This window comes from Motacilla alba, chromosome 4A, assembly GCF_015832195.1.
Source record: "Motacilla alba alba isolate MOTALB_02 chromosome 4A, Motacilla_alba_V1.0_pri, whole genome shotgun sequence".
Classification (NCBI taxonomy): domain Eukaryota; kingdom Metazoa; phylum Chordata; class Aves; order Passeriformes; family Motacillidae; genus Motacilla; species Motacilla alba.
In genome coordinates, this window is record NC_052045.1 from 15,151,040 (window position 1) to 15,211,987 (window position 60,948).

The 60,948-nt window shown below is 46.9% G+C and overlaps 2 protein-coding genes across 4 annotated transcripts in view; one reads left to right on the forward strand and one right to left on the reverse strand.

The window, feature by feature from the left end:
* The window catches only part of C4AH8orf48 (chromosome 4A C8orf48 homolog), a 14,343-nt gene extending 13,703 nt beyond the window's left edge, over positions 1-640 (reverse strand). For 2 of the 3 annotated variants that reach the window (XR_005255073.1, XM_038123131.1), the window contains exon 1: positions 380-640. The gene's annotated coding sequence lies outside the window, so the exon portion shown is untranslated. The remainder of the gene's footprint in view (positions 1-379) is intronic. The other variant, XM_038123132.1, reaches the window with a different exon arrangement.
* Positions 641-37,116: 36,476 nt separating this feature from the next.
* MTMR8 (myotubularin related protein 8) lies at positions 37,117-60,369 on the forward strand. The gene is made up of 14 exons (XM_038122751.1): positions 37,117-37,221; positions 38,725-38,847; positions 39,739-39,901; positions 42,012-42,169; positions 43,665-43,793; positions 44,944-45,078; positions 46,782-46,914; positions 48,329-48,438; positions 49,332-49,457; positions 51,050-51,099; positions 51,661-51,861; positions 52,231-52,359; positions 53,545-53,671; positions 56,355-60,369. The coding sequence occupies exons 1-14, from the start codon at positions 37,198-37,200 to the stop codon at positions 56,580-56,582; spliced, it is 1,836 nt and encodes a 611-aa protein (XP_037978679.1). The 5' UTR covers positions 37,117-37,197; the 3' UTR covers positions 56,583-60,369.
* Positions 60,370-60,948: the final 579 nt, after the last annotated feature.

The following is a 60,948-nucleotide window of genomic DNA, read 5'->3' on the forward strand; positions in this document are numbered from 1 at the left end:
GTGGATTAGAGTAATGCTTGGATAAAATTCTTCATTAAAAAAATTAAATGCAAATTTTCCCCTTTCTAGCATTTAAAAGGAACTTAGAAGGAAAAAAAGGTAAGACTATTTACAACAGCAAGCAGTGATGAAAAATGGGGGAATGAGCTGAAATAGAAAGTGAGTATGGTTAGATGAGATAGTGGGAAAAAAACCTTCCACCATCCCAGGCTGCTCCAGCCTGGCCTGGGACACTGCCAGGGATCCAGGGGCAGCCCCAGCTGCTCTGGGCACCCTGTGCCAGGCCTGCCCACCCTCATAGGGAACAATTCCTAATTCCCAATATCCCATCCAGCCCTGCCCTCTGGCAGTGGGAGCCACTCCCTGTGTCCCTCCATGCCTTGGTCCCCAGTCCCTCTCCAGCTCTCCTGGAGCCTCTTCAGGCCCTGGCAGGGCTCTGAGCTCTCCCTGGAGCCTTCTCCTCTCCAGGTGAGCACCCCCAGCGCTCCCAGCCCGGCTCCAGCGCTGCAGCAGCTCCGTGCCCGGGAGCTCCCCAGCCAGGGCCGCGCCCGCCCCTCACGGGCTCCGGGAGCTGCTCTGCCCTTCCCTCGCTGCTCTCGGCCCTCACGGACGGGCTCTCAGAGCGGCTTTACCCGCTCCGGGCCCGCTCCCCCGGGCGGGAAGGGGCGGCCCCGGGCGCTGAGGGCGGAGCGGGGCGGGGAGCGGAGCCCGGGCCGGCCGCGGCCGAGGCGGAAAACGCGGCCCCGAAACCCTGCCGGGAGTGTGGGGCTGGTGGTGCCGGGAGTGTGGGGCTGGTGGTGCCGGGAGTGTGGGGCTGGTGGTGCCGGGAGTGTGGGGTTGGTGGTGCCGGGAGTGTGGGGTTGTGTTGTGCTGCACTTCCCGTCCCGGCTGCGCCCCACAGCGAGTCCCCCCGGGTTTGGAGAGGACTCTGAGGAGCTGGAGCGTGTCCAGCGGTTTGCGAAGGGCGAGGAGCGCGGCTGGGGGAGCTGAGGGTGTTAAATCCCCACGAGGATGCACACATTGCACACACAGCGATGAAAGGCTGCCCGGAGCTGGTGTGTTTAATCCCCACGAGGATGCACACATTGCACACACAGCGATAAAGGGCTGCATGGAGCTGGGTGTGTTTAATCCCCACGAGGATGCACACATTGCACACACACCGAGAATGGGCTGCCCGGAGCTGGGTGTGTTAAATCCCCTCGAGGATGCACACATTGCACACACAGCGATAAAGGGCTGCATGGAGCTGGGTGTGTTTAATCCCCACGAGGATGCACACATTGCACACACAGCGATGAAAGGCTGCCCGGAGCTCTGACACCGGTTTGTGTCACAAACACCGCACGGTCAGCTGCAGCTCTGCTTTGCCACACGGACACAAAAGCCAAGAGAAACACTAGGGGATTTTTATATGAGGGGTTTTTTTTACCTTTAAGACAGTGTATTACACCTAAGAAGATGAATGCAGATGGCCTTGGATGTGACACTTCATGGAAATCAGATGCAAAGAGTATCCTAGGGCATGAAATCTTGTGTATTTTCAGGTACAATTTCCATAGGTTATATCATGATCTTCTCTCTTCTGGGATCTTGCTTTAAAATTGCTATTTCAGGTTAGTTAATACCACTTTCTGTTTTGTTTTGGGGTGGGTTTTTTTTTGTTTGGTTTTTTTGGGGTTTTTTTGTTTGTTGGTTTTTTGGGGTTTTGGGTTTTTTGATTTTTTGGTTTTGTTTTTTTTTTTTTTTTTTGGTGGTTGTTGTTTGCTTTTTGTTTGTTTTTTTTGTGTTTGTTCTGGTTGTTGTTCTGTTTTGTTTTTATTTTTTCATTGAACTCTTTTTTGGCAAGAAAAGCTGATTCTCCATCCTGGGATGCAGAGTGCGTTGTCTGTCACTGGGGTTTTATCCTCATGCTGAGTTTGGACTGCCTGGCCAAAGGACAAGAGATTTTGTCTTCTCTCACATTTGAGGAAGTGCAGCAAAAGTGATCTTGTGTCTCTTGGAACAGAGAACTCTGTGCTGATCTCTACATTTCATATCAAGAAGGATTGGGCAGCATGAGATGGATGCAGGAGAGTAATAAATGCATTGTTGCAGTGGGGTGTAAAGCAGAGTGGAATAAACAGCTCTGCCTCCACATTGTTCAAGTTTTCACTTGTTTGCTGACTGGGCTGCTCGGGGCTGGCCCTTTCCTTGTCGTTTGCTGCAAGAAGTGAAATAATTTATGTGGGATAAACATTTCTTGTACCCTTTCTGCCCATCCAAACGAGAGCAGTGCTCAGAGGGCTGTGGGAGTGGAAGGGCACTGCAGGAGCCAGCTCAACGCCAGGAGCTCGTGGAGGCAGGAATCTGGAATTCTGGAATTCTGTACAGTTTGGATCAGCCAGACCTGCCTTGTGTCCTAAACCTCTCCAACCCAAAGTTCACCTTGCACTGGCTGCTCTGAGGTGTTTCCTTCTCAAGAAGATAACGTGGCAGCCAGGCTGAGGGAGGTCAGGATCTGGAAGGATCTAGAAAATGAAGTGAGAGATTTCATGCTCTGGGTTAAAAACCACGGGGAAACAGGGCTGGGAGAAACATTTCCTTTTCTTTAAAAATCTAATCAACATGCACAGAGAATAACACAGAATAACTGAGAATAACCCACATCCCCACAGCTCCCACTAAATGCTTTGATTATTTATCATTGCCCATTTTTTATGGAAACAGTTGACTTTAGATTATTAGTGACCTGGGTGGTATTTGATTTTTTCCCCCCTGGAGGTTAAAGACTTTGTAGTTTCCTGTTCTAGGTCCTTTTTAAAATTCATTTTAGAGCATGAAAAATATATTGTTCCGTCAAGTTTATTTCTCTGACATTTATTCAGTGCAGAGTGTGATCCTAATATTAAAGGTTTTTGATTTGAAGCCCAGGATACAGACAAGGCTTTTCAGTGGTCTTCCCTAAAACAGGACATTTCATCACTGCCTGGGAAGTTATTATGTTGGAACAGCATAATTATTTGAAGGAGTATTTGTTTTTCAAGGATTTGTGGGTGATATTAGATGGCTCAGCCCAGTTGTGTCACAAGGTATTAAGGTTTCTGCCTCTGAAGCCATGGAGCTGGGCCTATATAGAGCCATAAATAATATTGTGGGAGAGCCAGTGACAGACTTTGACTCCAGCTCAACTCTTTATTACTTGTTATATTAAATTTAAACACAATTGTTGAATTCCTTGCTGTGGGCAAACGCTTTTTGATGTCTCCTTCTATTAAAGCTGTAATATCCCTTTTAGCCTGTGAAACTCACTCTTGCCAGGTGTTTCTCCAATAATCAGCCTCTCATTAATGATGCCAGCAGAATTAATTGGGCTGTCACCACGAGGTTGGGTATCCAGTTGGGAATTATGGGGTGAGGCCAGTGGAATTAAGCACGTTTTGACTGTGGGGAAAGTTCATGGGGCTCAATAATGAGATGCTCATGAGCATTACTCTGTAGGAAAGGGCAGATTCAGGCTGGAACATTTTAACTCTGGAAATGTGAAGGACAAATGCAAGAACTCTTAGGAAATTTGAAAGCATTTGTTGACGATTTAAGATACAGTCAAGGTTCTCCTCTTTATCAGCACAGAAAGTACTGCCATGGTGCCCCCAGACACCATAAATCATCCAGGAGAGTGCAGAGGCTGAGAAGATTACAAAGGAAAGACTTTGGGGCAGGCAGCACCCTGAGAAGTCATTGTTTAGGGCCTGCTGTATTTAAAGTGGGCATTTCAGCTGCCATTAACTCCCATCCCTAATTAGAAAATGGATTGATCTCTGCTGAAAGTTGCTGGAGACTGGCAGGTGTCCCTGGCAGATCAGAGCTCTGCATACAAATGAGATGGTGAACGTGTCCACTGAGTTTCAGGCAGGGGAAAAAAAAAATCCATATTTGTAGGCAGCTGTTGTTAATTATGCTTTGGGATTGGTATTGGAAACAACACTCCAGTCAGCAAGGCCATGCTCTGCCTTCCTGATTTTCCTTGTGCTTTCAGCTGGAGAAATATCCTTCCTCACCCTGTCCTAAGGAGGTGGGAAAGGGCAAATTCTTATCTTCCTCCTTTGTGCCTGCAAACTGCAGATTTCCTCGTGAGTGCTCTCTTCTTACAGGAGCAAGAATTTCAATAACCCAGTGGGAAAACATCTGAAAATGCAATAAAGTTCCATGAGGCAGCATTATCAAATCTGCATTCACAGGGATGGATATCCACGTGTATGGAAACATGCAGGTCCTCACTGGACACTGAATTTCTAAATCCCATCCTCCCCAACAGCCTTGAATCTTTTGTGTCTGAATAAATCAGTGCAGCTTCACACCAGCAGCCTGGGAAAACCCCAGCTCCTGCTGCTGCCAGGGACACCCAGAGGGGTTGGTTTCTAGCTCAGTTTGGTTTCTTGTCTGCAGGTTTGCATCAGTTCTTTTTACAGAATTATTGTACAGAGTTATTGCAGGTACTTTAAATAGCTGGATGTTGGACAGCAGTGGCTTTTCCTTGTTTTTGCAAAGAATATTACAGCCTGAACACGACATTAATTCGTAGGAAAGAGGAGAATCAGAAACCTGTCTAGTGAAGGCTTGAGATTCCTTCATTTTCTTCTCTCCTTTTATTATTTTTGCCTAATGATTTCCCTGTGGCCCATCCTGCTGAATTCCCAGTGCATTGCAGTGGGAAGGGTTCCAAGGGGATCAGCAAAGGCATCCCATGCTCTTGGCAGATCAATACTGGACTTATTAATCAGTTTGCTTTGGTATTAGGGTGACTCTTTGGGGAATCTTTCGGGATTGGCCTCAAACCAATGAGTTATTTTGCCAGCTCAGCAAATGCTTTAATTTAGAAATTGCAGCTTTTCATACTGACTCGGTGTTTAGCCTAAAAACACAGAATTTATTTGTTCCCTAGCCCATTTCTTGAAGTACTGAAGTGCCCTACATCTGCTGTGGGTCATATCAGCAAGGGATTTTCTGTTTTCCTTTCCAGTCCTTTGCTGGTGGAATATTATTTCTACTGGAGAACCTGGACTGATTTTGTAGTTCAGAGCACTTTTATAATCTCTCCTGAGCTTAAGCTCATTTCTGAGCAACTCATGGTCCTGGAGGCAGGAACATCAACATTGCTCTGAGCATTTCCGTTCTGGGAAGGAGGAGACTTGTTTTGACTGATTGTATTTCTTGGGGAAGAACTTCTCCCTTCATTTTCTGTGACTGTTTGATACCTCAGAAAATAAACATTCATTTGAAGTTGGGCAACCAGTTTGTGCCACTTTTGTGTGTAGATATTTGAAGACTTCAGTGTCTTAATCTGAGGCAGATCCCCTCAATAAATGTAGCCCCTATAATCTTAAATAGTGATTTTATTTGTGGACTAGGCAAATTCCTTGCTGCTTTCTGGAACATTCCTCAGGTCTCTGTGCTGAGTGATGCTGCAGCTACTGAGTAAACCTGTCCTTCCCTCTGGCTGTAAACAAAGCAACTGCAAAATTTGTAACTCTCAACTCCCATTAATAGAATGGCCCTCAGGTGTAAAATTTTGGTCCCAAATTATTTCAGGCTTTTCAGAGTTCCTATTAGACTTGGGAGCATGCAGATGCCTAAAATGGCCTTAAAACCCAATCAAGGGTACAAATGGGAAGACAATTTGTACTGACTCATGTAATTTTGAAGAACATTTAAAACACTGATTACTTTCCAAAGACAGGGAAAATAAGGGTGAGTGCTGGGAAATCAAAGGCATAAAGAGGAAATGGCTCCTGTAAGGATGGAGTGGCAGCCTGGATTCTCATTGGGGCACTTCCTGCTGTGACAGATGCACGTTATTCATTATTAACCTTTGATAATTGTCTAATTGCTTCTTGTATCCTTTGGAGCGAATCACCTTTCTCATCCTCAATATGAGGACCTCACAAGTCCTGTGCTTTCCCCTCAAGTTTCCTGAGCTCACTGGTGGATATTTGTGAAATAACTGTGCTCCATTGGAGAGGCTGGACCACCACAGCAGGAGAAGGTTGATGGGAGGAAGCTGGCAGTGAGTTTGGCAGGCAGGTGAGACTGGGCTGCCATGCCCAGGAGACCCCCAGGTGTGGGGATGAAGGAGATTTCAGAGTGCAGAGCCTCCCAAATGTTACAGATACATATTAAAATACTGGCTTTTTGCAAATATTAAAATGGATTCTATATGTGTGGTGTTAAAGTAACTTTGTTATATAGTTTTTATTTCTGTTGTTAATTAGGCTTAGTGAAATAGCTGATATAAGTATGCTTGTGTTAAAATGCCTGCTTGGATGGGATAACATCCCGTGAACACAGGAGGAGGACCCTGCTATTGATACTCCAATTATCAGCACTCAGTGTCTGAAGGCAGTGTGGACCAAGGCCCAAACCCAGGAGATTATAAGAATGGACTAAAACCACAGCCAAGGAACTTGGCTCTAAAAGGGTGGAACCGAGGAGGAGCCATGCTAAACAATTCTTGGAACATGTAAACTAGTTTGGGAAGAAAGTTTCCTATGCATAAGGGTCTATGAATATGTAACAGGCTGATGCAATAGAAATGGGATATAAAGGGTGTTTCCAAACTAGCAGGTGTGCTCTTGTCTGATCCCATAATAACCTTTGCTCTATGGTCCTTTATTAAACTTTCTACATTTTCACAGGAGAGTGACCGTGTTTTTCACACAAACCCAGTCCAGGTCTCTTCGTAGGAACCACAGAGATGCCTCCTGTCTGTTTGAGATGCTTGAGCACAGCTGTGCTCATGATCCTTCCATCTGATATCTCACTGATCCCTGCTGGGAGAGGGAGGGCTCTCCAGAAGGAAAACAGGAGGGAATCAAGCCCAGGATTTGTGTGTCTGAGACGTTCAGCTGGAGGCTCCTGCTCTGCTTGGGGCCGTGCAGGGAGAGCAGAGGCTGATTCCCTCTGACTCCATCCAGAGGCATCAGCCACATTTCCTGAGCTCTGTCTTCCCAGCCTTCCTCTCTGAGAGCTGCCAGCCCACATCCACGTCCACAAGTGCCACTGAGCCTTCTTGAGCTGTTTACTGAATTTCTGGAAGTATCAGAAAAGCACTAAACCAGCAGACTCAGCTCAGCCCTAGTGTGTGCTCTGGAGTAAATCCCTTGCCAGGAGACCAAGGCTCCAGCAGAAAAGGAACTTGATGATCTGATTCTAATTAGTTTCTTGATTTAATGGCAGTAATTTTACTTTCATGATGGTTGCCATTGCCCCAGCTAGCAGGGGTAATAGACTTGGTTTCCTCAAAGGCTCATTTCTGATGCAGCCTCTGTTGAATCTTAAGCAATAACAACCAGAAGCCCACGGTTACTTCAAAATTATGGGATTTCAGTGGTTAAAAATGTCATGTTCTCTCACCTGAGTTGTTGACTGGGAATTGCCAGTATAAGAAAATGAACAGTCATAAAATTAAAATATAGCTTGAGTTGACTCCATTTCCTTCTAAGATGATCTTTTTGTTTCCTTGCTGATTTAAACACCTGCAAGTTAAAGTCCTCTTGAAACCAGAAATGGGCAAATAAAATTTTAAAGTAAATTAAACAGTGTGGGATGGGATGGGATGTGTTCACACCAGTAGAAAACCAGAATGACTCCACAGAAGATAATGAAAAACAAGGGAAACAAATGGACTGATCTTATTGACCTAATGGGTGAAATTGAAATGCCATTAAAGTTACATTCACTTTTGGTTACCTGAACCAAAAATGCTGTCAAAAATTACACCTGAGCTGCAGAACTATCAAAAGTTGTAGCTTTAATTATTTTCTTTTCCTTTCTAACTTGTAAAAATTTCACTCTCCACAGCTGGATTAGAATTGGATGAGGGATCTTTACTTATCCCCCTCTGTGATTTGTACAATCCACTGATAGATTCAGCTGGGGAAAGTTGTCTGAAGGTTTTGCCTGGTTTGAGCTCCTTGCCAAGCTTTACTCCCTTCATGAAGGGTAATTCTACATCTCCCTGCCTTTGTCCTGCATTAAATGGAATTTCCCATTATTATTTCTTGCACCTATTTACCTTTCTAAATTCTTCAAACCAAGGAGTGCTTACAGCTCTGAGGCCTTGAGCTCTCCAATTCCTCATTCACAGAACACCTGCTGACTCCTGTGATAACTCAAAAGCCTCTGCTGGATTGTTCCTGAATTTTGAAAAGCAAAATACATTCACAGTCCTCTCTTAGTTATGAATAATAATAATCCAGACTCTGATCCTCTGCATACTTATTCATGTGTAAAGGTATAGCCATGTGTGTAGTGCCTTGGGAGTAGTTTATTAAAGAAAAGTCAAATTGATTCAATGTTGCATTTTCTGTGATGTTCATTAAATATTTGAAGTAAAATACTTGCAAAGAATGTGTGAAGATGCATTTTGAATGAAAATGCATAAATGGAGAAGACACACACTGGAACGTGCTGAGTGTTTTCATTAAAACATGAAGTGTGAAGATGTATTTCTGTTGTCAGGAATTTGTGCTGAAATGTTCTGGAAGATTCACAGATCCTGAACATGTTCCCATCATGTACAGCCCCAGACACACAGAATTTGTGAAGAGCTCTTCTGTTTGCAGAGCTCTGTGACAAGCAGCCTGAGTGTCTCCAACAAGGGATTACCCTGAAGCACAGACCAGAAACACAACGAAGAGCAGATCACAGAGCAGAGAGTGAAATCCCAAAACCATAATGCAGCCCCCAGGCTGACAGAGCAGGATGGGCCAGTGAACTGTGGCACCATTAGCATGGAACAGGAGCAGTTCTAGTGCTTCAACGCATTCTACCCCAATAATAAAAAATAAAAAATAAATAGAATAGCTTGTTCTTACAGCAGGGCCTGTCACTGTGGGCCCTGGCAGCAGCAGGGAGCATCTAACACCAGGCTGGTGTCTGAAAATTCAGCAGTCCAGACAAGGCAACCTTGATCTCAGCTGGGAGAATCCCAGCAGCTGCAGGAGTTTTATTAAAACTTAAAAGCAAGGCTGTTGTTTCAGCTTTATTTTTTCCCTCCCCAAATAAAGGAAATATTGACAAAATCTCCTTGTCTGGCTGGGCCAGCTGAGGGCAGCTCCATGGAGTGCTGCCTGTGGCTGAGGTGCCAGTCCTGCAGGGGCTCTGGGAGATGCTGCTTTTCACCAGGATTGTGTCGGGGGGTCACACTTGTGTCCCAGCCACAGAATCATCCCGGCTGGAAAAGCCCTCCAGGCTGATCTCATCCAGTGAAGCTCCAGCCCTGTCCCACTGCTGCTCCAAGGCTGGTTCCCCAAGCCTGGGCCAGTGGGGGCTGGCACAGCTGCTGCCACCCTGGGCTGCTTTGGAGACAAAAGCAGAATTTCCTGGCTCTCCTCAGTGAACTCCAGCACCAATTCCACCTTCCCTTCTTGGTTCAAAGTTGGTATTCTCACCACGTCCCTGTGAATGTTTCCTACTCAGTGTACTCATGGAGATAATTCAAGAATTTAGATTCTTCATTTATTTGAGTCCTGGGATCCTCTCCCAAAATGGCCTGGAAGCTTTCTCCTTGTGCAGTTCCAGCTGCTGCTATGGAGGTGATGTCCATGTGGGATTGGCTGTGTTTTCCTGGTTTCTCCATGGCATTCCCAGGTTTGTTGAGTTTTCCACAGGCACAGCTGCTGGTGCTGGCATTTGGGATCTTTTCAGCCACGTCTAAAATACTTTCCCCCTAATTCCTCCCTGTCCTAGGTCACCTTATCAGTTCTGCTATCATACCCACGACTCTTTTTGCAATGATATATTCAGTGTTACTAGGACAAAAAAAACCCCATTTTAGTATCTTTTATTTAGAAAGCTAAATAAAATGATAGAGTCACCAAGTGTTGCTTGTGGACAGGGCTTCCAATGGCTTCATTATTCATTTTGCATGTTTATTACTGAAGACAAAGAATTACAGGTGTCTTGAGGGCCACCTGTGTTCATCTTCTGGGTAAAAGACACTGTCCTAATGGCAAAAAAGTAATTTACAAATTACCTATGGGCTTTTCTGTTCTTCTGGCAGAGCTGGAGCTGAGCTGGAGCATGCGATGTTTTTGACAGAAGTTATTGAAACACTCCCTGGCTGGCCCTTTCACCAATGTTTTTTGCAACAATTTCTGATTTTTAATCTAAGTCTTGTGTAACAGGCATGGCCTGGTGTGGGAGGCCTGGCAGGGAAATGTTCAGATGCTCCCGTGTAGAAGCTGCTTTGCTGTCCCTGACCCCGGCCAAGGACAGCGCTGGTGGCCTGGGCTGGACACTGGTCCCAAAGCCTGTGCAGTGCCAGTAAAATGTTCATTATTCTGGTTTGATGAGGCTCAGGGGGACACTGAGGCAGAATTGTTTCAGGAGCAGAGATGCCAGGCTGTCCTGGCTGCCTGGGCCAGCCCAGGGCTAAAACAGGCACCTGCTTAAGGAGCATAAGGAGATTAGTGTCCAGTGCAAGGTCTGAAATAGCAGCACATCCTGAGTGCCCTGCTTTGCAGAGCTAGGGATTGGGCTGGGGAGGTGAAGGGAATTTGCCCATTCCAAGGAAAGTCAGTAACAAAATATTATTTCCACCGTTCCTCAGACTGTCATCTGTTGACAGGACAGCTCTCCATCATTTGTCATTTTTCCATGGGTGGAAATTCCATGTTTGAAAGGCAGGATGGGTTCTGATCTGTCTTTTACAGCCTGCTAAAATAAACCCCCAGATCTAAACAACCCCACATTTTCTCATATTCAAATTTTAATGCTGAGGCCTGAATCCACATTTATTTATTAACTACAACACATTAACAACAGTTTAATTAGAAGCACCCCTGCTAAAGCCAGTGCATTTCTGCTGTGAAGGAAATCAAGGATACCAGAGTGCTTCCAAAGCCTTCAGCATCCTGCCTCCCACCAAGAGAGGTAAATTCTGTAGCATAAAACCTATTGCTGTGCTTCTCCCCGAGCTTCATCTCCGCCTGTCTCCAGCTGGATGCTCAGAGGAGTTGCTGGGTAATTTACTCAGTCAAATGTGCATTTAAGGCTTCAATTGCTTCCTGGAGGTAGAGCCCCCTCATTCTGGATTTCACAGAAAAACAGTAGAGAACTGAAAATGTAAAATTGAGTGCTTAAAAATGGGCTTTGCAGGGATAACTCTGTCCACATCTCTGCAATCCCTCAAATTTACAGAAATAGGGTGGAATTAATGAAGGTAAGGATATTTTTTGTCATCCTTCCCAAGAAACTTTGTCTTCCAGGAGAAGCTGAAGCACCAGCAGTGCTGTGAGCTGTGTGAAACTGAGTTTCTGGATTATTTTATGGGCGTATCATAATGCAGCCAGGGTTCTGCTCAGCCACCCAAAAACACTCAGCAAGATCAGCCTCAGCATTTGGTTCCTCTCTCTTGACTGGCGAAAGGAGAGAAGCTGCCCTGGCTGCCTGGGATGGATGAGGGCTGTGCAGGGATGAAATGCTCCAGAGCATTGTTATCACAGTGAAATACTGGGAGCTGTACTGGTGGCAGGAATTAGTTTTATTTATTTACCAGCACCCCTGAAGAATGTGAGGCTATTTGTTGTGTTAGCTGCACTTGTCACAAAGAAACAATTCCACGCTCGCTGTGATAAACCTGAAGCCATTGTTTTAAAAGATGGGCTGGACCTGCATTTCAGAGAGGGAGAATCCACTGGAGAATTTTAATTTCTCAGACACTGAGAGACAAAAAAGGTTGTGGTTAGGTTTTACAGCACATTTTGCTTTCCTCGGTTGATATTTTTTTCATCCTGATGAGATAAGCTTCCTTTTTAAGCAAAATTTCTCTCTTTCCCAACATATCCACTTGGGAGGTTTCAGCCCCTGGGCTGCTTGATAATGGGATTGCAGATGTTTGCTTTTTTAAACAGATTACTGAGGTGGCTGAATGTGATATTGAGATTTAACAGTTGTTATTAGGACTCGTCTTCCTGCAGGTCTGGGATGGGAATTTCAGTTTAATCACTGCAACTCAGAGTTATGAAGTTCAGCTAAAATAACTATTTGCAATTATGTGGCTAAAGCCTCATGAGAGAGCTAAAACTCACCTCATATTTAAATTCAGTAAACAAATTTCCAGCCCTTCCCTTTCCTTCCAGGATCCTCCTCTGCAGGAGCTCAGGTGTTTAACACCTCTCTGGCTGAGAGGTGATGGGGCCAGGCTGGACAGGGCTTGGAGCACCCTGGGGTGGTGGGAAGTTCCTTGTGGGGACAGCCAGGAAATGCAGAGCATTTAGCTCTGGAATGCTTTCAGGAGCCCTTAGCAAGGGATTCTAAATTATCTGACTTTAAAATATGACTTGGTTAAACTTCCTGGATGGTTATCCCTGCTCACCCGAGTGGGGAGGAGATTCAGAAAAAACCTTCTTTGATGGAAGCTGTGGCAGATTTTCCTCATTTTCCTCTCTGCTCACTGTGATGTGTTTTGCCCTTTCCTTTTGGGATCTGAAGGAGGCTCTGTCTGTCAGAGCAGAGTCCAGCTGAGCACTCAGTGACTGCCCCACATCTGGAATTAACCTCTGGAGAACAGCACTGAGCACCACCCTCCCTGCCTCCAGTAAAACCCAAGGCCATTTTCTCCACAGAACAGTGAGGAGCACTCCGTGCTGACCTGTGGAAAACGGGACATTCTTTATGGGAGGGAAGGAGTGCTGAGGACTGGGTGTCCTTCAGGCTCCAGCTCTGCAATTCCAGCAGTATTTTGGATGGCCTCTGGAGCTCTGCCACGTTTGCACCCCTGCATGCCCACCCTGCCCGTGGTGCTGAAATCTCTCCTGTTTCAGCTGACCCACGGGCCCCACCTGGGGATTCCAGCACAGAGGAACATTCCAGAGGAATGTATCCAACACAGAGGAACAGATTCCAGACTGGATTCCAGCACAGAGGAACATCCTCTGGATTTCTCTTGCAGGAGACACTGTGCTCTTCAAACCCCAGAGCACGACTAAAACTTCAATTATTGAGGCAAAGACCTCGGGGAGTTTCAAATAAGGATTAGACAATTATCTGAATAACACGGGGTGAGATAAAAAGATAAAGGCTGTCGAGTTTCCTGCATCTGCTTATAAATTCCTCACCAGGATCCAAGGAAAGCAGAAATCCCACAAGCATTGGCACCAGTGCTCTCCTGCAGCACTGACTTTGGGGTGTCTCTGGGTTGCTAAGTGATGTTTTAAACAGCCCTCATTTTTCAGGTTTTGCACTCTCTGCCACCCAGGTTCCTTTGTTGTGGGAAGAGATGATGCCTGAAATAGCTCAAACCCTTGGAATGCCTGTTCCCAGTGGAACAAGAAGGGTGTTGCCAATCAGCTGGGGCTTAGCTGAGCTCCAGAGAGGTCGATTTTGCTCTTATTTTTAAATTTCTGCCTAATATATGTAGCAATTATTCCCTAGTGCCTGATGGGATGGGAGCAGGACCCCAGCAGTCCTGGCCCTGCACAAATGCTACAAAATCTGGGGGAAAAGTTTTGCTTTTAGGTTTGCCTTCCCCCAAGTGCCTGATAGTGAAATATCCTTCCGGGGGGAGCAAAGGGGTGCAGATCTCTGAGGGCTGCTGATGGTAAAAGCTTGGCTTGGTGTCTGAGCTCAGCTCCAGCAGTGTCTCTGTCCCAGTTCTGCCACCAGGGAGAACCAGCCCTGGGATAGCCAAGGGAAGCTGGAGTTGATGGAGGCTTTATGGCTTTCCTGCCTACACAGTTCCCATCCCTCAGCTCAACTGCCTGTCCCAGTTCTGTTCCCCCTGGGCTGTGCCAGCCTGGCTCCTGCTTGGGACCAAGCTGGAATGTGTCCCAGCATCTTTTGGGATGCTTCCCAAACACATCTGTCTGTTTTGCTTCCTGGGCACTTCCCAGTGCCAGCAGCACATCCATTGAGGTGCCTTAGGTTGCAAGATGTGGCCGGGGGTGTGTGTTCAATCCCCATCTGTCAGAGCTGGGGCAGCTCTCTGCTGTTCACTGGGCAGATTTCAACCCATCCTCCCTCCAGGAGATCTCTGCTGTCCATGGCCACTGAGTGTCCCTGCAGGGCTGATCCAATTCCATCATCCCATGGGAGATGCTCTGCCCAGGGCAGGAGCCCAGCATTCCTACCTGGATCCAATCTGACCCTGGAACAGCACAGCAGCCTCTGCCCCCTGCATTCCCAGAGGAGCAGCTTTCTGCTCCCTGCATTCCCAGAGGAAGAGCAGGCCCATCTCCAGCAGCCCTGGAGCTTCAGAGGAGAACTCCAGCCTTGTGCAGGATCCCTGCTCCAGCAGAAGCACAGCTGGCCCTGCAGGAGGGCTGAGCCACCATGGGATGGGACTGTGCCACCACCCTGACCCACAGCGGGGCAGCTCCTGCTCTGACTCTGGCAGTGGGGTTTTGTACTAGTTCACTTGTCTTTTAATTTTCCTAGTAAAGAACTGTTATTCCTATTCCCAAATCTTTGCCTGAGAGCCCCTTAATTTCATAATTAGAATGATAATATATAATATTATAATGATAAATTATATCTATAATTATAATTATATAATATTATATATTATATAACATTTACATTATATATATATTTGTAAGGAGGGTGTTTACATTTTTCATTTCAAGGGAGGCTCCTGCCTTCCTTATCAGACACCTGTCTTTTCAAACCAAGACAGTGAGTCAGATCCTCCTGAGGCAAAAAAGAGGCTCCTTCTTCCCAAAACAGGGATCCGGATCCTTTCCCAAGAAATAGGGAAAACATTTTCCTGAGGTTGTGCCACCCCGGGATTTGTGACACACAGGAACAGCTTGGGTCTCTCCAGCAGAAAGAAGTGAAGCACACAGGATATCAGGTGAGAACAATGTTGTTCCCTCTGGTTTGTGAAATGACACTCACTGAGGGGCTAAACCCACAGAAATAATATCTAACAATATCTAGTTGTTTTAGATAAATCTCTATCTGAATTACCTGCAGACAGCCTCTCTCTCACTCTTCCCCTCATTTCATACATCATTGACCAATATTCCCATGCAGCCATCTCCTAACAGAAAGGAAAGATTTCCTCCTAGGCAAGGGGAATAAAAATGAAAATATTATTTGCTTGCACAGATCATGTGGAGCAGGGAAATCAGGTGGGATTGTTTATTCAGCAGAAGCACCAATGACAAAAAAATAAAAATTAGAACCTGGGAGACACTAACACTTTCCCTACCTGTGGAATCTTGCTTTTATTTGTTGTGGTTGTGGCACTGATGTAAATGTGATTTCCTGTTCTGTTGTTATCACCCAGGCAAATTTCAGGGTTGCTGGATGGGCATCTTTGCTCCTGAATTCTTTTGTGATTGGAACTTGAGTAGTTGTGTTTGATTTTCATCTCTGAACAACTGGCTGCAATAATTATCTAATTGATCGGGGCAGCCTGCCTTTCACAGCTCTGGGGTACCTCTGGCAGGGCTTCCCCTCTCCTTCAAGCTCTCCCAGCACCCTCTCCATGCCACACTGGTGTCCTCAGCAGCTCAGGGACATTTCCAATGCAGTGGCTGGGTAAATGAACTCATTGCCAGCAGCTCCTGAGGCAGCCCGGGCTCAGCACCCAGGGGATTTCCACACCTGAGCCCTCACCTGCCCCAGGGGAGGTGACAGGAGGTGCTGAGCAATCTCCTGCTGGCAACAGTCCCCCAAAGGCAGCAGTGCAGCTGAGCAGGCAGCCTCTGATGCCATCCTGCTGCTCCCCACATCCCCAGCCCTTGCTGTCACTTTCTTCAGGGTCAGCTGAATTCTGTGTAATTCCTGATTCACCCGCCTGAAAGAGCCAGGGATGATCAAATTACGACTTTTTCCCTACAAATGAGGCCACTTGGATATAATATGAGTGTAACTGTAGGACTTGGTGCTCACCACAACTCTGATGTAACATTCTGAAGTAAAATAAATCAGTGTAAGGTCATATTTGTTTATCCAAAATCTGTGAATGCCAGAGAATTACAGGAGACATTTCAGAACTTTTTATTTTTCCAATCTGCTGTTGGATAGGCAGCACTAGAAAGGGGAAAGCTCCAGCATTTCCTTCTATACAGATGAGATTTTTAAGGGCTCTGCTCCTGCTGGTGACACCTGTGGAGTCCTTTTAACAAGGCAATCCCTCAGGATTCCCAGCTGGCAGGAGCTGTTAAAACACTCCAGCAGCGACTTGTGGATTTTGACAACTTCTTCCCATCAGCATCCCGCTGGGAAGGGCCTGGCTGCAGCCAGGAGCTGCTCCTCAGGAAAACTGCCTGGAGTCTCACTTTGTTCTTCCCTCACCCTTTAATTCTTCAGGCATTTGGAGTGTCCAGTTATGGCAAGAAAGGGAAAAAAAAAACCAAAACACTAAGCCACTGGAAGAGAGGAAGCAACACATTTGTGGTTTATTATCTTCGTGTAGCATCTGCACTGAATTACATTTTAGTGAAATCAGGGATAAAAGTTGCTCCTTTAGCAGCACTGAGAGTCCGTGAGGGACAGGGCAGTGTTTCACCATCAATTTCCTGCTGGAAGTGAGGGGTTAAGTCCAGTCCTGCTGTGCTTTACAACCCCACAATTAAACACCCCACAAAGGCACTGCCCTGTCCCGAACTGCTGAGCAGTGACAGCCACAGAAACTGAGCCCAAATCCTCTGAAATGTCCCCAGAATGTGGCATGGCAGCGTGAAAGGACCAGGGGAGGCTGGAGCTCATTTTTACAGCTTCAGTCAGTCCTTGAGCAGGTGTGCAGGCCTCAGGATCTCACATTAAAATAATCACAGACTCACTGGGTTGGAAGAGACCTTCAAGATCATCAAGTCTACCCCAGCCCAACCAAACACCTCAACTGAACCTTGGCACCCAGTGTCACATCCAGGCTTTGTTTAAACACATCCAGGGATGGTGACTCCACCACCTCCCCAGACAGAGCGTTCCAGAACTTTATCACTCTTTCTGTAAAAAACTTTTCCCCATATCCAACCTGTATTTCCCTTGGCACAGCTGGAGGCTGTGTGCTCTGGTTCTGTCAGTGCTGCCTGGAGAAAGAGCCCAGCCCCACTGAGCACAGGCACCTTCCAGGAGCTGTGAGAGTGACGAGGGCACCCCTGAGTCTCCTTTTCTCCAGGCTGAGCACCCCCAGCTCCCTCAGTGGTTCCTCTCAGGGTTTGTGTCCCCAGCCCCTCTCCAGCCTCGTTGCCTCCTCTGGACGCGCTCGAGCGTCCCAAGGTCCTTCCCAAACTGAGGGGCCAGAGCTGGACACAGCACTCGAGGTGTGACCCCACAGTGCCAAGGACAGGGGCACAATGACCTCCCTGCTCCTGCTGGCCACAGTGTTCCTGCTCCAGGCCAGGAGCCATTGGCCTTCTTGGCCACCGGGGCACACTGCTGGCTCATGCTCAGCCGACTGACCAGAGCCCCCAGGTCCCTTTCTGCCTGGGCACTGCCCAGCCACACCGTCCCCAGCCTATAGCATTGCAGGGGTTATTGTGGCCAAAATGCAGGACTTGGCACTTGGACTTATTAAACTTCATCTTCTTGGACAGCCCTCCTACCTTCCAGCAGATGGACACAGCTCCCAGCTCAGTGTCATCTGCAGATTTACCAATGAAAGCCTCAATCCCCTCATCCATGTGGTCAATAAAAACATTGAACAGAGCTGGCCCCAGCACAGAGCCTGAGGGACACCCCTGGTGCCTGGCCCCAGCTGGCTGCAGCACCCTCACCAGCACTCTGTGGGCCGGCCATGCAGCCAGGGCTGAGCCCAGCACAGAGTGCTCCTGTCCCAGTGCTGAGCCCAGCACAGAGTGCTCCTGTCCCAGTGCTGAGCCCAGCACAGAGCGCTCCTGTCCCAGTTCTGAGCCCAGCACAGAGTGCTCCTGTCCCAGTTCTGAGCCCAGCACAGAGCGCTCCTGTCCCAGTTCTGAGCCCAGCACAGAGCGCTCCTGTCCCAGTTCTGAGCCCAGCACAGAGCGCTCCTGTCCCAGCCCTGGGCTGCAGCTTCTCCAGCAGTGAGCTGTGGGAGGCAGTGCCAAAGGCCTGCTGGAGCCCAAACAGACACATCCACAGCCTTTCCTGCAGCCACCAGGAGGGTCACCTGGTCATAAAAGGAAACCAGGTTGGTCAAACACAACCTACCCCTCCTAAACCCCTGCTGGCTGGGTCTGATACCCTGGCCATCCTGTGACAGCACTCAGTATAAACTGTTCCATCACCTCACCGGGTACTGAGGTCAGGCTGACTGCCTATAACTACCAGGATCCTCCTTCCCACCCTTGTTGTGAATGGGTGTCACACTGGCCAGCTTCCAGCCATCTGGAACCTCCCCAGTGAGCCAGGGCTGCTGGTAAATCATGGAGAGCAGCTGCACAAGCTGATCTGCCAGCTCCCTCATCACCCTGGGGTGGATCCTGTCTGGTCCCAGGGATTTATGAACACCCAAGCAGCTCAGCAGGTCTCTGACTGCCTCCTCCTGGGTAACAGGGGGACCATTCTGCTCCCTGACACCACCTACCAGCCCAGGAGGACAGCTGTCCTGATGACAAGCATCTTCCCACTAAAGACTGAGGCAAAGGTGTTAAGCACCTCTGCCTTCTCCTCATCTGCAGTTCCTAAGTTCCCTCTAGCATCCAATAGAGAACAAAGGTTGGTCTTACCCTTCCTTTTGCTATTAACGTATTTGTAAAACCATTTTTTATTATCCTTTACAAAAGTTGCCAAATTACGTTTGAACTGAGCTTTGGCTTCCCTAATTTTTTCCTACATGCCCTAGCAACCTCCTTAAATACTACCTGAGAGACCTGACCCTCCTTCCAAAGATGATACATCCTCTTTTTATTCCTAAGTTCCTCCAAAACCTCCTTGCCATCCAGGCTGGATGTTTGCCTCATTGACTCATCTTTGGGCACACAGGGACAGTCTGTTCCTGTGCCCTCAGGATCTCTGTTTTGAAGCACACCCACCTTTCCTGGACTCCTTTGTTTTTAAGGACTGCTTCCCAAGAAGCTCTATGAATAAGTCTCCTGAATAGGCCAAAGTCTGCCCTCCTGAAGGCTAATGTAAAAGTCTTATTGATGTTCCTCCTGATTTCACCAGATATCAAGAATACTATAATTTCATGATCACTGTGCCCCAAGCGGCCTCCAACCACCACATCTCCCCCAGCCCATCTCTATTTGCAAACAGCAGATCTAACACAGTCCCTCCCCTGTGGGCTTACCCACCAGCTGCGACAAAAAGTTATCCTCCACACACTCGAAAACTTTACTGAACTGCCTTTTTTCTGCTGTATTGAGTTCCCAGCAGATGTCTGTCAGGTTGAAGTTGCCGACAAGAACAAGGGCTGATGATCCTGAAACATTCTCTAGCTGTGCATAGAATGAGTTGTCCAGCTCTTCATGCTGGCTGGGTGGATGATAGCAGACTCCCAGTGGGATGTCAGCCTTGTTGGCCTTCCCTAATTCTCACCCACAGGGACTCAATTTCATCGTCGTTAGTTTCAATATCTGTGATGTCCAAAGCCTCCCTAATATAAAGGGTCACCCCTCCACCTCTTCTCCCTTTCCTGTCTCTCCTGAAGAGCCTGTAGCCACCCAGGGCAGCACTCCAGCCATGTGAGCCATCCCACCATGATGGCAATTACATCACAGCTCTGCTGCTGTCCCATGGCCTCCTGCTCTTTGTTGTCCATGCTGCATACACCGGTATCCATGCACCTCAGCTGGGCTGCTCATTTCACCCCTAACTCAGGCTTACCACCCTTGGGCCTGCTTCCAGACAGCCCAGCTGCATCCCCTTCCCCTTCAAACCTAGTCCAAAGCCCTCTCAATGAGTTCTGCCAGTTCATGAGCTAAAATTCTTTTACCCTTAACAGAGAGATAGAGCCCGTTCAGTTCCAGCAGGCCATGTGCCATAAAATTGCCCTGTAATCAAGAATCCAAAATTCTGCTGATGACACCAACCCTTGAGCCACTTGTTGACAATGTGGGCTCTCCTAATCCAAGTTTAAAAGGCCAAGAAGCTCTAAAATGGCTCCTTCAGAGCTGTGAAAAGCCAAAATCAAGGCACAAAATTGCTGCAAAATTGAAAGTCTTCCTTTCAGTCCCAAAGAACTCATGAGAATGATGAGGTGGGATCCAGCTGAGTGAGGCACCCTCAGATGTGAGTGGCTGGGACAGTACAGGGTCAGCCAGTGTCACCCCAACTGGGACAGTGCTGGCCCTCTGTCCATGGGTTTTGAGGAAAAGAGGGGCCCCAAGGGCAGAGTGGTCAGCAGGGACCCTGTGGTGGCCACGGGAGGGGTGTGAGAGCCGTGAAGAGCGGCTTGGGGGGAGGAACTGAGGGCCTGGAGCCAGCCCTGGGACAGGAGGGGACAGAGCCACACAGGTGCTGCTGCTCTAGGGGACACCGCCATGGAGCTGGGCAGGGCACAGGGGACATCAGCTTCCAGCAGCCATGTCTGGCCAGCCCTAAGTCCACCTTGCTGGCCCTCATCCTGGGATTTGAAGCATTTGCAGCAGCAAATTCCAACGCAGGCACCGCCAACAACAAATGCAACAAACACAAAGCTGACCAGGAGAAAGGGCAGGAACCTGGGCACTGCAGGGCACAGGGACAGCAGCCAGACATTCCCATGGGGTTCCAGGTTCTATTCCCATACCCATTCAGATTCCAGGTTCTATTCCCATACCCATTCAGATTCCAGGTTCTGTTGCCATACCCGTTCAGATTCCAGGTTCTATTCCCGTCCCTGTGGGGTTCCAGGCTCTATCCCCATCCCTTAGCACACACCTTCACCAGGGTAGTTTTACTCTCAGCTCTTCTCTTGTTGCAGCAAGGAGGTTAAATTGGCAATTGCTGCGGCACCGTGAGAAATCTGAAGCACAGGGGCTCAGAGCAGCCGCTGCTGCAGGCAGGAGCTGGTCCAGCCCTCGGCTGCTGCCACAATTTAATTGTACACCAGTCAGAAATTCAGACTGCTAACCCAGTTTTGCAGTTAGGGTGGAACTGGTGCTGGGTTCCCTCTGGCTCGGGCTTTGAGGGCTGCAGGGCAGAGCTGGAGCTCAGCCCAGAGGTGTTGGCAGGGCAGTGACACACCCGTGCTCACCAGGGACACCGCTCCCAGCTGGCTTCGGGGGCAGCTCCGAGGCTCCTCCAGGAGGAGAGCTGACAGAAAACTGAGTGGAACCCCGCAGGTTATTCCCTGCTCCCAGAGAAGGGACCAGAGCAGCTCTGGCCACAAACAAATGCCCTGCCAGGTGGGACAGGGCGGGATGTGGCTGGTGCCAGCGGGGAGGGGTGCCCGGGGAGCACAGGTGGCAGTGGCCGGGGAGCACAGGTGGCAGTGCCACGGGGGAAGGATGCCCAGGAGCACAGGTGGCAGTGCCCAGGGAGCACAGGTGGCAGTGCCCATGAGCTGAAGGTGGCAGTGCCACGGGGGAAGGATGCCCAGGAGCACAGGTGGCAGTGCCCATGAGCTGAAGGTGGCAGTGCCACAGGGGAAGGATGCCCAGGAGCACAGGTGGCAGTGCCCGGGGAGCACGGGTGGCAGTGCCCGGGGCTGGAGGTGGCAGTGCCACAGGGGAAGGATGTCCAGGAGCACGGGTGGCAGTGCCCATGGGTTGGAGGTGACAGTGCCCGGGGCTGGAGGCGCTTACCTGGGCAGGTGTCCCAGGGTGGGCAGTGCCCCTGGCCCAGGCGGGCCAGCCCAGCCATGGCAAACCCCCCAGCCCAGGCATAGCCCAGGGCCAGCAGCAGCACCAGGGCACAGCCGACAGCCATGGGGAGCCACCACCAGCTGCCCTTTGGATTTTCCCGGTGATTTTGGGAAGGGCAGAGCCCGAGGCACCGCCTGGGCTCTGGGACAGGAGGCTTTGTCCCCCGGCCTGGGCCCTGCCCAAATCCCCTCTTTGCAACAACAGAAAAGGAGCCGCTCATTAAAACCCTTTCCAGCTCCTCCAGCTCCACCTTCCTCATTTCCCGCCACATTCCCACTCCCATTCCTGCTGGAAGTGGCACAGAACTGGCTGGACTTTTCCACTTGTAGGGAAGCGGGATATGGAAAACCCCGGTGCCAAAATTTCATTCCTTCAGGGTCTCTTTAGTGGCTGAAGTATCAAACTTGGGGCAACACATGGTGACAAGCAAGAAATAAAATTCCTAGAGCAGGAATAAACCACAGGGATAATCAGCTCCTAGTGGGCTCTGAGGTGTAACTGATTCAAAGTGACTCAAGGTGATTTTTCCCTGGTTAACATGGATAATCCATGACATAAATGATATTATATGACATAAATATGAATAAGATTTTCGTCTGAAAAGGCAGGAAAAAATAATCTGGAAAGCTTTAAGTTGGTTTGGTTTCTGTCTCTGTATTTGAAGAACTGGAAGCTGAAAATTTGAAAAGGTCTTTGAGACTTTTGCTTTCCCCACACAAGTGCAATCCCCGAGTTAAACTCCATGGGTCAGGGATTAAAATGTCTGTTTTAAGATCTCCAGAAGTTTCATCGACACAGGAAAACCTGACAATATTCCAAAGACTCCCTGGCAGCACAGGAATGGTGGTGACTTATGGGAATAAATCACATGGATTCCATTTTCTTCATGGTGGAAAAGCCCCTTCTTCATCCAGATAACTCCTTTTTACCCAGTTCTACAGACCTCGTGGTGACTCCAGTTGGTCAGGAGCTTTCTTGCCAATTGCTTTATTGGTCAGTAACAAGTTGTTATTCTGTATTATTGGTCACTCCAAGCCCCGGGGTGTACGTGCAGGAAAAGTTGTTTGTGAGGGACAGTTTTCATTTTTCTATCGGTGTAAAAACAGTTTATACAGGTGCTGGTTGTTTTTTACCCAGGAATAGATTGTTATGCTAAGAAACTGCTCACACCAGGATTGCTTTCACATGGGAGCTCACAAAGTGCTAGCCTCAGAACGCCAGCCATCGATTTTAACAGAGCAGGCTTGATTTTATAAGGCTTCTCTTTATAATTTTTCTACCTTTCTGCAACAGTGACCTTTGCAGCTTTGAACTAAAATTAAAGCCAGACCGGTTGGGTCTGTCACAGCCCTCTGCCACGTCCAAGTGCTGCTGGATTCCAGCTGGATTCCATTGAATGTACACAAAAGCTGGGCCCACAGGATTTTTGTTTTAGGAGTGTTGCTACTGATTGTTAAGGGAAGCTGCCCAGTGATGCCAGCTTTTAAAAAGATTTGCACAAAATTATCTCTTTTCTAATGGTTTTTGTTCTAATGTTTGGTAACAGCTTGTGCTTTCTGCTTTATTAAAACGCTGTAGGTTCAGCTGAGTGGTAATTTAACCCGCTTAAGACATCAATTGCTCATCACCTCTTGTACATCAGTTTTAATTGGCTTTTTGGCAGTCCTGGTTAGAGAGATCCTTGGATTCAGAGTTGTTGAATATTTGGAAGCAGAGACTCTTTAGGATGTGCCTTTGCCCTGCTGTAAGGTTGGCTGCCTGAGTGGGACTAATTCTGTAAATCCCTGGGAAGGATTCAGGAAATCCTGAAGTATTTCCAGCCAGCCAGGGGTGAGAGATGAGCTACCAAATCACTGAAATGATGCTGCAAGTCCAAAGCTCCGTTTGCCTTCAGGTAAATCCTGGTTCATTCCCACATCCAGCCCCAGCTCTCTCAGCCCAGACCAAAAACCAACTTTCATTATTTGTTGTTGTGGGAAAAGCAGCCTCAGCCAGGCTCCTCCAAGTGCTCAGAAGAAAATGGACCTCAGTGAAGATAACAGGATGCAATTATTTCCTCCGAGTTCCAGGTTAAAGGAGTTCAAAGCCTCCTGCCAAGGCAGGAATTCAAATGCAGGAGATTCCTGGAGGTGAATTCCATTAACACTTCACTGCCTGCCCTGGCTGATCACCTCTCTCTGCATGCACAACGATGTGGATTATTTTCCCTCAAAGGGATTACCCTGCCTCACTTTGCAGGGATAAAATCCTGGAAACAAAATGGAGGGTTCCTGTTCAGGGTCGGATTGTGTTTGGGTAGCTTTGTGAGAGGTTTCTGTGTGTGTTTCAGGGGGCATTTTTTTCCCCATTTCAAAATATTTCACCTTTATTTTGCCATGGACTGTTGTGTACTGCAATGTCCATTGAACCACTGCAGGAACAGATGTATAATTGAGTATAAAACTGTATGATATCACATAGAATTGTGTATAAAATCATGTATCCTTACATGACTTGGGGCTCCCTCCGAGTTCTGCCAGGATCAGAAGGGCTGCATGGATATTGGGATGATGGCTGTGAACTACCAGGTGAAATCAGGAAGAATTCTCCCAATTTTTTTTTTCTTCCAATTCCTGCTGTTCTGTCACTCTCAGCTTTTTCTTAGCTTGCAGCTCCCAGGGTGGAATTTTGCAAACTTGTCCTCTGCCAGCTTTGGGGAGGTTTTAAACCAAATCCAGCCTGATTTGCATGAGAGGACAGTGATGGTTTCATAATTAACAACAACCCTGCTACCTTTGCCAGTACTCCTGCAGCCAAAACAGCTGGAGCTAGGAATTTACACGTTGCTATGGAAATAGCCCTTGGAGAGAAGCCTTTTTTCCATGTGAGGCTTGTTTCTCTTATTTAGGGAAATGTTGATTCCCCTCCTGTCAATTTGATGTAGGCAGGAAGGTGATTAAAAATTCCTGTTATTCTCCAAGCACAAACTGGAAACTTTCTGATGCGCACTGCTCTGCCCTCCCTGCAGAAGCAGGGTCTAGAACCAGGATTTTACAGGGGAATTGTTGAGTGGAGAGAGGCTCGAAGGTGAAGAGAGAATCAGACCTGGCTGAGCAGGGAAAGATGAGCTGGAGGTGGGGGCTCATCCTCAGCAAAGAGAGGGGGACAGAGGTGGCTCAAATCCATGGATTTAACCCCTCTGGGTGTTCCTGTGCTAGGACCCGTGGATTTAACCCCTCTGGGTGTTCCTGTGCTCACATCCATGGATTTAACCCCTCCGGGTGTTCCTGTGTTCAGATCCATGGATTTAACCCCTCTGGGTGTTCCTGTGCTCAGATCCATGGATTTAACCTCTCCGAGTGTTCCTGTGCTCAGATCCATGGATTTAACCCCTCCGAGTGTTCCTGTGCTCAGATCCATGGATTTAACCCCTCCGGGTGTTCCTGTGTTCAGATCCATGGATTTAACCCCTCCGAGTGTTCCTGTGCTCAGATCCATGGATTTAACCCCTCCGGGTGTTCCTGTGTTCAGATCCATGGATTTAACCCCTCCGAGTGTTCCTGTGCTCAGATCCATGGATTTAACCCCTCCGGGTGTTCCTGTGTTCAGATCCATGGATTTAACCCCTCCAGGTGTTCCTGTGCTCAGATCCATGGATTTAACCCCTCCGAGTGTTCCTGTGCTCAGATCCATGGATTTATCCCCTTCAGGTGTTCCTGTGCTCCCTGCTGGCTCTTCCCAAAGGTTGCCCAGCCCTGAGGCCTCTCCTGAGGAACCCCACACCTCTCCCAGGTGGTGACAGATTTGATGGAGATGGAGGTTTCCCCAGGGGACTTGGGAATGTTCAGACACAATAAACCTGATTTTCCAGAGGAGAGTCCTGGTGCCTTCTTTGAGAGGCAGCAGGAGCTCCTGGAACTCTGTGCAAGGACCAGGTCAGCTCTGTCTGTGCTGCAAATTAACTAATTTTTGATGAGTGTTTTAATTAATGGTAAGCCATGCCCACTTTTAGCCAGCACCAGTTCAATTTTTTTCACAGACTCTTGTTACATTGATCATTAAATCACCAAAACTTTAAATCTGCTAAAACCAACACTGATGACCTTCAATAAGCAGAGCCAAAGGGAGGTGAGGGTTGGACATCTGGGATCTTAAATTTATGACCCTCCAAGGATGTTGGAATAACCAGAAGATACAAGAGATTAAGGCCTGGAAAGCTGGGAATTCCTTGTCTGAGCTAAAAATGACAGAAGGACTAAAGAATGTGGCCCATCTTAGCTTGAAGAGAGAAAAAAAAATAAACAACAGAAGATTAATTATTAAGTAATACAGGTCATTGAAGATAATTATGTGACCTAGAACCAATGAATATTAATTTCTTTGCTAGAATGTATAAATAAATAAAAAAGTTTTGCATCAGGGTCTGTGAGGAGGCTGGGACTTCGTCAGCCACACACAAACCCAGGCCAAGAATAAAGTAATGCCCGACTTGCAGTCAATAAAAAAATTGACACTGGGAAGTTAAAGAAACTCTTCCTCAGTGTTTTCAGAGGATTTTGGTAACATCCATGGAAAGCTCTGGCCCAGGTGGTGCTGAGCATTGCAGGTGGAACCAAAAGTCAAACCCAGGGAGAGCTGAACAAAACCTTTGCTGCCTCAACGTCTTTGGACCTCAAACAGGGCTGGAGATTTTCTCTGGTTAGGCAGCTGTAAGTTTTTCTTTCCTTTTCTGAGATGTGGCTCCTCCAGAATTGAAAGGATTAGAAGCCTGAAATGCTGCAAATCTCCCAGGAAAACCTGCTCTTGAAATCTCCATCTCTGAACTGGCTGAGTCTCTGACCCTTGGGCTCTGATTATTTTCTGCTGAATTTTCCTGCATCAGGATTGCTGAGCTGAGTGTCAAACACTGCTGCCACAGCTTGGCTTTGAACTCCAGGCTCTGAGGGAACCCTGACAGCTCAGACTGTGCTGAACTCCAGCTCTCTGCAGCACTGGGGCTCTCCAGAGCACGGCTGGTAGGCTGGGGAAGAGCAAATGAATTTGTATTTCTGAGTGTGCATTCCCTGTCAGACAGGAGAGCTGGACAAGGTGCTGGAAAATAACCCAGGAATGATTTCCTGAGGAGCTGTTTGATGGAGCAGAGGGGCTGGGGATCTGCAGCTGCCAGCACAGCAGAGATGCCCTGAAGGAGGAGCTGAGAGTAGTTACAGGCACCTTCTCTCAGTCAGGGCAGTGGGAAGTGCATGAAAACCCAATTTCACTGAAGATTTAACAAGCTGCAGGCTTTCTGTGGACTGGCAGGGAACTGCAATGAGCAACCTCAGAGCAAAAGGTGAAGAGCAGTCATGAAGGTTTTGGAAACTGGTTCAGGAAAAGGCTGTGGAGATGCTGGAAATAAAGAAAAGAAACTTATTGAGAGGAAAATGTCAGCAGGGAAGACTCAAGAGAGAGGTTGGAGCAGACAGAACTGGGTTATATTTATCAAGGTGATAACCATAACAATATGTTGGAAGTCTGGCAGGGCTGCTCCTAAGAACACTTGAAACACTGAAAATCAAGACAAGAAAATTACCAGCTAATTTCATGCAGGAACACATTCTTCACCGTTATGTTAAGAAAAGAAGATGGGATAATGGAGAAGCTTTGCTAAATGGCTTTTTTTTTTTTTTAAACAAGGAATGAGGTGGTACCAGAAATGGAGATGTGGGAGCCCAGAGCTGCAGGACAGAGACACAGAGAGCACACAAAGCAGCAAAGAGCAGTTCTGAATAAAACACTCAGTGTGCAGTGGCCTGTGGGGATGAAACCACGAAACTGGGCTTGAGGAGGCTGCAGAGCACTCCCTCCAGGCTGTTTATCCTGAATTCTCCCAAAATAAAGCCTGGGCAAACCCTGGGAATGTGGATGTTGTTTCTCATTCCAGCCTCACCACCCAGGCTGGAATAAAAGCGGGACTCAATAGGCTACGAAACCTGGGATACCACAGGGATCAAATCTTTTCCTGGTGCCCCTCTCTCCTTTTCCCTCAGAGTTACATCAGGGACGAATTTGGATCTGGAGATCTCAAATGTCCTGACTAGATCTATGTGAACACAAAGCACTGAGCTCAGGAAGGAAAAGCAGCTGGGAAGTCCCTGAACCACAAGCTCTGGCATGTCCAGTAAAACTGAGCATGTGGAATTTAGGGAAAGGCAAATATTTAAGGCAAACAGCTCACTAGACTGTGCCCACAAATATTTTAAGAAATTTAGAAAAGTTCCATTCACTTGGTGTTTTTACTGTATTTTAATTTTTGCTCCATGGCCATTAAAATAAAATCTGATTGCTTTTGAATAGAAAGGGAAGCAAAATGGCCACATTTCATTATATCCCTATGCCCAGGGAACAACAGAAAATGTTGGGAAAGCAAAGTGTCCTCCCTGTCCTGTTCAATCAAGAGGCTCAGAGCCCTGGTATTTAAGGATACTTGATCAGAGCCAAACCTCAACCTCTGAGCCTTTTTCAGCTTGACCATTATACTAGAAGTGATGTTTTCGTTTTCATTTAAAGCCAAGAAAAGTGTTTTATTCTCCCCAGCTGGCCCAGCAATAAGGACTGAATCCCCAAAGATGAAGTCATTGAGCAGTTCTCATGTGTTTTTTATTCCCCTGCTCAAAGCCCTTCTCCTATTCCCACTGATCTCCAACATAATGCAGAATAATCAGAAAAGAAGGGGAGGGTTTAAAGTGTGGTTTTGAAGTCTATGCCACGTTCAGGGCTGTGGCCCTTCCCTCTCCAGCCACCTGAGGGGTTAGCTCAGATCCCTGAATTCCATCAGGGGACACTCCAGGAATTGAAATCTGCACTTTCACTGGGATTTGCCTCTGATTTCACCTGTCCAGGGAGGCTCTGCCATGCTCCCAGCAGAGATCAGCCCTCGGCTAGTTCCAGGATCTTGCCAAGACCCACCACAAGCTCGAGGGGTCCAGGACAGGCTCAGGCAGTGACTTTGGTGCCAAAAGAAACTCCTCTCAAAGAACCCAGCTCTGCCCTTGTGCCTGAGCAATAAAATCCTCCCTGAGAGCCCTCTGACACCAGAGGGTGCCAGGCACTGGGAAACGGGGATTTCAGAGCTCCCGGTGCTCCTGAGCACAGGGGAATACACCCTGTATGGGAAAACCGGCTTTGTTTTTAGCTCCCTCCTTGGAAGGGGAGGTGTTGTGCCTTGGCAGAGTTCAGGAGAGCTGGACACAAGCCCCAGCACTGGCACTGAGGTTTTCCAGGGGAACAGCCAGGTCCAGCCCCATTCTCCATCTGGATCCAGCTCCAGGCTGTTGGGAAGTGATCCACCCCCAGGTGTTCTCAGAGTGCACAGCTTGTAAAGGACCTCTCTGTATTCTTAACTACCACCAGGAGCCTTGTAAGGCTTTCCCAGCACCATGGAATTATTGAGGCTGAAAAAGCCCTCCCAGACCATGGAGTCTGCTCCCCCAGCACTGCCAAGCCCAGAACAAACCCCTTTGCTTTCCCCAAACAAAGGGAAAATTGAAAGGACAATTCCTCACCTGAAATACAACTTTTCAACTTGATTAATCATCAGCTGAAGGTTTGGCCTAAAATCTTTCATTTCTTTGACAGAGAATATAAAAATAATTCGTTCTTCTCTGTTCATGTATTTTTACCTGTCCCAGCAATGGCAAATTTACTCCTTTTTCTCCTACCAGCCCTCTAGAGAGACCAAGGCGAGAAACCACCAGGCTGGAGCTTGTGTGGCCTTGCCTGAAGTCAACATGTGGGTGACAGGAATTTCAGCTGCAAACCCAGAAGTGAAATTCCCTTGTTTTCAGATCCCGTTCCCACTGAAACATCACCTGATAGTGGCAAGGATGAACATTTGAAATGAAGGGCAGTGTTTGGTCTGCAAATCTTTAATTATCAAAGGGCTGAGCATGGAGAAATAGCCATGGGAGAAATGTCCCTGTCTGTGCTGGGCTGGGGATTTTTACTGGCACATGATGGAGCTGGAGCTCTGGGATGAGATTTTATCTCCCCATTTATTTTACAGAGCTCCCCTTTGGTGCTGTAACCAATCCCTGAGCTCTGCTGGAATGTCAGGCAGGAATCACCTGCAGCAGTGAGAGGCTGGGGGACAGAGACAGGGACAGGAAAAGCCATGGCAGAGACAGGCAGGACTGCAGGACTAATGAGGCAGCCTTCATGTGCTCGGGGGAGGCAGATGTGATACAGGAATTAGCCTGAGTCTCATCTGGCTGACATTTCCCAGCTGCAGAAGTGTCACTGGAGTGATTGGCACTGTCCCCACGGGAGGATGTTGCCAGGAAGGGCTGCTGATGCTGGCTCAGGCACTGGGGAGCCCTGGCACTGGGTTAAGACAGAGGTGAGTCTGCAGAGCTGTGTGGGTAGTCCCTGCCCTGCCCTGGCACAGAGAGCCCTGAGCACGCTCTGGGAGCACTGGTGGCATTCCTGGCACCCCCAGCAGCTGTGGCAAACCTGGGCTCTGCCAGCTGCTCCTTAACTCAGGAGCCAAAACTGAACTTAGAGAGGCACAGAATTATTCAGGTTGGAAAAGCTCTCTGAGAACATTGAGTCCAATATCCCCCAGCACTGCCAGGGCTCCAAGTGCCACATCCACACAGCTTTTAAATCCTCCAGGGATGGGCACTCCACCACTGCCCTGGGCAGCTGTGCCACAGCTGGACAGCCCTTTCCAGGAAGGAATTTTCCCCAGTGCCCCATCTAACCCTCCCCTGGTGCAACCTGAGGGCGTTTCCCCTTGTGCTGTCAGTTGTTGCAGGGACAAAGGACTCACCCCACCTCACGACCTCCCAGACAGCTCCAGCAGCCTCTGGAGATGTGGCTGCCCCAGGATCAGGGAGCTGATGCTCTGTGTACATCTCTCCTTGGCCATGACACAGGAGAGTTGGTTTCAGAAGGAAAAATCCTCATAAATAAAAAAAATAGCTTCAAACCAAGGGGATGTAGCAGAATATCCTCCCTGCCCCCCGGAGTGCTTTGCTTCTGCTCTGGGGGTGATGGATGGGGTTTGAGTCACACAGGGACTGACAGAAATCACTGCTTGGCACGAGCTCCCCAGCCAACCTTTTTTGTTTATTGACTCCCAAATTGCAATCAAATCTTGGTTCTTGGAGAAGCCACTGCTGTCCCAGCTGATGGCCTTGCAGAGGGGGTGGCAGCTCCCACTGGGGCACATTAAACTGGCCCTGGGACACACTGATGGATGGCTGGGCTGGCTGTTTAAGGCTTGATGTTCTTCCTCTCTGTCTTTAAATTGCCCTAGTTTGAGTCTCACAGCCAAAAGCAATCAATACAACCCACAAATGTGCATGTTAGAAAAGAAAGGTGTAATAGGAGAGCACAAGGAGGGTAAGGAATTGTTCACACTCAAGGCAATAACAGGTTTCCTGAAGGGGATGTCAGCTTTAGGGCTGTGAGGCACAGAAGCACAGCTCATCTTGTGGCAGCTTTCCTTCCTCCTGCATTTCCCAGACTTTAATGTAGGCAATTATTACACTTCCATTAATTGACCCTGTCAGCAGTGAGCAGAGGTAGCATGGAAGTTCTGGGGTGGTACTCCTGGGAAATGGAACCTAAGAAAGCACTCTGCCCCTCTGGAACAGGCAGGCATGGCTCAGGGCAGCTGACTCTGGAAAGATCAGGGAAACCCTTGGGATCAGGGATGAGTGGGCTGATCAGGAAAAACACCCACGCTCAGTTTGCCTTCCCTTGAATCTGCCATTGTCCCCGTGGATAAAGCCACAAAGGTTTCAGCAGAGTGTGTTGGTTTTGCTGGGTAAGGACAAAGTCACCTCGCTGTCCTTTCTCACTCAGAGCCTGAGTCCTCCCCACACTGCTGGTGACACACCCTGCACTTGTCCCTCTGTCCGCCGGGTGCTCCCCTGACCCTGGCTGACTCAGCCCAGCCATGTGGACTGGGTGAGCACAATTTCACAATAGAACAACCGGTCACTTCTCAAAAAGGGGCACATTTACTCAGCCACTTGGAAGAAAAAAGGGAAATGCAGCCTATAATTCCTTTTATTTACAGTGAGAAATGAAGCATGAGTAAGATGATTAGAACTGTAATTAAACAAGACAGTCAAACCCACAGATTGGCACAAGATGGAGAAGGGAGCTCTTGGAGAGACAGCATCCTGAATCCTGAAGTATTTTTCCCACTGCAAGCCCCTGGGACACCTCTCCTTAATTTGCTGTCTAACAAGAAGCTCTGCCCAAAAGCCCCTCAGTTTACCTAGGAATGAAAGCTGGGCCTGAGGAAAAGGTCGAGCCAATTTTCTCACTGAAATATCCTGCACACAGAGACATTCAGAGATCCTGAAATCTGAGCTTCATTACAAAGGGGAAAAACAATTTCCTAAGGATGACAGGGGAAAAGCCCAGAGGAGATTCTGTCTGCAGCCAAGCAAAGCTGGAGTCTGGCTCCAGTCCTGAATTCCACGCCTCTCTGGCACTCGCCAAACACCAGCTCAGCTCTGCAGATGCCATGAACATCCTAACACCGTGTTGCATTTCAGTCCCATGGCTGCTCTCCTTCCTGGGTGATGCAGTTCTTGGCATGTTTTCCACAGCTCTCCCAAGCCCATATCCGAATTCCCTGGGATAGGTTTCAGTGTCTTGCTGGGAGGCAGATAATCCACCCTTTGTCACTAGGGATTGATGCCTCAGAACAACTCCATTGCATCAAAGAAAAGCAGTTAGGAATAAATTTGCCACTGCTAACAAGGTTGACTGGGTCAGAGCTTTGTGTGCTGGAACAAAGAGTTTAAGACCCTGGAACATGTTTGGATTGCAGAGGAAATTCCATTCAGTCTCGGGAATGTACCAGATCACTGGAGTTTGTAGATCAGGTCTTGCACTGGAGGAAGATCAGACCCTCACAGGGCATCTGCTCTGCTCGAGAGCTGGTTCAACAAGATCTGGGGTTTTTTTGAGGTGTCAGTGGCAGACAGAAGACACCAAATTCAGCACAGTACCAAGGGGAAGACAATAATTCCCAGCTCTGTCATTGGCTCGTTCATCCATGCAGGGCTTAAATCCAACTGGGAGCCCAGTGTGCAATGGGAGCTGGTAAAGAAGAGTTCCAGGAGATAACTTTGGCACTTGGCAGCGGGGTGAGGGAGCAGCTCTGTCCTGGGGGATCCGGGAGGGCTGCAGATGGACGGGCTGTGCTCTGCAGCAGCGACAGACACGCTGCACTGCCTGAGCTGCAGAGATTTGTCTGGAGCTGTAAACACATCTGCTCTGGCCTTGCTCAGCCCTCCCTCCCGCTCCCAGTCTGTGAGTGTTCATGCCAGGGAGTTCTCGGGAAGCTGTCTCGTTGGGAAAGGCAGACTGACGGCTGTTTGCTCAGGTTCAGAGCAAGGAGAATTTCTGTGAGTGTGCCTTGGGATGCTCAAGAGGCTGTTGCCATTCAGGGGTACAAACCATGCCCCCAGATTATTAGACTGTTAAAAACAAGAAGCGCAGCTCAAATTGCAAGACAATAAATGAGAAGATTCTTGTAGAATAATTTTGAAACTGAGAATCATCACAACCTGCTCCTGGCTGTTCACTGGAACAGAGAAGGAAGTTCTTTGTGAGAGCTGTTTGCTCATACATCCAGTTCAGCCCCAAGAGAGACAGTGAAACTCTGTGTTCTTCACTTCCCTTCCTGGACTCTGCTGGAAGAGGACACAAGTGTCAGGTGATTCCATCACACCCACGAAGATGACATTTTATCTTCCTTCCATTAAAGCCATCCAGCCACAGCAACTGTGAAGGAAAAAAACCAACTCTACCAAACCCTTGCTTCCCTCACTTTCCATCTCTGCAAGTGATGCTTTAATTAATGACATCTCCTGCCTGGGAGCAGGATGGGGGCCTGTCCCAGAGCCCCAGCACAGCGTGGGGAACAGGTCATTAATCCAAGGCAGAGCAACACAACCAGAGAGGCTAAAAATACCCAGGACACCTGATTGCTCCACCTGATTGTAGGGAATTGAGAGGAGGAGAGGGATGGGCCCTGCATGCTGAGTGCTCGGGGCTGCTGCAATCACAGCCCCTGCCTGCTGTAAAACCTCTGGAAGGGAGAGCAGGGGCTGGAATTTGGTGTTACTGCAGCAGGATCAGCTCAGAGGCAGCACCTGTGGGACTCCTTCAGCAGCACAAGGGATGAGCTGATTGTGTTTCCTCCAGCAGATCCCTGGATATCCCAAGGCATGGAAAACCCCAGCAACCACTGCACTGCCCCAGACTCCTGGCACTAACATCACTGCTGTTCAGGGATGTCAGCAGGAAAAGGTGGAAGAGAGAGCACAGATTATTTTCCATGAGCTACTTTCAAAACCTTCAGTTGCATAATTTCAGGTCTGTCAGCACAGGCTGTAATTATAATCCCAGAATCCCAGACTGGTTTGGTTTGGGAGAGACCTTAAAGCTCATGCAGCCCCTCCCTGGCAGGGACACCTTCCCTAGCCCAGCTCACACAGGGATGTGCAACCCCTCCCAAGGACCCTGACACCAGCTCAGGAGAGCAAAACTCACTTAAAAATCCCTTGGGGATAAGGAGAGTCCCAAGGGTTAAAGTCCACAGGAGCCCCTGGCCAGCTCTGCTTTCGTTCCTCTCAGCAGCCTCATATTCCCTGGATTAAGCTCCTTGTGTATTTCTCCTCTCTGGGAAGATACTTCACAATCTATTTGTGACAGTCAAAATCCTAAAATATAGGCAGGACCTGTTCTCCTGGAGGCTCTTTTTGAGAGAGCTCTTTCTTGACTATCCCTCAAGTGAGGAAAACAAACTCCCAAGGCTGAATTCCTGCTGGTGTTTCAGCTGGCCTTGGCACCCTCTGCACATTCCTTGGGCTCTCTGCTTCCCAAATTATAGGAGCCAGTGTTTGGGCAGGTGCTGGGGGTGGAATTGTATCTAAACTCATCATCTCAGGGTATTTTTGGCAGCATTCTCTTGATGACACTTGTAGACAAGGCTCTGCAACAGCCCCTCTGCCACTCAGTGTGGGTGTCTGGTAATGCCCCCTCCCACATTCTCGTAGTAAAAATAGCACAAGAAATTGTTCTTTTCTCAAACATCTCCCCCCCAAATGTCACTTTCATCTGCATCACACAAGATTTCGCTGTTTTGTTGATAGGGATTTATTGTGCTAGATTTTATCTGCCTGTTAAACACTTCCTAAGTGGGGAGTGAGTAATAAAAATGAGATTACAGGAATTGCTTGGTGGGGGACAGACCAGACCTACAATTTAGCTCGTTAGTTCCTGAGAGCTGAGGAACTTCAAACTGATCTGCAAATTGCAAAATAAATTTAGAAAATCACTTTTCCAAATTTTCACAGCACAAAGCCTGTCCAGCGTGAGGGTGAATAGCAGAATCAATACCAATGTAAGAAACTCAGAGCAAGACCAAAAGAGTTACAGATTCCTGTGGTACGGGGGAAATTCTGGAATAAATGTGACTTCAAATGACACCAAAAAATGGGTAAATGGGTATCCTGAAGATGCTGTGGGCTGTACTTAGCAGTTCAGTCAAGGATGGGACATTGCCTTGGTGGCCTTAGACAGGACATGTCTAAGATTGGGCCAATTCTTCCTTCCTCCTCTCCTCTCCTCTCCTCTCCTCTCCTCTCCTCTCCTCTCCTCTCCTCTCCTCTCCTCTCCTCTCCTCTCCTCTCCTCTCCTCTCCTCTCCTCTCCTCCATTTATCTCTGATCTGTGTTTTTATGCATTCAGCTTCTTCAGAAGTACTAAAAGTGCATTTTCTAAGCGTCACACCATGGCCTCATTCTCTGTTTATTTTCTTCTGACATCTCCCTTCGCCTCATCTCCTCAGGCTCAATAAATGCAGATTTCAGACAGAAGATGGGCACAACCCATCTGTGACTTGGGAAAAGCTCCCTGGAAGAAGTCAGCTTTCTTTATTCCCTGACATTCCCGCTCAAACTGATCCCTGTGGCACAAGTTTGGGGAGAAGCTGTGAGGGTGGCAGTGTCTGGCTGAGCACTGCAGCTGTTCCTTCAGCTCTTCTCATCTCCACATCCTTATTTCTTCCCTCATTTTTTATTTTTGTCTTGTTTTTGCACTTTCCTTTGGGAAGAGGAGGAAGCCGCATTACTATTCCACAGGTACATTTTGTGCAGTGCTGCAAAGTCCCCTAAGTGATGCCCACCCCGTTTATTATTAACTTTAAAAACCATGCTCATCCTTCTGCAAACCCCAGGAGAAGCTACCGGGGGGAAAACGACTTTGGATCACGTGGAGCACAAACACAAAGCCTTAATTAACGAGCGCTGCCCCCACTAATTGCAGAGGAGGAGCCTGTGCTGCTCCGCACCGGGAATGACAGGGAATTACAGCCCGTGTGTCTCTTCTTCCCTCAATTTGAGGCTGTGTGGGTTTATACGAGGAGTAGAAATTACAGAATATGGAATAACACCCATGGAAGGTGTCCCAATCCATGGCAGGGATTGGAACTGGATGAGCTTTAATGTCCCTTCCAACCTAAACCAGCCTGGGATTCTGATTATGGTGTAATTAAAAGCCGTCAATTTTCATGCTCGATACATCACCAATAATTAAAACCTGTACATTTTCAGGCTTGCTACAAGATCACCAACAACTGAAACCTGTACATTCTGAGGCTCCTGAAGGGAATTTTTCGGCAATTCAAGGTTTGGGTCGGAACAAACTCCTGGGAGCTGCTGCCCTTGGGGCTGTGAGACACCAACACTCATTGTGGGAGTGAACAGCAATTCCAGCAGCTCCTCGGGCTGGGCACCCACGAGACACAGCATCGTGCTTGGAATATAAAACTCACGGCAAACAGGACGAACAGGTGTTACTAGCTGTGGGAAGTGTGACAAGTGTTAAAGTGACAAATGTGCTTCCAGCCCCTTTCTCGAGGGAAGGATGCTGTCAGCCTGCTGCTCACCCAGACGGCACAGCTGATGGCCGCATGCTTTGAAGGGGAAAAAAAAAGTGTTTTTTCCTGAAATATTCCCTGAGACTTCGTGATCGCCTGTGCTGGCAGGGGAAAAGACACGGGGAGAGAGTGGGACTGTAGCAGATGGAGAGGAGGAAGAGGGGGCTCCCGGGGGCTCCGGGCACAGCCCGAGTTCCAGGCACATGCCGGGGGCTCCGGGCACAGCCCGAGTTCCAGGCACATCCCGGGGGCTCCGGGCATAATCCGGGAGTTCTAGGCGTATCCCGAGGGCTCCGGGCACATCCTGAGGGCTCCGGCCGCATCCCGAGGGCTCGGGGCAGCAGGTCGGGGTACACCTCGTGCTCTCCGGGTGTATCCCGTGCTCTCCGGCCCGTTCCCCGCGGTCCGGGCACGCCCCGGCGGCCCCGGGCGGGCGCTGCCCTCAGCGCTGCCCTCAGCCGAGATGGCGGCGCTGGCGCGCGGCTCTCGCGAGGCGGGCGGGGCGGAGCGGGGCGGGGCGCGCGCGCCCTGATGGCGGCGGGGCGGCCCCTCACGGCGGGGCCGGGCGGCCATGGAGCACATCAGCACCCCCAAGGTAACCCCGCCGCCCGCGGCATCGGCCCGCTCCCCGCCGCCGCTGCCGCCGCTCCCCCGCCGCGGAACGGCCCTAGCGGCTGCGGGTCGGGGGTCACACCGCGGTCCCTAGGTGTTGGTGGCTCCGGCGCTCTGTGGGGAGGGGGTTGCAGTGGTGGGCAGAGCCCCAGGTGGTTTGGGGGCGATTCCGGAATGGTTCCTTTCTGTCAAAGCGCGGAGATTCCTCTCAGACACAAGGAGGGAACCAAAGGGGGCTTTTGTTTTTTTTTTTTTCCCTTCTTCCCATTGAATTAAGTCAAACAGGAGCTCCGGGGATGTTGTGCTAAATGGAATTGCATTTATTCAGGCAGCAGTTGATAATTTAATTTTATCCTTCACTGCAATGAAGGTTGTTGTTACTCGTTGTATTCGGTAGGACGTTAGGTGGGGATGCTCCTCACCCCCTGCTCTGAGGTGCTCTGCTGGTGCTGCATGTCTGTAGTGCCCTGAGAAGGGAAATGTTGTACTTGATAGTTGTATCTGCTGAAAAACAAAACCTGCTAAGAGGACACCGAGCCCAGGCCTCAACTCTCCAATTTATTTTTTGAGATTTTCCATTTGTACTTGAGACATAAGGAAGCTCGTACATTCAATATCCAGAACTAATCTGTCATTTGCTGCTAAAACATTTGTTTTCATTGTCCATCCAATTATTTTTTCCTGTTATTTCTGCTTAATGGTGAAAGAAAAATTCCATCTGCGTTCATTAGGCGGCAAATAGGCCAGGAGAAAATCAATCCAGCGCTGTAACATATTTTATTATGTGTGCGCTGAGTTCTTTAAAGCTGTTTTTTATTAATTAGCTTGGTGTGGTTTATGAAATACACTTGGGGGCCAGGAAGTGAGTTGCAAGAAGTAGCTACTAACAGGGAATGAGCAGTGGGAAGTCAGACTGGAGAGGGCTGTTCCTTTCAGAGCAACATGTTGATCAGCCTGAGCACAGGCAAGTCTTTCCTTCGCAGTTCTTTGTCTTGTTATTTCTGCAGCCTCACACAGTAACAAACTGGGATCATCTTGGCTACAAATCCAGTAATCCTATTAGGGTTTGCTGGTGCTGAACCACGGCTGTTTGCTTAACCTTTATGGCTTTAATTCATGGAGAAATAATTTGAGTTTATGGTGTAAGGCTGGCTTGTTGTTGCAGGGGACACTTAAGATCTTGTATTTTTCTGTCTTGCTTCATGAGCTGTGTATTAGAAGTTGAAAGAATGGAGCTCAACAGGCAGTGCTTCCATCAGAGGTGGACTTGGAGGAATTTCCCCATGGAAAGGGTGGTCAGGCCTTGGAAGGGGCTGCCAGAGAGGTTTGGATTCCCCCTCCCCGGGGTGTCCGAGGAACAGCTGGATGTGTGCTGGGTGGCAAGGTGGGAATTGGGCACAGGCTGAACTCCATGATCCCAGAGGGCTTTTTCAGCCTCAGCAGTCCTGGGATTCTGTGGTGTTCTCATGCTGTGTTCCTGCTGCAGGTGGAAAACGTGAAGTTGCTGGATCGCTATGCCAGCAGGAAGGCAGCGAGTGGGACCCTGTACCTGACAGCCACACACCTGATCTACGTGGACGCCTCTGCTGAAGTCAGGAAGGAAACATGGGTATGGTGGGCTGCAAACACACCTGGGAAAGCTGCTTCAGGTCACAGGATGGATTGGATGGGGAGAGAATTGAAGGATCATCCCATTCCACACCTGCAGGGACACCTCCCACCGTCCCAGGCTGCTCCAAGTCCCAGTGTCCAGCCTGGCCTTGGGCACTTCCAGGGATCCAGGGGCAGCCACAGCTGCTCTGGGCACCCTGTGCCAGGGCCTGCCCACCCTCCCAGGGAACAGTTCCTAATTCCCAATATCCATCCATCCCTGCCCTCTGGCAGTGGGAGCCATTCCCCCTTGTCCTGGAGCTTAATGCTCTCATTTCCAGAATGAGCAGGTTTGGGAATTCCAGGGCTGTAGTGGTCTTTTAGAGCATTTTGATACCAAATGCTTCGCAGAAACAGCTGGTTTGGAAGGAAAGGAGCACAATGGTGACGTGACTTGACAGAGTTTACTCACGGAATTGTTCAAGGAATGTAAAAAACTTCTGTAATTTCCTATCTAAAACTCAATATACAAGACCACTAAACGTAAATTTGCAGCTTTTAGAAGTGCAGATTTAGCCTGAAATGAGCCTGTTTTGTTAATTCTAAGGTGAAATGGGAATGACAGAATGTGTTTCATATGGAGGTGAAAGGAAAGCAAAGTGCATCAGGTAAACTGAGCTGCAGATCTGTCTCTGAAAGCAGTTTGTGTAAATCTGTGGGGTTTTTGGTCCTGCTTTAGTTCCCTGGGTTTTGGGTGCAGTTTATGTTTGATGTCACAAATAAACTCCTTTCCTGCTGCTCCTTAGCTGCAGGAAGCATAAACAGCTGATTGTATTACAGAGGTTTCCTATCTGCTTGCACTGCTCACGGTTTTATCAGTGACAAATGATGTTTATTCCCTTTTCTCCAGATCCTGCACCACCACATCTCCAGCGTGGAGAAGCTGCCCCTGACCACGGCTGGGTACCCCCTGCTCATCCACTGCAAGAACTTCCACGTGGCTCACTTTGTGATTGGGCAGGAGAGGGACTGCCACGACGTGTTCACCTCCCTGCTCAAGCTCTCCCAGCCAGGTGCTGGCGTTGGGAATGTGTCCTGGGAATCTCTGGAATGCTCCAAGCTGAGCCCTGGGGAAGCTCTGCTGCCCCACACTTGGGTTTGGGAGGGAGGGAGTGGGATCAGAATCAGCATCCAGCACCAGGGACGATGGCAGAGCTCAGGGAGCTGAGGCTCTGTGGAGCAGGACATTTGCTTCCAAACTAGACACAGTCTTGGGAGCCAAGGAAGATGGAGAGAGATTGTTTACAGGAGCCTGGAGTGACAGGACAAGGAGGGATGACAGAGCAGGGTCAGCTGGGATATTGGAAAGGAATCCTTCTCTGTGGGGGTGGGCAGGCCCTGGCACAGGGTGCCCAGAGTAGCTGCCCCTGGATCCCTTGAAGTTCCAAGGCCAGGCTGGACAGTGGTGCTTGGAGCAGCCTGGGACAGTGGAAGCTGTCCCAGGGGTGGCACTGGATGAGCTGTTGCAACCCAAAGCTCTCTGTGATTTTGTCACTCTGGCAGTGGGAGTGATGTGGTCTCCCATGAGGAACTTCTGGAGAGCTGTGCAAAGTTCATATCCCAGACCTGGCCCCTGTCAGTCCCTTGTGACAGCCAGCTGTTGGCTGTGTGCAGTTCTGCCCTTTCCAGCTGATCCAGGCATTCACAGAATTCCCAAATCCCACTAATTGGCATCTTGGCTGTGCATCCAGCAGCATGGTTAGGCTGCTCTGCAGTGCTTGCTCAGTGAAGCCTGTGCTTCACCCTGCCCTGACTTGGAGTCACTCTTGCGGTGTGAGCCAGACACCCTCAAAAGCCTGTGCTCTCTTCTAGCTCCAGCTTTTTATTCCAGCATGGGTAAATCTTCAGGCTTTTCTTGCAGGACAGCATTCCACTGAGCTCCTACCTGGCTTCTGCCTCTGGCAGCCTCTGCTTTTGCGATTGGGATGCTGGAACCCATTTTGGAGTTGTGTTATTACAAGGATGTCATTTGTAGTAGCAGTTTTTGATGGTGTCACCAGGCTGAGAGAGGGGAATTAATGACACTAGGCAGCTTCTTGCTGGCCTTCACACAGGGCTGGGCTGGAAATCCTGTAGGAGAAATGGGCTTTGCCCAGTTTAGATGTTTTTTAATTTGATATTAAGGTCTGTGTCTATTCCCAGCACCCGCCTTGTGCTCTTTGGAGTTTTCTTAGTTCTGAAGTTCTGCCTCTGATGCTGTAGCTGGCAGATTTGTGGTGTTACATTTAAAAGCTGTCACTGCTCTTTGAGGTTTGAAAATTAGAGGTCTGGTTAGTGCCTGAAGCGTGGGAGGTGTCACTGCAGGGGCTCATACCAGTTGTCTTTGGTCTCAACTGTGTAAATGCTGTAGCTCTTTCTTTTCTTCTGCTTCTTGATTGTAACAGTGCATTTTTGCTGTTTTAAGATGTCTGAGTGTGCTCCCTTCATGAATTTTTGGCAGAGCACATCATTATTGGTTATTTGCACACATGTGATGGACAGCTCTGGGTTACCTGCTCAGTACCCAGCTGCTTTATCAGCCTCTGACAGGTTTCCCTCTGTCTCTGGAGCTGCCTTGGGAATCAGCTGGATGAGTTATTGGTTAGATTTGCATTTTGTGAAGAGAGGGAAGGACGTTGGGATGGTAAGCGGGCACTTGTCAGAGCCAGCCTGAAGCCTTTGTTGGGCTGACAGCAATGTTCCAGACATCCCTCATGTGTTCCAGTCTCAGAATTTGTTGCTGAGCAATGACCTTACAGGTGTGCAGGAGCTGTTGTATGAGCTCTTCACAGAAAATGGATCTTTTAGTCCATGTTTTCATGGGTGGCTTAATTGTTATGATATAAATCCCATCTCACATGCTTACTACAATGAATTCAGGAGGAAATCATCAGTTCAGGAAAAATTACTTCTTCCAACTGGGGCTAAAACACTTTGTTAGAATTAATGCATTGGAAGTTCCTGGGGATTTCAGGATGAATTTCAGCACTTGGTACTATCCCAAACCAAAAATCTATAAAAGGTTGAGAAGTCTTAAATACTTTGAATGCTCCTCTGTAGCACTCAGTCATTGATTTCCAGAAGTTTTGGCCTCCCTGGGAGTCTTTGCATCTCTAACTTGATTTTTTTCTTTCTTCTTCCCAGCGAAACCCGAAGAACTTTATGCTTTCTCTTACAACCCTAAAATGTCCAAAGAGAGCCGGGAGATGGGCTGGAAACTGATTGATTTGAAACTGGATTACCAGCGCATGGGAATCCCCAACGACTCCTGGGAAATAACGGATATTAACAAAGACTATGAGGTAATTCCTGCCCAGAGGAGCCATCGTTGCTGTTAATGACAGCCCTGCTCCTGCCTCGGGGAGGAAGGAGCTCGCTTGGTCTGAGTCAAAGCACATCATCTTGATGGGGAGTTGCAGATGATGGTGCTCCAGGAGAGTCACCTTGTTGTGTTTGATCCCCCTGGCAAGGGAGCAGAGCCTTGCTTTTCTGCAGAAATGTCAACCCATCTGTTAGGCAAAGCCTCAAGTACCCTGAGCTGCTTTTGGTATTTCCAAAGCCTGTCCCACCTGGCTGGTGACAGATGTGGAGGAGAGAAGGAAATGGCAGCACTTTGGATTGGTGGGAAATGAGGCAGAGTGGAGGGGGACTAGGGAAGGAAGGGAAAAACAGCAGTGGAAAACAGAGCCTTTTTTGCTTTCTCAGTTGGATCTTCTGCTACCTAAGGGCCCTCTGTCATTTCAGTCTGAGCTGCCTGCTGCTGTTATTTTCCCTGAAAGGCCAACTTGGATCTAAACAACATGAAACAAAAGCATTTGTCAGCAAGCTTGTTCAAAATCCTGCTCCACATTATTTCCCTTTTTATTTCCTCTGGGGCTGTGTGCAGTCAGACCTGGCTGTTGAAAAGCAAGGCAAGCAACTTCAAGGAAGACACCAACATCTTCATAACCCTGAATCTCTTTCCCTGGTAACTTTCTTTACTTTAAGCTCTGAGTTGAAGAAATACAAGCCTGTGCTGCCAGTTTTACCTGCCTGTGCCTGTGGGGGCCTGAATTGAGCTCTGATGTGAGAGGTGCTGTTTCCAGTAGCTGCTGTGGCCATCTCAAATCAGTAATCACTCAGAGGCTTTGCTTGCTGCAGTGGAACTCGCTGGTGCTTTAGAGTTTCCTCACGGTTTCCAGCCTGTGTTTTAGACTTGTCAAGCCTGATGTAAAGCCGGGCTTGGAGAGCAGCTTATCTTTGAAGTCCATGCTGCAAAGACTGCTTGTTTGAGGAGAAGGGATGAAGCTGCTCTCTGAGGATTCCACCTGAGTGCTGGAAGTGCCTTTCAAGTTGCATAACATTTAGAGAGAACTTTTAAAAGTAGAGTTAATTTCTCTTTTGTGGAAAGGAATCCTTGGCTGTGAGGGTGGGCAGGCCCTGGAATAGGATTCCCAGAGCAGCTGTGGCTGCCCCTGGATCTCTGAAGTGTCCAAGGCCACGTTGGACAAGGATTGGTGCACCCTGGGACAGTGGAAGGTGTCCCTGCCCATGGCAGGGGTGGGATGGCTTTGATGTCCCTTCCAACCCAACCCATTCTGTGACTCTAATTTAGAAACTTCCATGACATTTCTGGATTGAAAGAACTTCTTTGAAGCTGCTTTGTGCAGTCCAGTTTTTAGGTTCAGCTGCAGAGTTGATTGTTTCCTGCATTGTTTTCCTGAGTACCTCATAACCTAATAAGCTAAAGATGAATTATTCGTGAATTTTGAAGTGCTCAGGAGCAATATCTGGGCTTTTTTTTCTGTTCTCTCTCAGGTTTGCAGCACATACCCTCCTGAGATCGTGGTGCCCCGAGCTGCCACCAAGGCCGTGGTGATGGGAAGTTCAAGGTTCAGGAGCCGAGGGCGGATTCCGGTGCTTTCTTACTTGTACAAGGAAAACAATGTTAGTGCTTCACTGCCTGCTGCCTGGGGGGAATGAGGGCTCTTCTTTTTGTCCAGTTCCCTTCTAATGAAAGGAAAGAATAAGATAATTATTAGATTTGAGGCCTTTGAGAACTGTGCTTCTCTTAATGGCTTTCATTCTGAGTCACAGAATGAGCTGAAGGCAAACACTTGGAATGCATCCAGAGCTCTGCCAAAAGCACAGACTTTCCAAGCTTCCTGTTGGGAATTTGTTCTTAATCAGCTTTCAGCAATTCCTTCTGATGTGGGGTTTTTTAATCTCCTCTTTAGCTATATTGAATAATGTTTTACCAAGTTATATGTTGACTCGGCTGGATTTTCTTAGTAGTGAAGAGGAGGAACCACCCTGAAATAAATCCCCACTAGTTCAGAATAAGTGAAGGTTTCATTTTTTTTTCCACTGAAGACCAGAATGTAAATTTGTAACTTTGCTGCCTCAGCAGTGTTTTAGATGCTGATCTTAGGAAAATTCAGTCACAGCCAAATTGTTGTTTTCCTGAGGAAGCGTGCCTTGACCTGGGCACTGCCTGGAGTTGTGCTGGAAACTAATGAAATTTCCTTAAAATACACCCTGTGCTGCTCTGAATGTCCACCAGCAAAACTGATAAGGAAAACTCAAAAGAATGGTTTGGAAATAGAAACCAAATGGAAAACATGAGAAATTGCTGCCTTCCAGTACTTTCAGGAGGCTCGTGGAAAGGAGGGAGAAGGGCTTTATATGGGAACATAGTGACAGGGCAAGTGGGAATGATCTTAAACTGCCAAAGGGCAGGGTCAGGTGGGATATTGGGAAGGAATTGTTCCCTGGGAGGGTGGGCAGGCCCTGGCCCAGAGCAGCTGTGGCTGCCCCTGGATCCCTGGCAGTGTCCAAGGCCAGGCTGGAGCACCTGGGGATAGTGGAAGGTGTCCCTGCCCATTGCAGGGGGCAGAATGAGGTATTTTTACGGTCCTTTCCACCCAGCTGTTCTGGGATTCCATGAACTGCTGACGTTTGGGGTGGTGACCATCGGGCGGAGCAGGTGGAGCCTCCTCACCCTCACTACTCCAAGTTGCCCAAAGTTGTCACTTTGTGAAATCCTGGGGCAGGGGGAGGGCAGGGGAGCAGGGCTGACTCGGTGTGTGTGTTGCAGGCTGCCCTGTGCCGCTGCAGCCAGCCCCTGGCCGGGTTCAGCGCGCGCTGCCTGGAGGACGAGCAGATGCTCCAGGCCATCCGAGAGGCCAACCCCGGCTGCCCCTTCATGTATGTTGTAGACACGAGGCCAAAGGTACCTCCATGGGCTCTGGGCTGCTTTTAAATCTCTCGTGTGAATGTGCAATGCTGATTCCAGTTCATTCTGTCACAACTCTGGGTCGGTCCTGCAGAGGAATGTGGGATCGGGCTCCTGGTCCAGGGTGTACAAATGAAATGTGAAGTTGATCCTAAGGATTTTTGCCTCCTGGAGTATCCTGGCTTTGAGGTTTGTGTTCAGGATGACCTGATGGAACTGGCAGTTGTGAACCTGGCTGGGACAGTGAAGCATTTTCCTGCAGAGTCCTAAAGGATAAAGGAGAGAACTGGAAGTGGAGTTGGAGAGAAGCCTCAGGATTCAGTTCCACAAGGCTGAAGTGCTTTTACTGGCACATCTGGGAGGAAGTGAAGCTGTGAAAAGCAATCCCTCCCCCTTTTTTTTTTCCTTTAAAAAATAAGACTCATGATGGAGCTTAATACAACTCAGCCCCACTATTTGGAGCTAGAACTTGAGAGCTGAGGGTTTATTTAAAAGGAAATATTTGCAAAATGAGAATTTTAATGACTGTCATCTTGAGAGACTGAGTTTAGCAACCAATTCCAATGATTCTCCTGTAAACATATGGGTTAGGAGTGTTGTTAGAAGCCAATTAGAACACAAGGGTTTTCATAGCTCACAATTATTTAAATGCAAAGATTTAACTTGCTCTGATTATTTGAAAATGGAGCTTTCTGAGAACCTGCTTCACTGTTCAGATATTGCAGTTATTTTATATAAACTACAAGTTTAGTTAAACTGTGGCAAGGGCAAGCAAGAAAGTGTATTTTTGGGGAAAACAGTGTTTCACATCTTGCTCCAGTGTGTATTTTGGCTTTTAGTGTGACATTTCCTAGAGATCCCTGTTCTGCAATGATATGTGCATTTCTTCTGGTACAGACAGCTGCCAGCGGCAGAGATGTGCCACTGAAATCCTTCACTGGTGTCAATTTGTGCTAAAGCATTTGGTGACAAGGGGACAATTTATAATTGGTGACACTTCTCCTTGTAAGCCAACCTGTCCCACTCTGGCAGAACTGAAGCACTGGGGTTATTTTACAGTTCTGAAGTGTCTGCACCCTATCTGACTCTTCTCTCCCAAAAGCTGCCCACATTGATCAGGGGGGTTGAGCTGCTCTGTTTTCTGTCCCCACCAGAGATGTCCTGGTAGCTCTTGAACTGGTTTGGGGAATGTTAGAGCAGCTGGCTTCTTTTCTGCTTTTGTCTTGCAGTTGCTCTGTTCTTTCTGCTCAACTTCAGTGTTTCTGTGTTTCCCTCAGGTGGCTTAATTTTCTCTGTGCATATGTGTCTGTGAACACTGGGAATTCCCTTACTATTTCTATACTGCCGTGTATGTAAAAATGTTAAAAATGGCTTTCCTAGTTCTGCTTTCCTGTGCCTGTCTCTGAATTCCCTTAGGTAAACTCAGTTAGGGCAGGTTTAGTGTCTCTGATAGCAGAAACTGGGGGTTTATGCTACCCTAAACAGGGTTTTAATGAGCCTCTGACTAATGAACTGCAGTAATTTTAATGAAACAGCTAAAAGAACTGTCTGGGAGGTGAGGAAGTACAGCTGAGTAACAGCTTTGTCCAGTACATTTTCTGAGAGATTTAAACAAAACAAAAAAAAAAAGACTTGTGAAACAGCCTCTCAGAATTTTGTTGTGATATTCTCTTTCTTTTCTTGCTCCTTGAATTTGCCAGTTGAATGCCATGGCCAACAGAGCTGCTGGGAAGGGCTATGAGAATGAAGATAATTATGAAAACATTCGTTTTAAATTCATTGGCATAGAAAACATCCATGTGATGAGGAGCAGCCTGCAGAAACTGCTGGAAGGTGGGTACAGCCCTGGGAGGGGTTTGTCTTTCTTACCCCTCTGGACAGAACTTCCTGCCAGACATCCAAATATTCCATGCACAAATGTGTTCTGCTGGAAGCAAAGTCAGCATCTTGCTTTGTTTGCTGCATTCAGGTGGCTAAAAGTATTGATGCTGTTAAAATTCTTTCCTGCTTGACATTTTCTTTGTTCTTATGCTTGGTTTTATAGTGGTTCAAAAATAGCAACCAATACTGAAAACATTCCTTGATGGATGTGCCAAATTAATAGAAGAAGGTTAGAGAAATATTACATTTTATAGCTAAGACAGTCTCATTGCTGCTTCATGGCTTATTGAAGGAAAACCAACAGAGGTTGTTCAGAAATGCTTTTTGGGGTTTGCTGTATTTGGATTATTAACAGTATTTCTGAGTTGAAATGCATGATCTTCCAAAGACTTGAGTCTCATGCATACTTCATTCTAACTTTTCATTTATTTCTGATTACTTTTAACCAAACTCCTTTAAAATGTATTAAATTAATGTTTTAATATATAAATGTGTGAAAATGCAGAGTAATTAAGCTCATTGTGATCACAGGGTAGAATGCAAAACAGGGCAAAAGAATGCAAAACCTGAGACTGGGGATCGAGAGGGTAACGAGGCCCAGAGTTTCATTGATAGAATTTTGGACAATTTTGCAATTCAAATGCTGGCCTCCAAAATAGGAGTTTAATATTTTAGTAACCACCATAATACTCATCTTTTTTCAAAATAGTTGGGTAATTGGTGCTCCCAGGTGGCCCTGCAGGATCCATGGTGACCTTGGACACAAATGGGGCTGTTCCCACCCGGAAGAGTGGCCTGATCTCAACTCTGAGTCCTCAGTTGCCTCTTCCTGAAGATTTATTTTGTGGTGGGAGAATAGGCAGAATAAAAACTTGTTTGCTCCCGTGTTCTTCTCCAGCAGTGATAAAATCTCATTCACTGGGGCTTATGGACTGTTCTGAACTTTATTACTGTAAGTGTTTTCTGTTCTGGGTTTCATTAGAGCAGCTGAGTTGCCTTCAAGGTTAGATTTGTTATTTCTGCCTCTAAATTAGAGAGAAAGAACTTCAAATCTTTGGGAAGTCAGTGAGTGGTTGTAGATGTGGTGGTGATTTAGAGTTAGAGATGGTGATTAGAGAAGTTCCAGCTCACTGCTGGAAAAAAACACAGCTGAATAAATAATGAGTTACCCTTTAAACAAAGAGCGGGAGGAGATTTCCAGAGCCTCAAATTCTCACAAAACCAGCGATTTTTTAGTTATGAATTTTAGATACACAACCATTAGCGTGTCCTTTAGACAGTATATTGCTGCAAGCACTTAAAATTTTCAGGGGGATAATGAGGAGGTGCAGGGGATGCTGTTCTGACTCCCTGTGTGTGCTCCCAGTGTGTGAGATGAAGTCCCCCTCCATGAGCGATTTCCTGACGGGGCTGGAGAACTCGGGCTGGTTACGGCACATCAAGGCTGTGATGGATGCAGGTGTCTTCCTGGCCAAGGTAAAGCTGCTCTCCAGCTGCAGCTGCCTTCCAAAATGCCTCCTGCTGTGTTGGGGACTGCTGCAGGGTTGGGAAGGTGGCTCTGAGGAGAAGGTGTTCTTCAGGTTGGTTTAATCTCTCCAAAAATGTTGGGTCATGCAACTGCTAGACAAATACAGGTCCTGTGTCGTGTATTGTACCAGGGCTTTATTAGAGCTCATGTGAAACATAAGATCACAAAATGTGAATAAATTACCTTTACAAACCTTTCTGTGTAGCAGTGCAAACAACTCCTAACCCTGTGCTCATTATTCATCCGCTGCTCTGCTTGAATTGAGGGATTGTTTTGGCTGGTTTCTTTCCTCCTGGTTTGATATGATGTGGACACTAATTTTGATTATTCAACACAGTCGTCATTTCTGCAGAGCTGGTGGCTTTGCAGGTCAGGCAGGAGGAAGGAAGTCACTCAGGAGTAGTACAGGGTGTGCAGGAAGTGTGTGGTGAGAGGAGTGAGTAGTAAACGTTGGTTGTCTCTCACAATTTGCCCACATCACGAGCAAGAAACTTTTGTTTCCCTCCTGTCCTAAGTGGCAAAAGATGATGGGATAGGGGGAAGTTGGCTTCAACTCTTCTAATTTATCTTGAAGTTCTAATCCCTAAGTGTCCAACTGTTTTTTTATTCCTCCACCAAATTTCTTCCTTAGAGGAAGAGCCTGGGAATCCTTGGCCTTCCAGAGATCACAGGGGCTGGTTTTTACCAGCCTGCTGCACCACTTTGCTGGAGCTGGGGCTTCTCTTGATGGACTGGGGCATTTCCAGAGGCCAGAGGAGAGATGGCCACCATTCCCCAGGGGTTTTGGGGTGGTGCAGGTGGGGGACAGCCTTTCCCTGAGCTCTGTGCTGTGTCCCTGCAGGCTGTGAGGGAGGAGAGGGCCAGCGTGCTGGTGCACTGCTCCGACGGCTGGGACCGCACGGCCCAGGTCTGCTCCCTGGCCAGCCTCCTCCTGGACCCCTTCTACAGGACCTTCAAAGGCTTCATGGTAAGGACGTGCTGCAGTTCCAGTGCCAGCAGGCTCTGGGGAAGGGCTCAGGCCATTTCCTGGGACAAGCATGGGTGACCTGCATAAAGCAGCTTTGGTTCTGTAACGAGGTGGAATTGCTGTGAGCAGCACGGCAGCAGCTGAATGACAATTCCCAAATCCTTGTTTCCTGCAATGTCTACACGGGAGCCACTAATGAGAGATCTCAGCAAAGGATCCAGCTCTGGCAGCAATCCACCAAAAAGTGCTGGAGGAGTTTGTCCTGCAGGTCCCTTACCTGCTGGGATTTGAAATTGGGAGAACTCAACCCTGTCCCCTGTCCATCAGTCAAACCTGCATCTTTTCACACCTTTTTAAAAGCCATTTCATTTTAATTTGGCTGTTTGCATCCAGTGCAGGCTTTTTCTTAATTTGCAGCCATCCCTGCATGAATTCAGGGCAGTCTGTGATGTTTCTTTCCATTCATCTCAGGTTAAATACCTGAAGAGCTGCTCTGTCTCTGGAGAGCTCCTTGAAGGAATCCCTGAAATCAGAACAATGCAGATTTTGCTTTTTGCAGTGCCAGGACTGTTTCTTTGCATTCCATGCTGGTTTTATTGTTTCTGTTTTTGTTTCTGGATTATACTACAGTCTTTTAACAGTTAAAATTCCATCAGCACATGAAACATCTGCTTGGGTTTTGTCTCTGAACAATCCTGCATGAACTGAGAACAGGATTTCACTCAGGAGCAGTGACACAGACACATCCCTGTCTGTCCTCATGGTTTGTAGGCACAAGTCCCCTGACATGGGCTTATTCCTAAATTAATTCATCAGCAGTGCAAGGAATGGAAAAATCCAAAAAGCAATTTAAATGCAGTTTCCTGAGAACTCTGTTGTGAGTTTCTGCCTTCCTCATCTTAACCTGGATGATGGTAGCAGGAATTATCTTTAAACATGATCCAACAAAGTAAAGATGGATGCAGCTTCAGTCATGTGGCTCCTTGTGAGACATCTGTAAGGAAAACAGATTGTTTTATCTTATTTCTGTAAGGAAAACAGATTATTTTATTTTTATTCTGTAAGGAAAACAGATTATTTTATCATATTTATCTGTAAGGAAAACCGATTATAACAGTTCTTATTTTCTATAACTACAGGCATCTATTTTAAAAATGCCACATAGTTGTTCTGATTTCATCCTGAACTCCTCATTACACAGCTGTACTTCTTATATTTCTTTTTGTCTGTTAAACATTGTTGAACTCCAGTTGCTGATTTATTTTGCTGACTCTTTTCCAAATTAAATAGCACAATGTAATATTAAGCTGTTAATTCTTCAAGCTCAATATATTTATATATTATTATTTTAACAACTTAGAAACTCCCTCAAAATGATAGTTTTGAAATGAGTTCTGATTCCAGCAGGGCCATTGCCTTGGTAACTGGATAATCTATAAATCACAGTTCCTGTTCCCATTGATTTCTGGGGATATGTTCATAGCAATAGGGTCAGCAGGTTGTCTGCTTTTTAGGCTTTAACATCAAAGGTTTCATTTTGCTTTTTTAACCAAATTAATGCTCTTTTCTTAATCCCTGCTTTGAACCTGCAGGTCCTGATAGAAAAGGAGTGGATTGCAATGGGCCACAAGTTCTCACACAGGTGAGAGGGGCACGTTCCTCTGGGGGGAGTGAAACCAAAACTGTCTGCAAGTTGAGGGGATCCCATGAAAAATTGAAATGAAAAGGAGAAAACGCTGGGAAAATATTGGCAATGGTGACACAGAGCCAGGGTCTGCTAAGGCTGTTATTTCATCACTGTGTTCTTATTGCTTTACAAAATCATGGTTTGAATTCTGAGTGTTATTCTACCTGCAAAATTCTATTATTTGAGGTGTGCTAATCATGGAATCACAGAATCATGAAGGCTGGAAAAGACTTCCAGGATCATGAAGTTCAGCCAGCACCCAGCACCAGCACTAACCCATGTCCCCGAATGCCACATCCACACATCTCTTGAGCACTTCTAGGGATGGTGACCCCACTCTGTCCTATCCACAGTGCTCCAGCCAGACCTGGTAATTCTCCTGCAGCCATCCCTGGGAGAGGATCTCAGCCACTTTCCCAAGATCAGAGCATAAACCTGACCTGGAAGAACACTGATGGCAAGGGCACATTTTGTGGTGGTGACAGAAGATTTATTCTGCTTTTTGCACCTCTCTAGGTGTGGCCACCTGGATGGGGACCCCAAGGAAGTGTCCCCTGTGTTCACACAGTTTGTGGAGTGTGTGTGGCAGCTGATGCAGCAGTTCCCCTGCTCCTTCGAGTTCAGCGAGCGCTTCCTGCTGGAGATCCATGACCACGTCTATTCCTGCCAGTTTGGCAACTTCCTGGGCACCTGCCACAGGGACAGGGAGGAGCTCAGGTGAGCTGGGGGCTCCTGCAGCCAGCAGGTCACAGATGCCTTGGAATGTCTGGAAAAGGGCGTGCTTTATGGAATTGGAGACTGTGGAACATAACCATTTATCAGGGCAATTTTACCCCTAGCCAACGGGAGGAAAGAATATGAGTTGTATCCCAAAAATGTGTTTTGGTTTGGAGCACGACAATAATTTGCAGATACCTCTTCTGGACAGGAGAGTGTCCATTTTAATATCCTGTGCTTATGAAATCAATCAGATCCAGCATAAAAACAATTCTGAGCTCCTTTAATCTAATTCTGCTCCCAACAGCTGCAGTTTTTAATCCACTTGCTGCTTTTTTTTAGTGATCAGATGTTCTTTGTACTTGCCAGAATCTTTGAGAAGACCCATTCCCTGTGGCCTTTCCTCTTACAGAGGAAGCAGGAGTTGAGAAATCCTTTGTACAGAGGATTTACAGCTTACAAAGAGCTTCAACCAAACACTCTACCTTTCAGTTTCCAGTAAGTGGCTCAGCTAAGAAGGGGAAGGAGTGGGACATTTCTTTCATTAATAACTCAGGTTAAATCAAATAAATTTGCACTGATTAGCTTGGTTTGTTTTACCTTTCCCCTCCATTCCTCAGGCATAAAATAAGAGGAGCAGTGCAAAGGTAAAATAAATTCAGATGCTGGAATTTAAAGTAATAATTGTAATTTGGTGTCGAGAAAAGAAGGTGGGGAAAGGCAAGGAAAAGCAGAACTTCAGATAGACCCACACACACCCCCTGACTGCTTGCTCTGTCACACTGAAGTGTTTGAAACAGTTCCTCTTTTCCTCCTTTTTAATGTATATTAAGGAAGTCTTTCAAGCAAGAATTTTGGTGCCCGGTTCAGGGTTTTTCCCAAGCTGTTTCTGCCTCACTCCTGGGCCCTGCTGAGAGAGAGGGAGATGAAAGTGGGATTTTAAGTTCTGTGTGTGCAAATGAAAGTTGGGAGGTTGGGCTGATGCCTTGTGGAGGCTGCCCTAGAGCAGAGGCTGGACAGAGCTAAAGAATAAAGCAGGGATTTATTAAAAGGCCTCAATGGATCCACCTTGGGCAGCACAAGAGCCCAGCCAGGGCTGCACCCAAGATGAACCAAAATGGTCCCAAAAATCCCAGCTGGTCCCAGGGTCTCTCCCTTGGATCAGTTCTGCTCCATTTGCACCTTGCAGTTCATTGTCCAATCCCAGCTTTAGCCCATGCAGTCCCATCCTTGTTTTTCTCTCCTCAGCCCACGGTGTTTGTGCTCTTGGGCTGAGATTTGGATCATTTGTCCTTGGTCCCCAGCTAGAGCAGGAATTGTTTTGTCTCCCTGCTCTGTGCAGAGAGCTCACCATCCCCTAATATGAACCCAGACCCACACCCTAAAGCAGCACAGAATCTGAAAACTATCAAAGCTAAAACCTGAGGCATCAGGGCAAACTAAGGAGTAGAAGATAAGCTGCCCAAGCTTCCAATAAATTTGCTATTTTAAAAAAGTATTTTCATCCTATTCTAATATTTACTGCCAGGTTTTTTAACTTGAACAAAAGTCTCCCATTGCTACTGAATTTAATAATCCAAGGCTGTGGCAGGTTTTCAAATTAATTCCTAATCTCAATTTATTAAAAATATTAACCGGCATCTATTTGTTGGCAATAATTGCTGGTTTTTGCCTGTTTTTGAGGTTCTGGTGTGGGATGTACAACCGCTTTGACAAGGGCATGCACCCCAAGCAGTGTGTGCTGGACCGGCTGCTGAGCTGCCTGAGCCACAGGCTGACCCTGGAGGACAGCGCAGCCCAGCTGGAAAACGTGAGGCACCAGGGCTGCACATCCCGGGGGCTGGAAGGGTTCACTGAGATCAACACTGGCCTTCCAACAGAAAGAGTAGAGAAAGATAGGAATATTGGCCATTAAAGATAGAAATTATACATATATTTTAAATTATATATATATTTTATACAAATTTATTGTCCATAAATGTATAATATATACATATATATTAATGGATTGGATATAAATATATTGTATAAAATTATACCTATGTATAATATAAATATATAAATGCTGGCCATTAAATATATAAATTATACATAGTACATAAATAGGTAGTGTATAAATACATTGTATAAAATTTTACATATATATTAAAAATATATAAATATTGGCCATTAAATATAGAAATTATACATATATTCTATACAAATATATTGTATATAAATGTATAGTATATAAATATATATTCATATATTGGATAGAAATATATTGTATAAAATTATACATATATAAAAATTATGGCCATTAAATATATAAATTACACATGTATTTTATACAAATATATTGTATATAAATGTATAATATATATATGTATTAATATATTGGATATAAATATATTGTATAAAATTATACATATATATATAATATAAATATTGGCCATTAAATATATAAATTATACATATATTTTATGCAAATATATTTTATATAAAGGTATAATATACAAATATATATTAATATATTGGATATAAATATATTGTATAAAATTATACATATATATAATAGAAATATATAAATGCTGGCCATTAAATATAGAAATTATACATAGTACATAAATAGGTAGTGTATAAATACATTGTATAAAATTTTACATATATATAAAATATATATAAATATTGGCCATTAAATATAGAAATTACACATATATTTTATACAAATATATTTTATATAAATGTATAATATAGAAATATATAATATAGAAATATATATTAATATATTGGATATAAATATATTGTATAAAATTATACATATATATAATATAAATATTGGCCATTAAATATATAAATTATACATATATTTTATGCAAATATATGGTATATGTATAATATACAAATATATATTAATATATTGGATATAAATATATTGTATAAAATTATACATATATATAATATAAATACATAAATGTTGGTCATTAAATATATAAATTATACATAGATAGTACATAAATAGGTAGTGTATAAATACATTGTATAACATTGTACAAATATATAAAATATATATAAATATTGGCCATTAAATATATAAATTATACATATATTTTATACAAATATATGGTCTATAAATGTATAATATATAAATATATATTAATATATTGGATATAAATATATTGTATAAAATTATACATATATATAATATAAATACATAAATGTTGGTCATTAAATATATAAATTATACATAGATAGTACATAAATAGGTAGTGTATAAATACATTGTATAACATTGTACAAATATATAAAATATATATAAATATTGGCCATTAAATATATAAATTATACATATATTTTATACAAATATATGGTCTATAAATGTATAATATATAAATATATATTAATATATTGGATATAAATATATTGTATAAAATTATACATATATATAATATAAATATATACATGTTGGCCATTAAATATAAAAATTATACATAGTACATACATAGGTAGTGTATAAATACATTGTATAAAATTTTACATGTATATAAAATATATGAATATTGGCCATTAAATATATAAATTATACATTATGCATCTATATCATATTCATCTATTGTATAAAATTATACATATATATAAAATATAAATATATCTAAATATTGGCATTTATTTCCCCTTTTCCCATCATATAAAATCAAATCAGGTAAATATACTGACATTTCATGCAAATTTAGTAAACAGGTCTTAAAATAATGTAAGAAAAGATACCTCTTTATATCCCTCCTAGGAAAGTGAATCCTGTTAAAATTTTAGTTTAAGAAGTGTGAATGGGGTTGTTTTGTGGGGATTTTTTTGCCATTCACTGTTGTAGGGCCAGGATCCAAGTCAGCCCTTCATTTCAGAGTAAAGACCATCCTTACCTCGCTCCAAACATGGATACTCTGCCTTGTCTGTTATTAAAAGCTCCATCACAATAACTGATGGTTTTGCTGTTTCAAGGTACTGGAGCTTTGTTTTGTCCCTGTTCTGCAGGGGACTGCCACAATCACTGGGCTGAGGTCAGGAGGTGCTGACACCAAGCCAGTGTAAATGACAGATGAATCAAACCACAAGAATCAAACAGCTGGGTAGAAATGAGGGCTCAGTGACAAACCTCTATGTGTTAAAAACCCCAAACACCCCCAAACAAATCAAAATACAGTTTTTAAAATACACCGGTGAGAAGAACATCAGTGGCCTTTGCTGGGGTAATGTGAATGCTGAAAACTTCAGCTTTATTCAGCTTTCTTGGTTAAACACTGATGTTTGTGTCAGACATGGCAGGATCTGTGTCCAGGTATTTCTGATGTTTGTGTCAGGCATTTGATGATTTGTGTCCAGCTACTTCAGTGCTGGATTTCAGAGCTGGAAAAGAGGCACTGCCACAGGGCTGTTGTTGTGTTGACACCTGGTTTTTGTCCCTCTCTGGCATCTAGGTATTAATTATTTGTTTTTATGCCTTTTTATTTGTGCAGAAACTCCCTGTCCTTGACGGCCCCTTGCCCAGCAAAGGCTGCGCCTCACCCAAGGCAGGAGCTGCTGCTGCCAAAGCCCCGACTCCTCCTCAGGACTGTGCAGAGGGAGCAGCCCCTGTGCTGAGCAATGGCCCCTCCCTGGGGCACCAGAAGCACAAGGAGAGCTCGGCCCAGCCCCGGGATCTCGGAGCCTCCGGGGAGGATGGGCAGGCCCAGCACCAGGGATGAGCTCTGGGAGCTGCTGGGAGAAGCTCTGGGGAGCTGCTGCGGCCCCCATTTGCAGCTGAGTGTGAGTAGGGGTGTGCAGGGCTGGGGGAGCAGCTGCGGGGGGACACCTCCTGCAGCTCAGGTGATGCAGAGCTGCCAGGAGCCTGCCTGGCATTCCTGAGAACTTGGCTTTCAGTGGCAACACGTGCATTTCTGAGGGTTAGGGCTGCCTGCCAGCTCTGCTGTTTGAGGCTTGAAGAAATCTTGCCAATTCCATGAGGAGCTGGGCAGTAACTGCAGGAGGAAGGATGCAAATCCCTCTCTTCTCAGTGGTGGTCCAAGGTCATCTTAAAACAAGAAAAAATGTCATTCCGTCGTCAAATGATAAAAAATCCCCAACCTTTCTTAGCTGTGAATGAATCTCTGCATGGACCCTTGCCTTGTAGCAGAACTGATTCATGTTTTGTTTCCTATGCATATTTGTTACACAAAACCAAACCCCCTGTGCCTTCTCTGAGACTGTGTCCGTGTCCAGCCAGGCCGCTGCAGGTTGTGCTGGAGTTTGCAGTGTGCTGTTGGTCCTGTCTGTAGTCAGTGTTCGTGAGAGGTTTTCTGCTGCTGCAGCTTCTCCTGGGTTTTTGCTGTTCCCCTGAGTTCAGCAGCTTTTTCCAAGCTGACCTCTTGAAGAACCAGCTTTTGTGGACTTCCTTTATTGATGGGAGTGCAGAGCCAGCCCATAACACATGGATTTGTGATAAGAAGGAGGATTGGAAATGAGGGAAGACAGCAGAACATTTATGTGGAATTTTTTTCTCTTATTTTATGATCTTGGTTAAAAAGAAGCAAGAGAGTAACTCTGCTCCAAGCTGGAATCATTGATGAGACAGCAGTTACAGATGGGGCTGTGTTCTGCTATTGAAATGGGGCCTGAAATGATAAAATCACTTGCTGAGTGATTCTAGGGAATGTTCAGATTCCAGGAACTTTAGGGATGTTTTGTCTGTCTCATGAGCAGTATCTCTCATGGCAGTGAACTTGGGAAGAAGCAAGGACTTCTCTCCCGGGGATTGGGTGTCACAAATGAGTGCTTGGAGGTCACCCAAAGAATCCTTGGGAGAGGCATCAGCAAAAGCAGGTTTGATATAAAAAAGTGTGACCAAATTCATTGGCAGAGTTCAGTCTGTTACTTATTAAATGGTTAAAGCACACAGAGAAAAACTAAAATAGAAAATCAAGCAAACTAAAACTAAAATCAGCCAACATGGAGGCTGGAGATGAAAAAGAGTCAGGATGAAAGGGAATGAGGGAGATTCTCCTGTTGAGTCACAGGGTTCAGAGTGGAGCATCCTCCCAGACTGAGCCCTGGAATTATCCACAGTTCAGGCCTAAAGGTTTCCTGGAATCAGAGAATCAGTAGCAGCACCTGAACTCAACAGCAGAGAATCAGCAGGTGAGGAATTTTATATAGAATTCCCTATAAGCACAACAGGAGCTCTCTTAGAGGCTGATCTCACAAATCCAAAGTACTCCATAATCCAGGAGAGCAGCATTCCCAGTGCTTTGGCTCTGGCACAGCCCCAAGGACCAGGTCCAGGTGTATCCCTGGGAAAAATTCCCCTCGAGTTCCCTGTTTATTGAGAGTTGCTTTTATCAGAGTCACTTTCCAGCCTGGCTGCAATTTGGGTTATATCTTCCTTTGAAAGGTCAATAACAAAAATGTTCCACTTGGCTTGTTATTCAGGCAAGAAAAATCATATTCCAGGGCTGGTGGCTAAACCCAGGAGTTTGTACTCCAGCCCTGGGAGCAGCCAGTGTTCCTGATAAGCTCAGGGTGCTGCTTATCAAGGTCAAGGCCTGAGGACATTTCTGAGATCATGGTGGGGCCTTGGGGGCTTGGAGGATTCACCTCCCCAGGAAAGCTGTGCCACTGTCCTTGTTCTGTGCTGAATTGCACAGAATCCCCCGTGCAGCTTTGTTCAGGATGCTGCTCTGCCTCTTCTCATGCTGTTGTTTCAATCAGGTGCTGCCATTAAGTTTTCAAATCAGATTTTTTTCTTTTATAAAAACTTTGGAAGCCAGCTGAAAATATTTGAGCCTTCCCAATCTCCAGTGAAAGTAGAAACATTTCATTGTAACAGCAGAAAGTGCAGTAACTCTGCTCCTGTGCTTTTAACCCATGGTGAAATCACTGGGTAGATCCAGTGTCCAAAACCCAACCCAAACCTCCCTGAGTGGCTGCTCTGGGTAAGAAAATACCTATTTTATAAAGCACATGAAAGATCCAGGGAAAAAGAGAGCACAGAGTTTCTCCACTGCCTGGAATGGCAAAGAGGAAGTTTTTTAGTATTGAGGGTTTGTCAGACTTAAATGAAGTTGTTGGCAAGGAAGGAGTGGGAGCTACAGGAGTGATTGATTGATTGATTGATTGATTAAAAATGAAAAACTGGAAACACTGACCCTGGTGTGACTGATGGATCAGCCCTGTCTTTTCTTTCCATGGGGTAATGGGCAACATCCATCCCCAAATCTGAGAGAAAATGGGGCATGAAGACGGGCACTGTTTAGGATCAGATGTTCTATGGATCATCACTTCTTTGAATATCTTTAATAAATTCTCTAATTTTCATTAGAGATCCAAAACTGGAGAGGGTTTTGATTGACTGCTGAAGGACTTAAAGGTGCCATTGGTTAATTGTACAAATCCAGCTTGCAGAAGGCTCCTGGAAATGTTTGTATGTTGCTTTGCATTCGGAATTGCCATTGGAGGAGTTTAATAATCTTGCCTTATTCCTAAAAAGGTCATCTCCACAAAACTCCAGTGTTACTACAAGTGTGTAAAACCACCACCAGGTTACTCAGTGTGGTAAGCTTGGAGTAATCTTGCTGCTTTTAACTCCAGTGGCAAAACAGAGCCAAACCCAAAAATTAATAGCTTTAAACCTCTTGAATTTCGTGTGTGCAGGCTCAAGCAGAGGGTGCAATGTATTAAAAGCCTTTCATGCTGATGCTGGAATTTAGGGGCTGGAAAAGATTCCAGGGTTTCCTCTTTCTCCACGAGCCCATGGTTTGAAAACTAATGAAGGAGAAGCTTTTTGGTTTTGGGGCAACTCTGGGATGTTTGAAGAGCAGAAGTGAGGAGCTGCTCAGAGCCCTGCAGCGTCCTGAGCTCAGCTGGGATCTGCTGCCTGGAAAAGCAGTGTTCCCTGCCCCTGGAACATCCTGGAGCATTCTCTGCTCCCCGGAAAAGCAGTGCTCCCTGCCCCTGGAGCATCCTGGAGCATTCTCTGCTGCCTGGAAAAGCAGTGTTCCCTGCCCCTGGAGCATCCTGGAGCATTCTCTGCTGCCCGGAAAAGCAGTGCTCCTGCCCCTGGAGCATCCTGGAGCATTCTCTGCTGCCCGGAAAAGCAGTGTTCCCTGCCCCTGGAGCATCCTGGAGCATTCTCTGCTGCCCGGAAAAGCAGTGCTCCTGCCCCTGGAGCATCCTGGAGCATTCTCTGCTGCCCGGAAAAGCAGTGTTCCCTGCCCCTGGAGCATCCTGGAGCATTCTCTGCTGCCCGGAAAAGCAGTGCTCCTGCCCCTGGAGCATCCTGGAGCATTCTCTGCTGCCCGGAAAAGCAGTGCTCCTGCCCCTGGAGCATCCTGGAGCATTCTCTGCTGCCCGGAAAAGCAGTGTTCCCTGCCCCTGGAACATCTTGGAGCATTCTCTGCTGCCCAGGAAAGCAGTGTTCCCTGCCCCTGGAGCATTCTCTGCTGCCCAGAAAAGCAGTGTTCCCTGCCCCTGGAGCATCCTGGAGCATTCTCTGCTGCCCAGGAAAGCAGTGTTCCCTGCCCCTGGAGCATCCTGGAGCATTCTCTGCTGCCCAGGAAAGCAGTGTTCCCTGCCCCTGGAGCATTCTCTGCTGCCCAGAAAAGCAGTGTTCCCTGCCCCTGGAGCATCCTGGAGCATTCTCTGCTGCCCGGAAAAGCAGTGCTCCTGCCCCTGGAGCATCCTGGAGCATTCTCTGCTCCCTGGAAGTGTGGGAGGAATGGAAGAGCTGTTACTGCTATTGGGAATCTGCTGCTGCTGCTGGGGACAGTTCCTGCAACGGATTGATTCCTAGGGGAGCAGCTGTGCTTTGTGAGGTCAGAAATCCTGCTTTTGTTTGGAGCAGTGTGGTTCTTTCCATTTGGATTCCTGTCACTGGGAGAACTGGGAGGGAAGAGGGGTCTGACTTGCTGCAGATGGGCTCTGCTTGTGGAAAACTCCCTTTTCTGGAGCTGCTCCTGCTTCACCAGGACATTCCATAGTTTCTCCAGGACATTCCATGCCTTCCTGCCTTTTCCCAGTGTCTCCTGTGCTACAACCAGGTGTAACCTTGTAGTGGCCTGTCATACTCTGTGTTAAAGC

Coding starts and splice junctions, on each gene's coding strand:
- MTMR8 (XM_038122751.1), top strand. CDS start 37,198: ATGGAGCACATCAGCACCCCCAAG. Junction 43,794..44,943: donor ACTTGTACAAGGAAAACAAT/GTTAGTGCTTCA, acceptor TGTGTGTTGCAG/GCTGCCCTGTGCCGCTGCAG. Junction 53,672..56,354: donor GCGCAGCCCAGCTGGAAAAC/GTGAGGCACCAG, acceptor TTATTTGTGCAG/AAACTCCCTGTCCTTGACGG.